This window comes from Rhinoderma darwinii, chromosome 1 (assembly GCF_050947455.1).
Source record: "Rhinoderma darwinii isolate aRhiDar2 chromosome 1, aRhiDar2.hap1, whole genome shotgun sequence".
Lineage (NCBI taxonomy): Eukaryota > Metazoa > Chordata > Amphibia > Anura > Rhinodermatidae > Rhinoderma > Rhinoderma darwinii.
Window position 1 is genome coordinate 563937560 of NC_134687.1, and position 72089 is coordinate 564009648.

General features: G+C 43.6%; 1 protein-coding gene across 3 annotated transcripts; it reads right to left on the reverse strand.

The window, feature by feature from the left end:
• Positions 1-282: 282 nt before the first annotated feature.
• Positions 283-54852, reverse strand: MTX3 (metaxin 3). 3 transcript variants are annotated; one of them, XM_075838812.1, is made up of 9 exons: positions 54673-54852; positions 35747-35816; positions 30278-30354; positions 23199-23291; positions 22740-22922; positions 9468-9544; positions 8756-8913; positions 8029-8117; positions 283-3301 (listed from the first exon to the last, which is right to left on the reverse strand). In XM_075838812.1, the coding sequence occupies exons 1-9, from the start codon at positions 54835-54837 to the stop codon at positions 3197-3199; spliced, it is 1017 nt and encodes a 338-aa protein (XP_075694927.1). In that variant the 5' UTR covers positions 54838-54852; the 3' UTR covers positions 283-3196. The 3 variants fall into 3 exon arrangements, with proteins under 3 accessions (XP_075694927.1, XP_075694916.1, XP_075694920.1); XM_075838801.1 differs by having other exon boundaries at positions 54615-54798; XM_075838805.1 differs by lacking the exon at positions 8029-8117 and having other exon boundaries at positions 3209-3301; positions 54615-54798.
• Positions 54853-72089: the final 17237 nt, after the last annotated feature.

The following is a 72089-nucleotide window of genomic DNA, read 5'->3' on the forward strand; positions in this document are numbered from 1 at the left end:
TATATTTGTCACATGGAGAAGACATGAGCGGCCACGGTTTAAATTTTCTTCATTATGTTATTTTAGAAAGTTTTAGTTGTGACAGTATCCTAGAGATATTGATAAAATCTACAAGGTAGATTGCAGATTCCAGCAGTCTGTAGTCTGTGAATTAAATCAATAGCCCATCTACTATCCTAATGGAGTCACTGCAAATTACATTTTGCCTGCAGCTCAGTCAAAAGCTAAAAGTGTCAATAATAGCATTCTATCCATTATCTCAGTGTTAAGCCAAAATAACTAAAATAAATTACATCAACGTAAATAAATTACATCTAAGTACACCCTAGTCGATGATCATACATTAAAAACATAGAATTCGGGTAGTGCAAATACCCCCTAGAGACATGGCTTGTACCCCCCTGGGATACACACATACCCCTGGTTGAGAACCTAGGTATTAGATAACGAATTTCTTAACAATTCAATAAAATATCCTACAAGGTGGCTCCAAAATAAACCTAAAACCAAAAAGCATACATATTAAAATACATACAAGCTGTGATAGCTGAAAAGTAACCACACAGGAAAGTCTATTTATAAATAAATACTAATCTACTGCAAAATATTATATATATTCCCATGAACAATCATTATCTAGAGACTATGTCATATTAAAATATTTATATGTGATTTTCTGCTGTAAATATGTCATGGCAAACTATGAAGCATATGACAGACAATATTATAATACTAGACTCATGCATAAAACTCTTACTATAAGAATAAAGCATCAGATAAAACCTATATTTGATACATTCTCTCATATCATATAGTTATACAAGAAATGCTTATTGAATGGTCTCATTACAAAGTAATCTTGTTGTTTTCGCAGGAACTGTCCTAGAAAATTTATATTCTGGAAAAGTAATAATTGTGACAAAAGAGAATAAGTCCATAGGCTACTTTTATTCCCATATTATCTGTATTTCTATGTACATCGGAGGGCAGTATTTGACATTAAAGGAGGTTTCCTATGTCCCCCTATCTGAGGGAAACATATGATAGAGGGGGAGATGAAGAGCTTGGGGATATATAATTTTTTATTATTCGATTTAGTACTTTCCTATAAAACGCAGCCTAACTGCTGCCAGGACTTCCCCCGCCCACACACAGTGATTGACAGATCTACATATAAACAAATGCATACAGAATCATCAGGGTTGTCAAATCCTAGAGAACTGTATATCCCAGAGCTCAGGGTCTTCTATGATCAGCAACATTCTATTAACAGGGGTCAAAAGAATAAACCCTGATATACTGTATCCGTCCATCAGATCCCTTCTAATGATTCACCCGGAGACACTGTTCTGTATGGGGGTTGCAGTAGAGTGCATACTTTTGGAAACTCCAACTTAGTTTATCTGAGCTGTCCTTTGTCATAAAAAGGTGCTTTACTTTCTGCCCCTTAAAAGGTTTCTCCAGCTTCAAAGCACTCATCTCAGGGATTGCACCAAGGCACAATACATTTTTCCTGCAATATTCACTGCAGGGGAAATGTTTGGCCAATAGGATACTGAGAGGACTTCCGCTTCGGTTGATGTAGGGAATGTGGAATGATAAACGGATGTGGGAATGTCATTAAAGCATTAGCTTGATAAATGCCTTGTTAAAGATACCTTGATAAAGCGTCTGGAGGATGTGAAACGGTCGTAGGCTCTATTGTCTTCTAATCCCGTGTTGCCTGCCTCAACATAGAATAAAAAGAAACCTTGTTTTGCAAGTGGTGAGTGCCGTGCTGTCTATTCTTCTACATGTTGATATTTTCTAAAGTCTTACTTTTATACGCACTGAGCACCGCTACAAAAAGGCTGTCAAACCACAAGCACTCCTAGGAATCCGTGACGCTGCAAGCTACAGGTAGTGCCAACCATTTCTACCTCTACATGTTGCACTTTTTTTTACATGTTGCCTATGTGGCCTGGGAATTAACCAATCACTACATAATAGCAAGAATTAAAGGGGTTGTCCAGGATTCGAAAAAAAATAATATAAAAAAAATAAAGGATTTTCTTTTTCCATAAACAGCACCACTCTTGTCTATAGGTTGTGTCTGGTATTGCAGCTTATCCCCATTCAAGTGAATAGGGCTTAGAAGCAATACCAAGCAAAGCCCATGAGAAAAAGAAGACCCTTTTTTATAAAATTCTTATGACAAACATTGGCAGCATATCGCTAGGCTATGCCATCAATGTCCGCTCAATGGGAATCTATCTGATGTGACCCCTGTGTATGGCTAGAAAAAAGTGTCAGTGGCGCTGGGAAAGTGTTGTGCTACATTGTCTCCTGGTGACCCTGCTTGTCTTTGTGTGGGCGGCCACATGGTCAGCCAATCGACTATAATGGGTGGATCATGCTGCCCCCTGAGAAGTCTATCAGAAGTGGCACAGCGCTTTCCTAGAGCCACTAGCCTTTAATTCTAGTGGTCAGTAGAGGTCATTGCAGCTGCAGCCAGCCAGATGAATGAGTCCTGAGACAAACCCTTTAACAGTTATATAAGCCAATTTCAATAATGAATCTTTGTGTACTTACTATTGATTACATGCGGCAATCCCAAAAAAGCTAATTTACCCAATTCTCCTCATTGTACCAATGCTGTTCTAATAATGCGTCATTATATTTATAATAGGAGGTGATAAATACATTTCTGCAAATTATTGTACAACAGTATAACCTGTCAAAAAAAGCCATTATTAATAAATATCACTTTCTAAAAAAATTCTTAAAAACCATTCTTGAATACTGAAAGTAGATATAGGCAGTTTGTGACTGTTCGGCTGGAAATGAACTTCTAGGACACAGCAGTTGACTACGTAGGGATGTCCCGCAATAGAAAAATTACACTTACAGCCTCTGACTGATTTTGCATGCTCTGATTTGTAGTTTAAGTGTAGGATTTGGCTATTTTCTCTTTACGCCATTACATATTTCCCTTGGTATTGTGTTTTCAGTGTAAAATATGCTATAATGGTGCATACAGGGTTCCCGTGATCAGTGTATTGCCCTTCAGATATGTTTTTATATAAATATTTGGAATAGGATAATTTTTTTAGAACCACTTGCGCAATCACCACAAGCATCCGGAAGGCAGAGCGGGCTTAACACTGAATTCCTGACTGTAACTAGTAAGCGGCAGCGGCAAGATTCAAATGATCATTCATAGTGTGGGGAGCTGGCTGGAAAGTCGGAGTTCAGCAGAAGGCTGCAGTGTTGTCATGGTCTTGGGACGGTTCTGAGGGCTCTGACGGAGATTGTCATCCATCTGCAACAAACAATTAGACCTTAGCCAAATTTGTAATTCAAGCAAGACAAGGAAATACAACGCTGCTGTTATACATCACTTGGATCTGCACACATTTCATCACATGCATAATGGAGGCAACACAAATGAGGGACATTTTAAATTGATTAATGGTTTTATATTAGATGTGTTTATACATCAATTTAGGAATATTTTTCCTTTTTTTTTTTTATTAATTCTTCCACATCTTTCTTATATGTTGCACTTTCTTGCCACCACCCAAATCCTGAAATTCTCTAAAAAGATCATAGAAATAAAGAAAAGTGCAGATATATGGAGTGGAAGAACGACTGCCAACACCATCTCTTTATCTATAAAATGGACAATGAAGTACAATATCATACAGGAGGAGCTCCCTTCTGCACTCAACATAGATAATTTACATAGGTCTACCACTACTGCCTCTTGTATTGGGGACATATTATTTGCAGTTACCATTTTGTTGCTTCAAGGACTTTATGGCTAGGTTCACACGTCGCATAAAAATGACGCTGTGGAACCGACGTAAAGATCCTTACCAAAACATGCAGGTACTGTACCCTATAGAGGATAAAATAAACATCTAATATAACATATAATTAAAGCTTAAAGGGAACCTGTCACCAGCATTTCACCTATTGAACTTTACTTATCCCTCACTGGCCGCTGCGGTCAAAAGTTTATTGCTGTTATCCCGTCTCCTAAACTCCTCCTCCGACTGTAAATAACAGTCTGCAAACATTTTGCGCCTTTTATCGTAATAATCCGGTGTCCCTTTGTGCGCACACACCAGAAGAGGACATCAATGCACCAGCGCAAGATTTTGTGTGCTGGGGGAAAGCGAGGAACGGTCAATCAAAAGTAAGGAGGCGGGGTCATTTTTGACTGAGTTATGACCTATTTTAGCTTTATGCTAATGACTTTCTTAATGGACAACTGGGCGTGCTTTACTTTTTGACCAAGTGGGCGTTGTGGAGAGAAGTGTATGACGCTGACCAATCAGCGTCATACACGTTTCCCCATTCATTTACACAGCAGATAGCGATATAGCTATATCGCTATGTGCAGCCACATAAACACACATTAACGTTACTCAAGTGTCTGGACAGTGAATATAATTACCTCCAGCCAGGACTGTTCACAATCCTGACACTTCTGTAGCGTCTGTGTGATAGTTACAGGAAGGCAAGCGTAATCTCGTTTTAAATGACAGGTTACATCGTAATCTCGCGAGATTACGCTTGCCTTGCTGTAAATATCACACAGACGCTACAAAAGTGGTCAGGATTCTGAATAGACATCACGTCCTGGCTGGAGGTAATGTATATTCACTGTCAAGACACTGCAGTAACGTTATAGTGTGTTTATGTGGCTGCACATAGCGATATAGCTATATCGCGATCTGCAGTGTAAATGAATGGAGAGAAGTGTATGATGCTGATTGGTCACTGATTGGTCAGCGTTATACACTCATTCACTTTAATGGGAGAAAAGACTGCAATACCTGTGAATTGCCGCTACTTAAAAAAGGCTTAGATCATTTCCTAGAACAAAAAAATATTTGTGTAGAATTTTTTACCTTCCCTTTTCCAATTCCTTGGTTGGACTTGATGGACATGTGTCTTTTTTCAACCGTACTAACTTTGTAACTATGTATACTTCGGTGTCGACGATTTACAGTGAGCAAGAAGAAATTAATGGGAAGCATTCAGCTATCGATGGCCTATCCTGAGTATAGGCCATCAAATTTTAGAATATCGATAACACCTATAAGGCTTAATTGCATTTAAAGGGGTTTAGGAGAGAAGGAAAAAAACAATTTTTTTTTCCCCAGCAACTGAACCATAGAAAAATAAAAGTTTATGGGAAAAACAAAAAAGTATACAACATATACGGTCACATCCCCATAGGCTTGTATTGTGAAAAAGTGTGGCATTGGTTTGGCAGGTTTTCCATCGGAATGTTGTTTTCTGTCGGAAAAGCTTAGATAACTACGCTACTTGGTATCACAACAAACGATATCATTTACAGTATTTATTTTATTTTTTTAACTGTAAGTCAGTGGCAGATGGATCGAAACGTACATTTCCACTATATACTTTTGCCAAAAAAAGACAAAAACTGGATTCCTCATACAACTTATGTTTGCATCCCCTTTAGAAGTACACTTTTTTTTAAAATATATGTCTGACGTACTGAAAAAGCATGTGAACCTAGCCTTAAATTGATAAAATAGACTTGTGTTCCATTCAGTTCCTTGTTTTGATCGCCAGGGATAAAGAACTTCATTGGTTACCACAGCTTTCACAGCCAGGCATGGGGCCAGCTAGAAAAGCTTTACAGAGTGAGGACCCCAGAAAACAACGCCTCATTTCTGAATTTCCTGAACACCTGTACAATAGGAGGACATGGGTGGGATACTGGGGTCAACTGCAATCACACCTACTGTACGTATTAAGGCTTTGTGTGATGTTGTTCTTTATGAGTACATACAAGACGGCCATAATATAACAGCATTCACAATAATAGTTTAAAATAGAGTTCGATTTTGGAAACTCAGGGAATAATGTTAGTGTTTCTTTAAAATGTAGTGATCAGGAATCCAAAAAGCTTCTTAAGTACATTCAGGCCTTTCAGTTGCTCAGAAAAGGAGTTTGTAGGCACATAAACACTCTGGTTATGGATAATTTCCCTGCAATGACATCAGCTTAGTCCCACGTATAGGATTTTGTTTTCTTTTTACGCCACTGAAGTCAGGATAATTGAGAAAATAAGATCTTGTTTTTCAATCGCTGGAAAATATGACTTGTCTCAAGGCAGAATATAATCGAGGAGGAATGCTACAGAGGTGGAAAGAAGGTTTTGTTTGCACGTTTCAAGGGTGAATCAATCGTATCACTAACTGTGTATGAGAAGAAATGATCGGCTCTCCTGGATCTTTTGATTGGGTAATGGAGAGGATAAGGTCTTGCTGTGCCAGTGGATTGTTGTGTCCTTTTAACACCTACTTTATTCCCAGAAATATGCAACTGTTTTCCAGATAACCACCCAGAGGGAATTGTGACTTAGGTACAATAGCATTAGCAGATGTGAACTATTCAGATCTTTAGAAACATTATCCTTGAAGGTTCATCTTACTGCACCTTGTTTTCTCAAGTTAAGCTTCACTAAAGGTCAAGTACTTAAGGTTAAAGGACATTTACCCTTAAAATAAAAAAAATCACTGGGATGCCGCCTTTTGTCAAGTTGTTAAAACTTGTGTGCATCTGTTACCTAGTTGTATCTCTTCTTTCCCTATATTTGCCATTATAGCTCAAACAGGAGTTGTCACTAGGCTATCTTTGTCAGGCCTAAGGGTCCCTTTACACCTCCAATATTGTCCGTAAAAACTAGCGCCGATCAACGAGACAGCTCGTTAATCTGCGCTCGTTTGCTCCTTTCACACGGAGCTATGATCAGTAATGTATGGGGACGAACGCTCATTACTACGATCACTCGTCCCCATGCATTTCCATCATGTCGACAGCACATCTCCCTGTTTTCAGAGATGTGCTGCCGACAACGATAATATTTTCTGCTGCATAAACGATACGTTCAGTCGATGAACGAGCGTTTGCTCGTTCATCGGCTGATCGTTGCCCTGTCAATGATCGGGAACCAGCACGCTCGTTTACCCAATCATTGGCCAGTGTAATAGGACCTTAAGTGTTGATGCACTAATATTTATATATATATTTTATACACCTGTAGTTTTAAAGTGTTATAGACTGGTCACTATGAAAGATTTTACCAACATAAAATATTGATGAATTGCATATATAATTATATGTAGAGTTATCACAAATGATTTTAATGAGAACAATACTTATATGTGATTTGTGACACTTGAGAAAGGCTCTAGATTGAGCCGATACGTTGATGGATACCACGTGGTGAAAAAACGAGAGAAAGAATTTTGGAAGCCTGAATGTTGCAGCCTTTTTTCTTTATTTGTTATGATGGACTTTGCACAAGAGAGGGATCTAGCCCAGTGGTAATCTACATACAGCCCATACATTGAGGGGGTGTCCTGCAAAATACATATTTTTCTTTTACAGTATAACTGAGCATAAAAGCTATTCAGAATTCTATAAAAGAAGAGGCAACCAAAGCAGGAAAGCAATGGACCCACCTCATTTATAAAAACTGCAACAGAAAAACTGGCCTTCTTGCCCATGGCAACTGTTCACAACTCCGCTTTCATTTTTTCAGAGCAGTACAAGAAATTAAAGCAAAGCTCTGATTGGTTGCTATAGGCATTAAGACCAGTTTTTCTGTTAGACAGTAAATAAATGAGGTCCAATCAGGGAAGCCATTAGAACACCCGCCCCCCACCCCCAGGGGTTTTCTCCCATGTCTCACAACTTTTTAAGAATTTAGGCAGGCAGAAATAATATTAAAATGTACTTCTATGGTGGTGGGTAGTCAGTGGCACAGCTTATTAGGCAGGTCCCCTCAGGGCAGTATAATGTGTACTGCCCTGATGGTGGCCCTGGGCCCAATGTACTTGTAAAGATACTCAATGTAACAAATAGATTTAACTTGCAAAATAATGTTGAGTAGTGGAGGTTTGTTTAACGTTCACTGACAAGCACAACTTTACATGTAAGGTCATTTGCTGGAAGAAAATCGGTTACAAGAGTTATAGAAAGAAGAAAGCAAGTTATGACCTTTTCTATTAGGTTGGATTCCTTATTTACAAGCTGTGTAAGTTTCTGTAAGTTTGCATCTATTGCTTCCTGGCCAGCAGGAGAGGTGCCTACACAGAGCAAGGAGAGACAGAGGTGAAAACATGATAGACAGGATTAGTATGGACAACAAAAGATGCAGATATACTGTAGGAGGCAGAATAAAGCAAAAGTAAAGCATATCTAAAGGGGAGTAGAAAAGTGTACAGGGAATGTGAATAAGAACTACAGAAATATTGGCAACATACTATCAGACTCCTTTTAAGAACAAGTCAACCATCTGTGTTCTTCAGTTTCGAGTGTAAGGCTACATTCACACGACAGGAAAAAACTGCCTTTTTTTTAACGGCCCGTGAATACTGGCTGTCAAAAAATAGGACATGTCCTATTTTTGGCTGTTTCCACAGCCAGACGGCCCCCATAGAACTCAATGGACTCGTTTTTAATTGCCGTTTTTCAGGACTCCATCCTTGTGACGGCCGTTAAAAACTGATCCCGGCCAAGAGGGCTCCCAGGGCACAGCGCTGTTTTAATCGCTGAGCCCCGGGGAAGCCCTTGACGTCACTGCTGGAATCCCCAGCCAGAGCGTTGGCAGAACTGAATTTTTCGTTTTAGCCTAGAGTTAATAGTCAGAACCACAATGAATTTATGAATTTCACAATGCTACATTTTGAAACATGAGCACTTTATAGACAAATTGTACAGATACCTTCAGCATGCTCCGTGAAATAGACACAGAGAATGTGGTCACAGAAGTCACACAAGTTGGGAAGCTGCTTTAAATGTTCTTGTAACTGAATCTTGAGCAGACGAGCTTTATAAAGGGGAGCAAGGAAACCAAAAACAAAGGCATCTAGGGTTGTAGGTCTGAAATAAAATAATAATTGGGTTGTTACTCTGAGCAGTGGAAACAAAACTGCTGCTGCTTCTACTTATTGAGTGTCTATCTTACAAAACAATGTGCTAGCAGGCAAAGTATAACAAAATCAATCTTTTATTAGTACATCATATAAATAGATTAAAAGACAGAGCATCACATAAAATAGAGAGGAAAGAGGACTAGTATTATAAATGTCTCAACAAAGTATAAATATACTTATAGTATGGCTAAGCACATATACACTTCAACAATGCGTGTGTGTGTGTGTGTGTGTGTGTGTGTGTGTGTGTGTGTAGTTCCACTGAGCTGGGCTGAAACGTTGCGGTGGTGAATAAAGTACACTTGCTTTTTCACTAACTACACCGGAGTGCTGCCATTCTTTGCCTACTTTATACCCTATCTGGTTGCTGGATCAGCGTTCAAGGGCTTGCACCTGGATTTCTTCAGATACACAGTGCTGCTTTCTTACTTACACAGACACACTAAAATATATATATATATACATACATACACACACATCTTTTTTTTTCCTACTACTCACATGTCTCCAAAAAAGAACTGTGATGTTCCGAGTCTGTTGGATAGGAGATTTAGACATTCCTTGGCATCTTTGTATATCTGTAAAAACAAGCGGAACCCGCCTAAATAGACAAAACTCACAAAAAAAAAAAATTATCTCGAAATATACTAACTACTGAAACATAATATAACTCCCGCTGTTGTACTTAGTAGTTGTACTCCCGCTGTTGTATACAGGAAAATCTTCAAATGATAAAAGCGGAACACAAACAAATCTAAACTATCAGAGGTAATGTCCTCTAACCAATATCCGCTTATATATTACTTGCTGTATATAATCTCACTAACAACCTAATGATTTGCTGCGACCTTAATGACCTGGACAAGTCTCACATTTTAAAAAGGACCTGTCACTATTTTGGTCCCTATTAAATAAACCTGAGGTTTCTTGCACACGACCGTAGTTGTGTGCACAGCAGTGATTTGCAGCTCGGACGGCCGCGGAGTGTCACTCGCGGGCCGCCCGCAAATCGCGGGCAGTGCACATGGCCACATACATTCATTTCTATGAGCCTGGAGCGTGAAACACGGCCGTTATATGACATGTCCTATCTTTTGCGGTCCAAGCTCCTGGGCAATGCACGTACCGTGGAAACCATGGTCGTGTACATGGACCCATTAAAATGAATGGGGCCACAATTCATCCGCAGATTTTCGGGTGAATTGCGGCCGAAAAAATAAGTTCATGTGCATGGGGCCTTAGGCGGCCATCCGAGCTGCAAATCACGGCCATGCACACCACTACGGTCGTGTGCATGAGGCCAAAGGGAACAATGTAATGCTATAATCTGCTTGCTGGAGTCTGAAACAAAACCAGTCCCATTCTATTTGTCATGTGCATTTCTTCAGCCAATCATAATTTAATATGGGTTACTTATATGTCATATGACTGGTTATAAAGTTACAAATGACAAGTAGAATGGGACTCCCTTTAAAGATTTTGGGGCTCTGATCTCAACAATCGCAATTTAGAAATGAAAAAGGTAATGTAACATTGTCTGAAGAACTTGCACACTCTGTTATGTTTATTTCATATGGGGAATAAGGGCTTCCCTTTAAAGTGTAACTAAACTTTTTTAAAACTTTTGACACGTCACAGTGAAATGTCAGAAGTTTTGATTGGTGAGGGTCCGAGCACTGAGACCCCCACCAACTGCTAAAACAAAGCAACAGCAGCGCTTGGTTGAGCGCTGTGCCGATTAGTTTCTGATCAGCTTTCCTAGGAGCGGTGTACGGGATCAATAGAAAGTCTATGAGACTATACACTGCTTGCTCGACTTCCCAAGGAAAGCCGTTGAGAAACAAAGTGGCACAGCGTTTACCCGAGTGCATCTGACACTTTGCTTTAGCGATTGGTGGTGGTCTCAGTGATCAGACCCCCACCGATCAAAACATGTCAAAAGTTTTTTGAAAATTTTCCTTATCCTTTAAAGGTTTTTTTTAGCCCAAATATTTTTTTCTTTACACTGGTGCATCATATCACATTAACCAATAGCTTTTGCCTATATAGGTTTTACATAAGGCAATACTGGCAAAAATTCATCCAATTGTAGTTTCTCATCCAAAAATTAATTGAACCCCTTAGTGACCACCAATACGCCTTATCACGGCGGTCACTATACTAAGTATACCAAAGCATTATAGCAGCGATCTAAAGATCGCATTGTAAAGTCTCCTAGTGGCACTAATAAAATAATAAATGTGAAATAAAGATTATTAATAAAAATGACAGTAAAAAAATAAATAAAACATTTTTTTTCCATAAAAAGTGGTTTTAGTAAACGTGTAAAAAATAAATAAAACTACACATATATGGAATCGCCGCAATCGTAATGACCCAAACAATAAAGTTAATCTGTATTTCAAACCGCAAGGTGAACACCGTAAATAACACCCTCAAAAAACAATGGCGAAATTGCTATTTTTTTCCATTGCCCCCCAAAAAAGTCATAATAAAAGTTAATCAATAAGTCCCACGTACCCCAAAACAGTACCAATCAAAACTACATCTCGTCCCGCAAAAAACAAGCCCTCATATAACTACATTGACGGAAAAATAAAAAAATTACGGCTTGGAATGCGACGATGCAAAAAAGAAATAATTTTAGTTCAAAAGTGTTTTCATTGTGCAAAAGTCGTAAAACATAAAACCTCTACATATGTGGTATCGTTGTAATCGTACCGACCCAAATAATAAAGGTAACATGTTATTTACGCCGCACAGTGAATTTAAACACATAGAACAATGGTGGAATTTCAGGGTTTTTTTCTATTCCCCCAAAAAAAAAGTTTATAAAAGTTAATCGAAAAATGATATCTACCCCAAAATGGTGGCATTAAAAAGTACAACTAATCCCACAAAAAACAAGTCCTCATACAGCTATGTCGACGGAAGAATAAAAAAGTTATAGCTCTTTGAATGCGACTATAGAAAAACAAAAAAAATAGCTTGGTCATTAGGACCTAAAATAGGCTGGTCACTAAGGGGTTAATATAAATTTGCATTCAATAACAATGTGTAAACAGCATAAGACTAATGAAAGTACATAACCACCCGAAAACACATGTACGGTTAAATATAAGGATGTCTTCCAGTAAATCAAAAGCCCTGCCAGTAAGCAAATACTTGTCCAGACCACTGAGAATATTTCAAGTTTCTCGGTGCTATTGTCTTTGGATCCAGAAAGTGGAAAACGTTGAGAGCTATTATATTTCTAGCAGACCAAGGCTGTAAGGGCACAGAGAGAACCATGGTAGTGCTCCACCGAAATATCTCATTTATTACTTAGTATCTCATAAATTAATGGCACATTAAAAGATTCATTACATGAAATGACCACTAAGATATATTACTAATAACATAAAGACCACCTGTTAATACTTACAGTTCATAAATAAATGTTTCTGTACATTCATATAACTTTACACTAGGTCTACATATTGGATGATTGCTGTGAATCAAGAATCCAAAGCTTTATCTGAAAAATGTTTATTCCCTGTAAACTGTCTCGGCAATGGGCTCAATCTATAAAACTACTGTAGCCATAGAGGAGAGCATTTGGACAAAGCAACCAATCAGAACACTTTCCTTTACTTACGTACACTGGAAAGCTAAAGCTGCCTGATTAGTTGAGATAAGCAGTTCCTTCAGTTTAACGCGTGCAATTAAGTATAGGTATTTAGGAGTGTTTACGGACACCGTTAAGGTTAATAAATGTTGCGACTAGTTTATAAATATGAAAGGTTATGGACATCTTTGACCAGGGAAAAAATATATTATTACATACACCTTTCAGCCATAAAACCACTCACAGATTAAGTGAATAACATTGATTATCTGGTTACAATGACGTCTGTCAAGAGGTGGGATATATTAGGCAGAAAGTGATCAGTCAGTTCTTGAAGATGATGTGGCCCCTGAGGCGGTCATCTGCGGCCCACGGGGCACCGCAGCTCCCTCGGGAGAGGAAAGAGAAGGCCAAAGGAGGAGTGCGCTGGCGAATGAAGAAGCCCCTGACGTCACTGTCCATATATGGACAGTGATGTCAAGGGCTTCCCCAGAGTTCCGGAGTAGAGCCTATATACTAGTGTTCTGCTCTGGGACTTCGGCTCTGAGGTTACCCCTGACATCACATTCCGGTCCAGGAGGACACCCTGATGTCACTGTTTATGGACAGTGATGTCATGGGCTTCTCCAGCAAAGGATTCCCCGGCCTAAGCGTCGGCAATGCTCTGGCTGGGGATTCCACTCCTAGAAGGAGCCCCAATGGAGCTATCTATAGGGTGCGTGTGTGTGGCACTATCTACAGAGGGCACTGTGGCATTATCTACAAAAGCACTGTGGCATTATCTACAGGGGCTGCCCAATCTTCATATTCTTGTGACTGCCAAATGCTGCCAACTGAGCAGCCAGACTGCATTCAGTGACACTTAAACTGGATTGTTAAAATAAGCACGTGGTGTAAACTCACTAATTTACATTAAGTTTAAACCTAGCTCTATTATTATAGTAATATAGTATTGTTATAGTAATGTTGCATTATTATAGTAATGTTGTATTATAGTAATGTAGTAGTCTTATAGGAATGTTGTATGGTTATAGTAATGTATTATTATAGTAATCCAGTATTATTATAGTCATGTAGTATTGTTATAGTAATGTAGTATTATTATAGTAATGTAGTATGGTTATGGTAATGTATTATTATTATAGTAATCCAGTATTATTATAGTAATGTAGCATTGTTATAGTAATGTAGTATTATAGTAATGTAGTATGGTTATGGTAATGTATTATTATTATTATTATAGTAATGTAGTATTGTTATAGTAATGTAGCATTGTTATAGTAATGTAGTATTATAGTAATGTAGTATGGTTATGGTAATGTATTATTATTATAGTAATCCAGTATAATTATAGTAATGTAGTATTGTTATAGTAATGTAGTATTATTATAGTAATGTAGCATTGTTATAGTAATGTAGTATTATAGTAATGTAGTATGGTTATGGTAATGCATTATTATTATAGTAATCCAGTATTATTATAGTAATGTAGTATTGTTATAGTAATGTAGTATTATTATAGTAATGTAGCATTGTTATAGTAATGTAGTATGGTTATGGTAATGTATTATTATTATAGTAATCCAGTATTATTATAGTAATGTAGTATTGTTATAGTAATGTAGTATTATAGTAATGTAGTATGGTTATGGTAATATATTATTATTATTATAGTAATGTAGTATTGTTATAGTAATGTAGTATTATAGTAATGTAGTATGGTTATGGTAATGTATTATTATTATAGTAATCCAGTATTATTATAGTAATGTAGTATTGTTATAGTAATGTAGTATTATTATAGTAATGTAGCATTGTTATAGTAATGTAGTATGGTTATGGTAATGTATTATTATTATAGTAATCCAGTATTATTATAGTAATGTAGCATTGTTATAGTAATGTAGTATTATTATAGTAATGTAGTATGGTTATGGTAATGTATTATTATTATAGTAATCCAGTATTATTATAGTAATGTAGTATTGTTATAGTAATGTAGTATTATAGTAATGTAGTATGGTTATGGTAATGTATTATTATAGTAATGTAGTATTGTTATAGTAATGTAGTATTGTTATAGTAATGTAGCATTGTTATAGTAATGTAGTATTATAGTAAAGTAGTATGGTTATGATAATGTATTATTATTATTATAGTAATCCAGTATTATTATAGTAATGTAGTATTGTTATAGTAATGTAGTATTATTATAGTAATGTAGTATTATAGTAATGTAGTATGGTTATGGTAATGTATTATTATTATAGTAATCCAGTATTATTATAGTAATGTAGCATTGTTATAGTAATGTAGTATTATAGTAATGTAGTATGGTTATGGTAATGTATTATTATTATTATTATAGTAATGTAGTATTGTTATAGTAATGTAGCATTGTTATAGTAATGTAGTATTATAGTAATGTAGTATGGTTATGGTAATGTATTATTATTATAGTAATCCAGTATTATTATAGTAATGTAGCATTGTTATAGTAATGTAGTATTATAGTAATGTAGTATGGTTATGGTAATGTATTATTATTATTATAGTAATGTAGTATTGTTATAGTAATGTAGTATTATAGTAATGTAGTATGGTTATGGTAATGTATTATTATTATAGTAATCCAGTATTGTTATAGTAATGTAGTATTGTTATAGTAATGTAGTATTATTATAGTAATGTAGCATTGTTATAGTAATGTAGTATTATAGTAATGTAGTATGGTTATGGTAATGTATTATTATTATAGTAATCCAGTATTATTATAGTAATGTAGTATTGTTATAGTAATGTAGTATTATAGTAATGTAGTATGGTTATGGTAATGTATTATTATTATTATAGTAATGTAGTATTGTTATAGTAATGTAGTATTGTTATAGTAATGTAGCATTGTTATAGTAATGTAGTATTATAGTAATGTAGTATGGTTATGGTAATGTATTATTATTATAGTAATCCAGTATTATTATAGTAATGTAGTATTGTTATAGTAATGTAGTATTATAGTAATGTAGTATGGTTATGGTAATGTATTATTATTATTATTATAGTAATGTAGTATTCTTATAGTAATGTAGTATTGTTATAGTAATGTAGCATTGTTATAGTAATGTAGTATTGTTATAGTAATGTAGTATAATTATAGGAATGCAGTATTTTTATAGTAATGTAGTATTATAGTAATGTAGTATGGTTATGGTAATGTATTATTATTATAGTAATCCAGTATTATTATAGTAATGTAGTATTGTTATAGTAATGTAGTATTATAGTAATGTAGTATGGTTATGGTAATGTATTATTATTATTATTATAGTAATGTAGTATTCTTATAGTAATGTAGTATTGTTATAGTAATGTAGCATTGTTATAGTAATGTAGCATTGTTATAGTAATGTAGTATTATAGTAATGTAGTATTGTTATAGTAATGTAGTATTATTATAGTAATGTAGTATTATAGTAATGTAGTATTGTTATAGTAATGTAGCCTTATTATAGTAATGTTGCATTGTTATAGTAATGTAGTATTGTTATTATAGTAATGTAGTATTATAGTAATATAGTATTGTTACAGTAATGTAGCATTATTATAGTAATGTTGCATTGTTTTAATAATGTAGTATTATAGTAATGTAGTATTGTTATAGTAATGTAGCATTGTTATAGTAATGTAGTATTATAGTAATATAGTAGTCTTATAGGAATGTAGTATTATTATTATTATAGTAATGTAGTATTATTATAGTAATATAGTATTGTTATAGTAATGTAGCATTGTTATAGTAATGTAGTATTATAGTAATATAGTAGTCTTATAGGAATGTAGTATTATTATTATTATAGTAATGTAGTATTATTATAGTAATATAGTATTGTTATAGTAATGTAGCATTATTATAGTAATGTTGCATTGTTATAGTAATGTAGTATTGTTATAGTACTGTAGAATTATTATAGTAATGTAGTATGGTTATAGTAATGTAGTATTATTATAGTAATGTAGTAATGTCATAGTAATGTAGTATTATTATAGTAATGTAGTGTTATAGTAATGTAGTATTGTTATAGTACTGTAGAATTATTATAGTAATGTAGTATTGTTATAGTAATGTAGTAGTCTTATAGGAATGTAGTATGGTTATAGTAATGTATTATTATTATTATAGTAATGCAGTATTATTATAGTAATGTAGTATTGTTATAGTAATGTAGTATTGTTATAGTAATGTAGTTTTATTATAGTAATGTAGCATTGTTATAGTAATGTAGTATTACAGTAATGTAGTCGTCTTAGGCCCCATGCACACGAACGTGATTTTGCGGCCGCAATTCCCCCGCAAATCCACGGGAGAATTGCGGCCCCATTCATTCCTATGGGGCCATGCACACGACCGTGGTTTTCATGGTCCGTCCATGGCCCGGGAGCCTGGACCGCAGAAAGAACGGACATGTCTTATTACGGCCGTGTTCTGCGGTCCAGGCTCATTGAAAATAATGGTCGCGGCCATGTGCATGGCCCGCGATTTGCGGGCGGCTCGCGGCTGACAGTCCGCTGCCGACCAACCCGAAAATCACGGCCGTGCACATGGCTACGGTCGTATGCAGGGCCGCCATCAGGAATTTCAGGGCCCCCTACAGCTACATTTTCTGGGCCCCCCTACCGTGGCACCGCCTGTTAACGGTACTCCGTCCAGTACTATATCATGGTACCCAGGGCCGCCATCAGGGGGGGTATTAGGGGTACTGATGTGAGAGGCCCGGCCAAACCTAATTGAAAGGGGGGCCCGGCAAACTGCCGCGACTTGCCTTTGGTAGAAAAAAAACAGGCCCCGTTTTTTTCACCAAAAGAATGTCATGAGCTGCGGGCCCCCCTTTCAATTAGGTTTGGCCGGGCTTCTCACATCAGTACCCCTAATACCCCCCCTGATGGCGGCCCTGGGTAGCATGGGGGCCGTCAAACACCGCCGCCCGTGCGACCGATCACGCGCACCACGCAAACTCCCGCGCATGCGCACCGGCGACCGCCTGGAAGCGCGCACCGAATTTTGAGGCAGATTTTGACCTGCCCACACTATCTTGCCGCGTTTTTTGCCTGCGGCGATTGAGGACAGCAGACAGAAAACGCAGCGAAAAATGCATTTTCTGCCTCCCATTGATTTAGATGGGAGGTCAGAGGCAGAACCGCGACAAGAAAGGACGTGCTGCTTTTTCTTTTTTCCGCGACTGGCTCCCATTGATTTCAGATTAAATCAATGGGAGGCGGTTTTGGAAGTTTTTTGGTGCTGATTCTGACGCAGTGTCCGAGTCAATATCAAGGCCCAAAAACGTTGAACTGGGCCTTATTGTTAGGGCTTATTCAGACGAACGTGTAATACGTCCGTGAAACGTGTGTGATTTTCACGCGCCTTGCACAGACCTATGTTACTCTATGGTGCCGTGCAGACTGTCAGTGATTTTCACGCAGCGCAAGTCCGCTGCGTAAAACTCACGACATGTCCAATATTTGTGCATTGTTCGCGCATCACGCACCCATTGAAGTCAATGGGTGCGTGAAAATCACGGCCAGCACTTCCGCAGCCGTATAAACTATGAATGAAAACAGAAAAGCACCGCGTGCTACAAACATACAAACAGAGTGTCATAATGATGGCGGCTGCGCGAAAATCACGCAGCCACCCATCATACGCTGCTGACACACGGAGCTGTTATGGACCTTTTGCAAGCGCAAAACGCCACGTTTTTGCGCGCGCAAAAAGTACACGCTTGTGTAAATCCGGCCTTAGGGTAGGAACACACTAGGCATGAACACTGCGGATTTTATGCAACACATTTTATTGTGGAAAATCCGCAGCGTATCACAGTCGCAGCAGAGAGGATGAGATTTGAACAAATCTCATCCACACGCTGCAAAAATAATGGACCTGCAGTGTGGCTTTTTGGCTTTTTAAGTCGCATGTCAATGTATTCTGTGGAATCGGCGCTCCTCTGTTGCAGAAATGCTGCGGTTCTGCCGCAAAAATCACAAATGAGAAAAAAAAAAAAAGCCACTTTTTTAAATTGATAAAGTTTAGACTTGCCCCGGCCGTAGTCCTGGTGACGCGATCCTCTATTCTTAGCGTAGCCCCGCCTCCTGTCATGACGTTTCATCCCATGTGACTGCTGCAGCGGTCACATGGTCTACAGCGTCATCCCAGGAGGCGGGGCTACGTTCAGAAGAGAGAGATGCGTCACTTAAACTACGGCCGGGGTAAGTCTAAACTTTTTTTTCCCTGCAGGATTCCCGCAGCGGACACGCCTCACGAAACCTGCGCCACTATTTGGTGCGGTTTTGCTGGCGGAATTCCCTGCGGCTCCCGGGATAAGCTGTGTAGTTTTACTCAGCATATCCGCCTAGTGTGTCCCTTATGATGTCGCTCCTGGAGCTGCTGCCGCTCTCTAAATAGGCAGTTGGTCCAGTAGAATTTGGAATTATTTTTTTTTGTGAACCAGCTTAAAAAAATACAAAACTTTTGTGTTAGGGGCTGTTCACATCACTGTTCGCTTCCGCTCCGGGGTTCCGTCTGAGGTTTCTGTCGGGTGAACCCCTCAACGTAAAGTAAAAGTGATAGCACAGCTTCCGTTTGCATCACCATTAGCGCAGTCGACTGCGCTATTAATTCCGTCCGAAAACCAGCCGGAATGGTGACGAACGGAAACCATTAGCGATGTTTCCGTCACCATTGAGATCAATGGTGACTGAAACGGAAGCTGTGCTGTCACTTTCACTTTCCGTTGCGGGGTTCACCCGACAGAAACCTCAGACGGAACCCCGGAGCGGTGGTTCGTCACCATTCCGGCTGGTTTTTGGACGGAATTAATAGCGCAGTCGACTGCGCTAATGGTGATGGAAACGGAAGCTGTGCTATCACTTTCACTTTCCGTTGCGGGGTTCACCCGACAGAAACCTCAGAAGGAACCCCGGAGCGGAAGCGAACAGTGATGTGAACAGGCCCTAACACAAAAGTTTTGTATTTTTTTAAGCTGGTTCACAAAAAAAAATAATTCCAAATTCTACTGGACCAACTGCCTATTTAGAGAGCGGCAGCAGCTCCAGGAGCGACATCATAAGGGACACACTAGGCGGATATGCTGAGTAAAACTACACAGCTTATCCCGGGAGCCGCAGGGAATTCTGCCAGCAAAACCGCACCAAATAGCGGCGCAGGTTTCGTGAGGCATGTCCGCTGCGGGAATCCTGCAGGGAAAAAAAAGTTTAGACTTGCCCTGGCCGTAGTCCTGGTGACGCATCTCTCTCTTCTGAACGTAGCCCCGCCTCCTGGGATGACGCTGTAGACCATGTGACCACTGCATCAGTCACATGGGATGAAACGTCATGACAGGAGGCCGGGCTGCGCTAAGAATAGAGGATCGCGTCACCAGGACTACGGCCGGGGCAAGTCTAAATTTTATCAATTTAAAAAAGTACCTTTTTTTTCTTCTCTTGTGTGATTTTTGCGGCAGAACCGCAGCATTTCCGCAACAGAGGAGCAGCGATCCCACAGAATACATTGACATGCGACTTAAAAAGCCAAAGCCACACTGCAGGTCCATTATTTTTGCAGCGTGTGGATGAGATTTGTTCATATCTCATCCACTCTGCTGCGACTGTGATACGCTGCGGATTTTCCACAATAAAATGTGTTGCATAAAATCCGCAGTGTTCATGCCTAGTGTGTCCCTACCCTAAGGCCGGATTTACACAAGCGTGTGCTTTTTGCACGCGCAAAAAACGTGGCGTTTTGCGCATGCAAAAGGTCCATAACAGCTCCGTGTGTCAGCAGCGTATGATGCGCGGCTGCGTGATTTTCGCGCAGCCGCCATCATTATGACACTCTGTTTGTATGTTTGTAGCACGTGGTGCTTTTCTGTTTTCATTCATAGTTTATACGGCTGCGGAAGTGCTGAGCGTGATTTTCACACACCCATTGACTTCAATGGGTGCGTGATGCGCGAACAATGCACCAATATAGGACATGTCGTGAGTTTTACGCAGCGGACACACGCTGCGTGAAAATCACTGACAGTCCGCACGGCACCATAGAGTAACATAGATCCGTGCGAGGCGCGTGAAAATCACGCACGTTGCACGGACGTATTACACGTTCGTCTGAATAAGCCCTAACAATAAGGCCCAGTTCACAGAGTTTTTGGCCCTTGATATTGACTCGGACACTGCGTCAGAATCAGCACCAAAAAACTTCCAAAACCGCCTCCCATTGATTTAATCTGAAATCAATGGGAGCCAGTCGCGGAAAAAAGAGAAAGCAGCACGTCCTTTCTTGCCGCGGTTCCGCCTCTGACCTCCCATCTAAATCAATGGGAGGCAGAAAATGCATTTTTCGCTGCGTTTTTTGTCTGCTGTCCTCAATCGCCGCGAGCAAAAAACGCAGCAAAAAAACGCGGCAAGATAGTGTGGGCAGGTCAAAATCTGCCTCAAAATTCTTTAAGGAATTTTGAGGCAGATTTTTTTTTGCCTGCAAAATACTGTGTAAACAGGGCCATACATAAACAACACTTTGACATTAATTTACTCACTGTGTCAGAAGAGCTGCTCCCACTCCAGTCCTCTTCCGGCGATGTCTTCCAGGGGAGGTCTTCGGTCCAGACGTCCAGTCCTTCACCTCCAGCCAGGCTCCAGGTAAGTTTTGTCCATGTGTGTCCGCGGCTGCGCGCGCTTCGTTCGCGGGTGCGCGCGCGGCCGGTCGCGGGTGCGCGCGCTTCGTTTGCGGGTGCGCGCGCGGTCGATCGCGGGTGCGCGCGCGGGCGGTCTCCAGTGCGGGCGTTCGTGGATGCGCGCACGCGCGGCAGTTTCATTGTGCGCGCGATCGGGTGCGCGCGCGGGCGGACGGTTTGACGGCCCCCCATGACGAGGGGAGGGGGCCCGCAGCAGCAGCAGCAGCAGCAGCTCACGACATTCTTTTGGTGAAAAAAACGGGCCCCATTGCAGGGGCCCGTTTTTTCCTACCAAAAGAATGTCGAGGCAGTTGCCGGGCCCCCCTTTCAATTAGTTTTGGCCGGGCCCCTCACACCACTACCCCTAATACCCCCCTGATGGCGGCCCTGGTCGTATGCATGAGGCCTAATACGAATGTAGTATGGTTATAGTAATGTATTATTATAGTAATCCAGTATTATTATAGTAATGTAGTAGTATAATAGTAATGTGGTATTGTTATAGTAATATAGTATGATTATAGTAATGTAGTATGGTTATAGTAATGTATTATTATAGTAATGTGGTATTGTTATAGTAATATAGTATTATAGTAATGTAGTAGTATAATAGTAATGTGGTATTGTTATAGTAATCCAGTATTATTATAGTAATGTAGTATTATAGTAATGTAGTATGGTTCTAGTAATGTATTATTATAGTAATCCAGTATTATTATAGTAATGTAGTATTGTTATAGTAATGTAGTAGTATAATAGTAATGTGGTATTGTTATAGTAATATAGTATTATTATAGTAATGTAGTATTGTTATAGTAGTTCAAATAACGAATTGATTAACAATAATTTTGTATTGTATCAAATTTTAAAGTAATGCGACCCGTCAACTTCACATTTTTTCTATGTGCGGCCCATTTACCCGGCCGAGTTTGAGACCCCTAATCTAAGCCATCACGGCTGATTCAGAGACTGAGATCGGGGCTGGTTTAGCAGAGGATTTGAGCCAGGCAGCCAGCCTCTTTGTCCACGTCACCGACACATAATGAGGAGGTCCCGGAGCCTGTGATGAAGCGTCACAGCTACAACAGCAGGTTCGAACTTTCAGGTCCACGAGGCTGGGACTGAAAACCTGCAATCCATGCACGTTTGAAAGCTTAAGTATATTAGCACGTTTTTTTTTATTTGAAAAATGCTAAATAAGAAATAACTTATCTCTTCATTGGACAACCCCTTTAATGTTTGAACAGTGGGGGTACTACCTCCAGGAACCCAGCCGATCAGCACAATGAAGAGGAATTGGCGGTCATGCGAGTGCCGCGGCTCTTTTATTGCCTACATAGGCTCATCTGTATAAGCGGTTTTGCCTCATATTGCAGCTCATCCCGTTTTAAAGACACTGGGTAGATACAAAAGATTTTTACATAGACACTCTGCAATTACCTGAGCTTCAACTTCATTCAGGCTGTATAGAGGTGGCTGTCCCTTGGTCACCATAATTCTATTCACAGCTTCTCTAGACAGCTTTCCAGGCAAGTAAAATCTTAGGAGGAATGGAGTCCGTGAAGCATACCAGGGCCGTGTCACACTGGAATAATTGTCAGAGTCAACCCAAAATGTATGTAGCTGTGACAACATTAAAAAAGGTTGGTAAGAACAAATGGTACCTGTTTTACAGATTATTTTATTATTTCATTTATCATGTGTGAGGTTATGCACCCCTTGAAGCTGACGTTAATGAAAATTATTTGTGGAGTGTGAAGACAAATGTTACAATGTTTGTCCAATTTTAAATTTTTAACATGCGCAATTTACGCCAAAATCAGGCGTAAAGTAAATAATAAATGTCAGCTAATAACTGAATACTAAAAGGCATTTCTAAGACAACATATAAATACGTACTATTGCAGGAAACAGCTTCTCTTCAAGTAGGGCAACGTATGCCAGGGTGTCAGATCCCTCTCTCGCTGATAACACATAATCAGCATTATATTTCTGTAAAGAATACAGATAAAACATATTAAGTGGTAAACATGGCCCCAAAAATTCAAAGGGACAGTAAAAAGACATATCCCGCTTGCAGGTAGACAAAACCATTGTTGTGAGAAGTTTGTCCAATCACTCATTTTAGAAAAGCCACCAAACCCAGTTGCTTCGCAGTAATGTCAGTCAGACCCTTATGTTTAAAAAAGGCCACTCACCCAGGATAAAGCAATTTCTTTCCAAAAGCTAAATTGACTCTTAGGCCTTATTCACACAACAGTGAAAAACGTCCGTCACACGGCCGTTTTCAGAACAATGATGTTCTATGGGTGTATTCACAGGGCCGTTTTTTTAACGGCCCGTGAACATTGGCCGTCAAAAAAATAGGACATGTCCTATTTTTGGCAGTTTTCACAGCCAGACGGCCCTCATAGAAGTCAATGGATCCGTTTTTAATGGCTGTCAATACATGTAACAACAGTTAAAAATGGATCTGTGACATGGGTATTCAAGAGGCAAGGGAACTATTGGTTCCCTTGCTGGCTATCGGCGGTGGGGGTCTGTGTGGCATCATCTACCTGTGTGGCATCATCTACAGGGGGTCTGTGTGGCATCATCTACAGGGGGTCTGTGTGGCATCATCTACAGGGGGTCTGTGTGACATCATCTACAGGGGGTCTGTGTGACATCATCTACAGGGGGTCTGTGTGGCATCATCTACAGGGGGTCTGTGTGGCATCATATACAGGGGGTCTGTGTGGCATCATATACAGGGAAGCTGTGTGGCATCATCTACAGGGGGCTATGTGCCATCATCTACAGGGGGGCTGTGAAACAGTCTTGACAATGACCTTCCTTTGGGTGTTTTCATGGGTTGGGACAAAAAAAAAGCCTGAAAAATGAAATTCATCAGTTTTTTTTTAATGGCCATTAAAAACGGGTGCAAAATGGATGTCAAACAGCCATTAAAAATGGACAGATGGACTGGTAATGGATGAAAATTTGGAGACACACTGATGCAAAACGGCCATGAAAAACTGACAGTTGATCAGTTTTTAATGGCCCTTTTTTACACTGTCATGTGAATATAGCCTTAGACAAGTTTCCTATACTTATTAGACTGGAGGCATAAATATTTGTGCAAGATGTGCAATATTTGTGCAAGATGCGACAAGATGTGTAGAGAAAAGCACTGGAAATTGTCTGACTGGTGCATGCCAACTCCCAGACTGCCATCTTCTCAATGCGGTGGAGAAAGACGGAGTGCAGAAATGTAGCTGTTTTACATGGCTTAGAGGTCTTTGCAAGCTTCTGGACAAATTAAACTACTATTAAAACAGATGACTTCACCTTTTCGGGATAGAGGATCTGTCAGCTCTCCTGTCTGATTTTGTAAACACTTCCACATAAAAAAAAACTATTTGAGAGCATATTTTCTTAGAATATGGCACCATCACTCTGTTATTCCTCCTGAAAATGTATAAATTAATTTTAAAAATGGGCATTAACTTTCCCTCTGTCAATAGCATGTGTCCCTTCATAATCTGACACTGTCAGCACTAATTGGGAACGGTAACAAGGGGAACGGTAACAGCTAGTTGTCAATTTATTCATCTACATTTCCAGTAGGATTAACAGAGGAATGACAATGTTCTATAAAAAGATGTTCCAGGATTGTTATTTAAAGGGCATTACAAATATTAATTAAAACAGACAAATCAGGAGAGCTGACATATCCACTTTAAAGAGGCTCTGTCACCAGATTTTGCAACCCCTATCTGCTATTGCAGCAGATCGGCGCTGCAATGTAGATAAGAGTACCGTTTTTTTGTTTTTTTTAAACGAGCATTTTTGGCCAAGTTATGACCATTATTATATTTATGCAAATTAGCCTTTCTTAAGTACAACTGGGCGTGTTTAAAGTTATGTACAAGTGGGCGTGTATTGTGTGCGTACATCTGGGCGTGTATTGTGTATGTACAACTGGGCGTGTTTACAGTAAAAGTACAACTGGGCGTGTATTATGTGTGTTACATCTGGGCGTGTTTACTTCTTTTACTAGATGGGCGTTGTGTATAGAAGTATCATCCACTTCTCTTCGTCAACACCCAGCTTCTGGCAGTGCAGACACAGCGTGTTCTCGAGAGATCACGCTGTGACGTCACTCACTTCCTGCCCCAGGTCCTGCATCGTGTCAGACGAGCGAGGACACATCGGCACCAGAGGCTACAGTTGATTCTGCAGCAGCATCGGCGTTTGCAGGTAAGTCGATTTAGCTACTGTCTGCACTGTCTGCACTACGCTGTGTCTGCACTGCCAGAAGCTGGGCGTTGTGAAGAGAAGTGGATGATACTTCTATACACAACGCCCAGCTAGTAAAAGAAGTAAAAACGCCCAGATGTACACACACAATACACGCCCAGTTGTACTTTTACTATGAACACGCCCAGTTGTACTTTAGAAAGCCTCATTTACATAAATATAAAAATGGTCATAACTTGGCCAAAAATGCTCGTTTTTAAAAAAAACAAAACGTTACTCTTATCTACATTGCAGCGCCGATCTGCTGCAATGGCAGATAGGTGTTGCAAAATCTGGTGACAGAGCCTCTTTAAGCAGAGATGAAGAAGACGCTTTTTTGTATTGAAGCAAGCCAAACAAATGATCAATCTCAATGTGAAGTCAGGAACAATGCAATTATTACTGTTCACACCACGTTTCTGCTATTGCTTGAAGGACGTCCTTAGATACTGAGGGCTTATGTAAGCACATTATAATATACACTAGTGGTTGACATACAAGTGTAGTGTTGTATCATAGACCATATAAAGAACTGACCACATTGAGATCTAGGTATTTGTACAGTGGTTCACCACAGCATACTACTGCAGTTTTTTTTTCATTCTGATCTATTTTGGCAAAATCTGCCATAGAACTCCAGCAGAATAGAAAAAAGTGTTAAATTCAGTAATTGCAGTGGGATAAGTGGACCACTTGAGATGCGGGCTGCTCTTCAAAAAGCTACCGCAGTCTGCTGTTCTAGCTTAGGAATCAGATCAATTTCTACTTACTAGTTATTAAAAATGTGCCAGTAAAAAGATACAAGCATTCCAGAGTAAGATCGTTGAACTGACACCTTTCTTCCACATATGGGATTTATAGAAGAGAGTGCTATAGGCTCAGGGGTCAGTGGAGAGATGGGAATTACAAGATAATAATAAAAATAATGAAACGGAATTCTCCTGGAAATGGTCTTGCATGCGATAGATATTTAGAACCTAAAACATACACATCTGTGTTGTCCTGAGAAGAGTCATCAAAATTGTAATACAAATTTTCTCTTTATTCACAAAGTATTGAACCCCTTTAAAGGGGTTCACCGCTTTAGACAATCCCTACTTGTTAGAAGGGTCCCTTGACAATAAGCTGATCACAAAGTGTCCCCCTGTTGCTGCGACCCCCAGCGATCAGCTGTAATCTGTAAGGAAACCTGGCAGAAAGTGTTACATTTTCCTGCAGCACCACCACAAGGGAAATTAAGCATTACACAGTACCCATTCAAATCAATGAGTTGTTTGTGTAATGCAGGACAGGACAGGTCCTCCAGAGTGAGAGACGCTCTTTGTAACCTCTCTCTACTCTGGCCAAGATCCTGAACCAAGGACTACCTCTATTATCTCAGAATTAAGAGTTTATAAAAGTGGGTTTTCTAAATTTGACATCCCCTTTAAATCGGTTGTCCGGACAATTTTGATTGATGGCCTATCCTTAGTATAGGCCGTTAATATCAGAGTAGTGGGGGTTCAACTTCCGGAACCCCTGCCGATCAGCTTATTTTTCTGAGTTTACAGGCATAGCGCCGTTCACATCCGGAGCCTAATGAACACTGAAGAGGCCGTGGCGACAAACGCTACGGCCCCTTCAGTCAGCTGATCGGTGGGGGTGCCGGCAGTTAAAGCCCCACCGATCTGATATTGAAAAACATTAGCTATATACTATATATATATATATATATATATATATATATACACACACTATATATATAAAGATATATATATATATATATATATATATGTGTATGTATATATATATATATATATATATATACATATACATACATACATATATATAAATTTGTATCTAAGCTAATGATAAAGCATCATAACATATGCCTCAACAGGCCCAGGGCTACATGATTATCTAGGAAAGCCCAGGGATGATGGCGTTTTATTAGTGAACTTAAATCGGTACCAATGTTCAACATAATGTTTTATAATGAAGACAGCAGATATCAGCATTTTCTCTGATCTTCGTCAGACGGCCGAACATCCAGTCATAGCTGTGCAGACTGGAGCCTGGAAACTGATGCAGCCTGGAGCAGTAAGGCCCTGTTCACATCAAGTTTTTTTTCCGTCCGTCAGAGGTATATGTCGGCAGGAGTCTGGACGGATACCTCCGACAGATGGAACCGATGTATCCCACTGTATAGGCATACAGTGGGATACGTCGCCCGAACTCCCAGGGCACAGCGCTACTTTAAGCACAGAGCCAGGGAAAGTCCCTGACATCACTGTCCATATATGGACAGTGACGTCAGGGGCTTTCAACTATGGAGTCCCCGGCCAGGGTATCGCAAGCACTCTGGCCACTCCTATCTTGGGAAGGCCCTAGACATCACTGTCCATATATGGACATAGACGTTAGGGGCTTTGGAATGCCAGAATCCCCGGCCAGAGTGTCGGCAACGCTCTGGCCAGGGATTCCGCTCCTAGAGGGAGCCAGAGCGCTACAGATGCTTTGGCCGGGGACTCTGTAGTTGAAAGCTCCTGACATCACTGTCTATACATGGACAGTGATGTCAGGGGCTTCCCCAGGGCCGGAATCTCCGGGCTGAGCGCTACTTGAGGCACTTCCCGGGGATTCCAGCCCTGGAAAAGTACCCGAAGGTATACGTTTAGCGTATACCTGTGACAGATGCCATAGGGCTTGTCCACACGTGACGAAATTGCTGTGTTTTTTTCCGTCCGCAATTGAAAACGGAAAGTACGCAGCGGATAACAGCAGAAGCAAAGTGGGTGTGATTTAACAAATGTCATCCACATAATGCGAAAAAATTCCCTCCAGAAATTCACCTGCGGGGCGTAATTTTATTTCCGCAGCATGTCAATTATTGCTGTGGAAAGTGGACTGATTCCCTGCGTTTTTTTCCCCATAGAAATAAATGAGGAACAACAATTGCACAGCAGACTACAATGTACTGCATTATTTACTGTGGAAACCCTGCAGAATTTCTTACAGGGGGTAGAATTGAAATCACAGGAAGAAGAAATCTCACTATCACACGTGTAGCCTTTGAAAAAAACGCACCAAGAAAACGCAGCAAAAATCCACACTATTTCTGCAGCAAATTCGTTACGTGTGGAAAAGCCCATACAGTGGATTCTATCACACATAAGCCTCCATATAAAAAAAACGTATACCACGCAGTGTACGTTTTTATTTTTTTGCGGAATCCTTCAAAATTGAATATCGTACTATACTACGTTATTCCATCATTAAAAAAAAAAAAGAAGATATACCGACGTATACCACAACTGAGGCCAAAAGGACACTCTTTTAGATCCTCTCGGGCTAATGGAGCCCTATGGACACGTTTAGTGTGAACGTAGGGAGCTTTCCCAACATGCGCGCTAAACGTAGGGCCAAAACGTGACGTGACCATAACCTAAGAACTCCCATGCTAGGGTGTATTAAAATGATAAACATTAAAATGTGGGCATTAATACAAACTAAATACAGCCAGTACATTTTATGATTTTTTTTTTTGGTTAGTTCCCATTGACAACATCTCCACATTCCTTCTGCACGAGTACTACTTTCCAAGGCGGACTGGTATTTCTAAGAATGAAACAGATGTTTCATGACTGTGGGACACTAAACTGCAGACAGATTTTTAGGATGAGAATTAGGAGGAAAATGTCCTTTCACAATAGTACCTTATTCTATGACTTCCCAAATATAACATCAGCTTATGAAATGAGGCTGAAAATAAACATTAGTAAGTCTGCTCCAGAATTCAAGAATAGTGAACTAAGAACATAAGGGATGCATTTTTTTTATATACCTCCCATTCATTAAAATGACCAAACAAATAATTTCCTTACTAAAACCAGCAGCATATAGATGACGTGAGTGGTGGGGCAAAAGCCTCATAAGGAAATAGTCTAGTTCCCCATTAAGTCCATTCAGTAGAGCAGTTTTCCCCAATCAGTGGCTCGAGAGCCACTTGCAGATCGCACCCCCCTGCTGTGTGGCTCGCCATAGGAACCCTAAGTTGTGATCCGCATTAACCATATTACAGACATATCCCTTTTCCAGAAAAGTGCCAGTTTGGGTGGTGGCATACCAGTGTGTTAAATGTCATACTGAAATATTAACCTGCAAATTGAAATTTCATGAATTTGCGTTTCTCTAGGCTTAACATGTTATAATTTTTTACTTAAACGTGGCTCCCGGCCATCACAAAAACTTGAAAGTGGCTCATAACTTACAAAAGATTGGGAACAGCTGCCGTAAAAAATAACTTAGGCCTCAAGCCCACTTCAGTGATATTCTTCAGAGTGTATCCGTTTTTTTTAACGGATTGCACACTGACCCATTCATTTCCATGCACACATCAGTTTTTTTGCGGATCCGTGTGTCCATTCCGCAAATTATTGAACAGGTCCTATTCCTGTCCGTTGTTGCGGATCAGTTTCGGCCATTCTATTAATTTGTCCGTTAAAACTACAGAGCGCATACGGAAGCCATCCGTCTCTGGTCCGTGTTTTGCGGATCCGTGATTTGTGACTGTATAAAGGGCCATGGATGTGTGCTTGAGGCCTAAGGAAGACTTTTGTAATGTAAATACTAAAACCGAATAGCAAAACCAACCAGTCTGTAGTGTAGATACATTCATCACAACATATAAAACAAATGAAAACATAATACCGACTCACCTGTTTCCTGAAAAAGCTTAAAATTTTCACAGGCTGGGTAATAACCTCATCCTCATATGTTAATAAGGGCACCGCACCTAAATAAATAAGACAGCATACATGCATTTTAACACAATACAAAAGCTCCTTACAGGGCAAGAGGAATGAAGATCACAGGCTGAATAAAATGCTGTAGTCCAGTGTAGTCAAAACAATTGGTTCTATCATTACGGACGTGCAAACATTTATGGATGACACATTTTTAAGAAAATGCAAGTAAATCCCACAACACTGTAAAGGCTGCTATGTTGTATGAGCTGGTATACAGTAACAACCAATGTAAAGATATATGCACCATTCTAAATCGAATATGCTACAAGCACAATGCCAAACTTAAAAGGTATTGTCTCATAAAAATAACATATCTTTAAATAAAAGCCGGCCCGTTGATCTATGCGGTTCCGTCTACTCTGACCCCAAGCGATCAGCTGTGTATTACTATGGGAAGCCCTGCCTGACCATTAATTTCCTCTGAAAATAATAGACAATGTAAGTCATAGGTGGGCCGGGTCCGCCATAGAAGGAGTCACTTCTAGGCTGGGTTCCCACAGGTCAGATGGGCTGCATAAAAGTATGCAGCGTATCCATCCAACACCAAATTGTGGTGCAGTTTTTCGGGCGGTATCTCTGCTACAGAATCCAGTCCTTGGGGAAAAAAAGTCTATACTTACACCCCCCCCCCCCCCCCCGTTATTACGGCGACCCGTACATCTGTTTTCCTGTGATTGGCTACAGAAGTCACATGGGATGAAACGCCATCCCAGGAGGATGCCCTGGATGGAATACAGAGGAATATGTCACTATGACAACTGCCGATGGTAAGTATTAGCTTTTTCATAAATTTTTAACAAAAAAAGGTTGTTGTTTTTTTATTTCTCATTTGCGATTTTACTGGCAGAATCAAAGCGTTACCGCTGCAAAAGTCGCAACACTTGCTATTTGTTGCGGGTTTTACATCCCCATTGAAGTCAATGGGGAAACCCCACAACAAAAGAGCAATGAATCCGCAGCATAAATTGACATGCTGCGAAATGAAAATCCACACCGCTGGTCAATTTTTGTTCAAATCTCACCCACTTTGCTGCTACTCTAAATGCTGCAGAATTTACGCGCAGAAGTCTGTTGCGGAAATTGCCCAGCGTTTACGCTACATGGGGACCCAGCCTTACTGTTCTGGCCTTTAGAAGGAGTCATGATCGTTGTACCCCCTCTATGATGTCCAGATATTTGGGACACAAGTTTAAAGGGGTTGTCTTTTAGATAGACACTGGGCCAGCGATCAGCTCATTGATGCTGATCCAGCTTCTCCAAAACCCGGTGATCAGCGGTTATCGCCTGACGAAGCTGTGTCTGGTCATACCCCAATGCAGAGGTAATGTAGCATATGCCAGCTATTCAAATAAACAACTGACCATTTAATGCATGGACAGGCTGGGTCTTTATTTTGGGACCCCCCTCTATGGAATTGATATGCCCTAATAGGGCATATAGATGGCAGGCAGGCCTTTGAATGGAAAAAGGAAAAAAAAACGTTAACAGTATCTCTACATGGCCTGGGTGTTGGCATGCTTGATGTGTATTTGAGAATGCTGATAAAGTATAAAGGCATATTTATGCTAGATTACAACTGAGCAACGTGCAATGATTTGTAATCTGGAATAAATACATCAAAATGGCCAGACGGGTATAATCAGTGTATATAGCACATGCTCAAGAGAATGCTCATGGCATCTGTTTTAAAAGTCAAAACTAGATGGTCTTTGTTTAAATACCAGACCCTTCAATTGTGAAAGAGGTTACACAATCCCCTTAAATCCCCTATAACCCAGAAGAAACGATTAGTAAGCGTTCTTTCTGCAGTAAGTAATGTCTATGTGAGTAGGATAGCGTAATATCTCCCTATACACTGGTAATATTAACCAGAACTTGGATGTGCATTAAATAACTTATTCTTAACTGGTTCCCGACCGCTGGCTGTGTTTTTACGGCCAGCGGTCAGGATCCTTAAAACCCGAGCAATAGACTTTTTACGGCTATGGTTTTAACTTGCTGCCCGAGCGATCGGGCAGCTGAATGTCGGGTCTCCGGCTGTCAGTGACTGCCGGGGACCCTGAGGAGAGGATAGAAGCAGCTTTCGCTGCTTCTGTCTTCTCTGATCACTTGTACACAGCACTCAATGCGTGCTGTGTATAGGAATAGAGGCAGCGGCCGCGCCGCTGTCTCTATTGCTACCGGTGTTCATGTGACTGGTCACATGATCGCCGGGTGCCGTTACTGACAGACTGCTGCTGGGTCTTACTAGACCCAGCACAGCCCTATTAGTGACAATCGTCACTATGAGAGGGCTGATTTCCCCTGTAACTGGGGCTGCTGTGCAGCTCCAGTTACAGTGGAAAAGCATGGTGTAAAAGAAAGGAAAATATAAAGTTCCCCAAAGGTCTTTTTTGACCTTTGAGGGACAGACCATAGTAATAAAAAAATAGTAAAGTAAAGTGCAAAAAAAAAATAATAATAAATACACATAAAATACCCACCCCAAAAAAAACATTCCGCCCTGCCAATCATTGTTGTAATGCTAGCGCTAACCCAATTACCCTAATATAGACATGTAATATATTAAAATTTACAGTAGACAATGACGATCACAAATAAAAGGTCTATTTTAGGGTAAAACTATGTTATTACCCAAAAAAAATAGCTGAAACGTAAAAAAGCTTATTTTCAAACTTTAAGAATAAAAATTATAAAACAGCAAAAAGGATGTGTATAAAAACGATAAAAAAAAGAGACCTGCATTGTCTACGGCAAAAAAAACAAACGCAAAAATCACGTCGTTAGCCCAACAAATAAAAAAGTTAGAGCCATTTAACTAACACGTGCTAAAAAGGGCTAAACGGTTTCTGGTCCTGAAGGCTCAAAATAGCCCGGTCCTGAACTGGTTAAATATGCAAATTCCCTAGAATATAATGTTTATTCCCTTTTCATGTGTTTTATATTAGACTACAGAAATCGATTTTTTTTCCCAAATTACTTTATTTAACAAAGACATACAAGGAGGTAGCAAATTTATATGGAGATCAAGACCAGTATTAGGGGGGGGCAAGCTGGGCAATTGCCCAAGGCCAGAGGCATGAGGGGGCCTGCGCCGCCTCGGCACATATAATTTATGGGCCTGGCGGCACAGGCCCCCTCATGACGGTGGCATCGCTAGCACTGGGGGATGCCCCGGTGCTGGCGACTGCCACAATTAATTGTATCTGCGTCCTTAGGACATAGATACAATTGAATATTATAGTCTGCAGGCCACTTTAGGCATGCAGCCTACGAGACACTGGGACAGAATTCCTGTCCAGGCCGGAGTGATGATGTCACTGGATCACGCCGGCCTATGCAAAGGTAGTGTCTGGAGCCGCTCAGTTCATCGCGAGGGACTCTGTGGCAGGCGTATCCCCCAAAAGGGACTCTGTGGCAGGCGTATCCCCCAAAAGGGACTCTGTGGCAGGCGTATCCCCCAAAAGGGACTCTGTGGCAGCCGTATCCCCCAAAAGGGACTCTGTGGCAGGCGTATCCCCCACAAGGGACTCTGTGGCAGGCGCTACCCATAAGGGACTCTGTGGCAGGCGCTACCCACAAGGGACTCTGTGGCAGGCGCTACCCACAAGGGACTCTGTGGCAGGCGCTACCCACAAGGGACTCTGTGGCAGGCGCTACCCACAAGGGACTCTGTGGCAGGCGCTACCCACAAGGGACTCTGTGGCAGGCGCTACCCACAAGGGACTCTGTGGCAGGCGCTACCCACAAGGGACTCTGTGGCAGGCGCTACCCACAAGGGACTCTGTGGCAGGCGCTACCCACAAGGGACTCTGTGGCAGGCGCTACCCACAAGGGACTCTGTGGCAGGCGCTACCCACAAGGGACTCTGTGGCAGGCGCTACCCACAAGGGACTCTGTGGCAGGCGCTACCCACAAGGGACTCTGTGGCAGGCGCTACCCACAAGGGACTCTGCGGCAGGCGCTACCCACAAGGGACTCTGCGGCAGGCGCTACCCACAAGGGACTCTGCGGCAGGCGCTACCCACAAGGGACTCTGCGGCAGGCGCTACCCACAAGGGACTCTGCGGCAAGCGCTACCCACAAGGGGACATTATTACTGTGTGGCGGCACAGTTACTGATGGGGCACTTTTATTGTGTCGAGCACTAAGGGATCATGATTACCATCTGGGGCACTGCAGATTACCAGTTTGTTTTGAGGATGGTGTATAGGTGGGGAGGACGCTGGAAAAGCGAGAAATCAACATGTCTGTGTGTCATATTCTGCAGAGACAAGTCGTGGCTGGAATAATTTGTCACATTGGTCTGTGCCAGATGGGGAAAAAGAGAGGAAAGTGAACAATTCTAATCAAAGAAAACATCACCTGTGAGTCACTGGATATAAACGTGCTGTAATCACTTATATCGTCTGCAGAGCTCCTGTGTATAACTGGCATCTACCACTGTATGGTCACTATATGGTGGCAATATTGGTCTTTGAATAATACCCACAGAATAAATACAGTTATTATGTGGTTATGGTGTGGCGGTATTATTTGGACCTTATATTGTGTTATCATTGGTAAAATTGGTCTTATAATAGTGAATTGTGTTCGATAACAGTATGCAGGTAATATTTCATCTGGTAAAGTGGTATTATTTAATAACTGTATAGGTATATAGATTATTTTTGTGTGTGAGAAGGGGGACACATGCTTTGGTGCTTGCAACACTCCTAGACGTGCTAGAAATTAGCGATGCAGTTCTTTGCACACCACTTTCTGAATTTACAGCTTTATTTATATAGTAATTCAGCATTTGGGGCCCCACCTTTAACTTTGCCCAGGGCCACACTGTCTAAAACAAGCCCTGATGGAGATGTATCAAAATTAGTGGAAAAGTGGTCGCTGCTTACAATTTCCAAAGGACCTACGATAAGGATGAGGTAGAATCTGATTGGTTGCCATGAGCAACTTCTCCACTTTATTTTTGCACCAGTTTTGATACATCTCCCCCACACAAAGCAAAAAGACCCTCATGGCCAAATTGTTTAATGTCCTGGCACCTATCCCCCCCCCCCCCGCTCCCTCTCCCACCCACCTGCTAGAGGGCTCTGGTGTGCCTCTTTGACAACTGACACCATATAATTCACTGCTAGGTGAAGATGACTTGATAGACTATCACCCGTCTTCCAGTAACCCAACCTGCCTATCAGAGGAGAAGTGGAAAATACCAAAGGGAGATGATGGAGATCAGGAATGGAATAGTAGAGGGTTTCTCAACAATGTAAACATTTGACCTGTTCTTCCAATGAATTTCCTGGCTGGACAGTCTACTATTTCATGTCATAGTAGTGTTCTAATACACAAAACAAAATATACTCAGAATTGAGAAAATACCTTGCGGACTTGCCCAGGTATAATCCACAGGATTTAATATCAGCGGTGCACCACCAAATTTTGCATAGGCCTAGAAAATTAAGAAATGAGAGTTAGGAAAATACATATGTAGATAGCATCAGTGTTCCTAGTTAACCCCTTAATAACCAGCCTATTTTACTTTTTTACTTTTGCGTCGACATAGCTGTATAAGGTCTTGTTTTTTGCGGGACAAGTTGTACTTTTTAATAGCACCGTTTTGAGGTACATATTATTTATTGATTAACTTTTATTAACTTTTTTGGGGGGGGGGGATAGAAAAAAACCTGAAATTTCGCCACTCTTTTTTGCGTCCTAAATCTACGCCGTTTACCGTGTGATATAAATATCACAATAACTTTATTTAGTGGGTTGTTGCGATTGCAGCGATACCGAATTTGTATAGATTTTTTTATGTTTTACTACTTTTACACAGTAAAAACGCTTTTTTTCAAAATTATTTGTTTTTGTGTCTCCATATTTGAAGAGCCTTAACGTTTTTATTTTTTCGCCGATGCAGTTGTATGAGGGCTTTTTTTTTTCGGGAAGACTTGTCGTTTTTATTGGTACCATTTTGGAGTAGATGCGACTTTTTGATCACATTTTTTTAAAGTCAGGATTCACAGAAAACAGCAATTTTTCCGTTGTTTTTTATTTAATTTTTTACGCCATTCACCGTGCGGGTTAAGTAATGTAATAGCTTTATAGTTGGGGTCGTTACGGACGCGGCGATACCAAATATGTGCAACTTTTTTACTTTATTTTGTTTTTTTAATAATAAAGCAGTTTGTAAGGGGAAAAAGTGGGTTTTGCATTTTTTTTCAAATTTTTTTTTCATTAACTTTATTAAACTTTTTTTTTTACTTTTTTACTAGTCCCACTAGGTGACTTTAATATGCGATTCTCCGATCGCTATTATAATACACTGCAATACTTTTGTATTGCAGTGTATTACTGCCTGTCCCTTTAACACGGACAGGCATCTGCTAGGTCATGCCTGCGGCATGATCTAGCAGACATTTACTACAGGCAGACCTGGGGGCCTTTATTAGGCCCCCGGCTGCCATCGGAGACACAGACACTCCGCGATCTTATCACCGGGTGTCAGTGGGATGAGAGGGAGCTCCTTCCCTCTCTCCAAAAACCACTCAGATGCGGTGCACGCTATTGCACACCGCATCTGAAGGGTTAAACGGGTGAGATCGATACTAATATCGATCTCACCCGGTCGAGCAGGGACGCCCCCAGCCCTCAGCTACGTCTGGCAGCTGAGAGCAGGGTGATTTGACGGCTCCCTGCTCTGTTTACTTTATTCTGATGCAGTGGCGTAAAAAGGCATATGCATCAGAATAAAGCCCGTTAGTGGCCGCCGTGAAAAGGCGTATTGGCGGTCACTAACGGGTTAAAGCCTATGGAAATTAAAGAGAAAAACCCCAGTATTTAACTCCCTAGATCTGTGGTGGGTAGCCACATGGGAGGAGAGGGAGACTATAAGATACAGAGAAGAAAGAAAAGAAAGTTGGAGAAAAAAAAAAAAGTGAAGAGAAAGTTGTGCAACATGAAATTACATAAAAGTTGTACATACATGTGACTTGTGCATTCCCCATTTATCCCATTCTGTGTCCGCTGCTGGCAAAGTATTACTAGACAGAGGTCTCAAAAACTGACGATGAAGGATGTATCATCGCATAATGTTTTACCGAGTGGGATGTTAAGAAAGATAGCTGCTGGTTATTGGATTAGGAGTCTTCAATGTGGAATAAGTATTGCAGTGGGGTATGTACTGGGTCAGGGAACTGTGTCTATCACCTATAGTCAGTATGTGGATCCTATTTCAAATATATAATGGTGTTACCTGTTACTGTAACCCTGCCTTTGATGATAGTGAGATGACTGCTGAGAAGCGATCTCTACAGAACAGGAAGTGTCAGTCTATTGTGAGGCTCAGTGTCCAGAGTGAAAACTGCATTTATTTCTTTATTTTTTTAAATATAGTGACATGGAAAATTAAAAAAAAACAACTCAACCAAAATTCTTAAATAATATGTTTAAAATAAAAACGAAAAAGTCCTTATCTGATGAAACATTCCCTATTACCGTGCATTGCGAGAAATCTGTCAATCAGTGAAGAGTGGGCAGGACTAGCGGTAGCTTAAGAATAAACCGGACTCATTTCTGTCGGTGGTGCCCGATGCATGTAAGTCCATAGAAACGACTTCACTTATTTTCTTAAGTGACAGACTGCAGAAATCAGCGTGTCTGTCAATACATTATGCTGCCCTAAGCAAGCGGAGAAAATTGTGAATGACCTGTTCCCTTTAAAACTTAATAAATGATTGTAACCTGTATTAATTTGGATTTTCAGTGTTCCGCTCATTTATTTGATGCTATTCACTTAGTACTAGCAACCATTTGTTCAATGGTTGAGCCTGGTTAATAAATCGGTCTCACGAAAAAGAAAATGTTTCCAAAAAAAAAGGTAAAGGAAAAGTCTCCTTCCCTGTTCCTGGGATCTGGTAAAGCATAGTAATATGTGAGAAGTTTCTTCTCTGCTGCTACTGCAATCCTTCCAACATTTAAAGTGGTAAGGCAATGGAGCATGTTTTTTTTAAGATATGAGCCCCCTTAACAGTGACAGCCACAGTGCTGCCATATTAGTCACAATAAAAAACTGGCCTTGTCCTGACTCATACTCTGTCAGTACAATCAGTCCTCCAAAAGCACTAACAGGAAGTTCAATGTGAGCAATGAAACAGCTGCCGCTCACCTGTATCTTCCTCTCCTGCAGTCTCTTACAGATCCCTTCTATTGGGACAGTGCTGGCAATCTATGATTGTAGCCAATTTGGGGATGCATGGGAGATCTGCTAATATTAAACAGGACATTCACCATCTACAGGACAGGTGATAAATATATGATCATAAACATATGTCTCACAGGACAAAATACAACATCGGCTAGGTGTTTCAAGTGATGAAAGTGTTTCAAGTATGGCAATACACCTCCAGAGTAAGTATAGGTAACAAAAATAGATATCCAAAAAGTCATATGCAAAAACAAGAGGACAAGGAGTCATACACTATTGAAAGCAAAAACATTCTCAGTTTTATTGAACACATATTTAAAATACAGGAGATCCAGACAGGATTAACTGTCTAAAGACTATACTAATATAGTGTTAAAACGACACCACATGGTCTCAAAACATATTTATAATCACCAATGTGATACAAATAAGTATATGATATAAAACGCGAGGTGGACAACAATATTATTGCACATGATTGTATATGCAAAAAGTGGAAATAATTCCATGAGGGAAAGAGGTATAGGGTCTACGGTAAAATCACCTATAGATATTTTAGTGCAGTAAAACCAAAGCCCTCATCAGTAAGATGCTGGGTCATAGGGAAAAGAAGCCCCAAATTTGGGCCACTAAGCCGCACGTTTTTAACTCAATAAAGATGTCTTACCCATTGGTGTGGTGAAGGTATGCAAGACAAGCGCCCGACACACGTTTCAGGTAAATAGCATTATCAGGGAGTATCACTAGAGTGTTCTTATCAAGTTTAAAAGGAGTCTGTCACCAGAATGTCCGAGTTAAACTAGTAACAGGGTATTGTAGGGGAGACTAGCATTTATTTTCATTTTCTGCTTACTGCCTCCTTTGCAGAGAAATCCGTTTTATTAAGTTTGTGCTAATGAGCATTTAGGTGCAATGAGGGCGTTACCATTGCACCTAAAAGCTCTTACGTCGCTCCCCAGTTCAACCCCCCACCCTCCCTTCTTACATTGATTGACAGGGGCCAGGCAGCATAATCGGTGCGTTCATGCCTGGCCCTGTACTATCTGTAACGCGCGTACGATTTTTTTTTGCTGTTCGTTCTAATCGCCACTACTGCGCATGTGCCGAATAAAGGGCAGGGACTGTGCATGGGCAGTAGTGCCGTTTAGAACATCGAGCAGAAAGATCATACTGCGCATGCGCCTAGTAAAGAGCAGGGATTCGTACGCATTACAGATAGTACGGGGCCAGGCATGGAAGCGCCGATTGCGCTGCCTGGCCCCTGTCAATCAATGTAAGAAGGGAGGGTGGGTTGAACTGGGGAGCGACTTAAGAGCATTTAGGTGCAATGGTAACGCCCTCATTGCGCCTAAATGCTCATTAGCATAAACGTAATAAAACAGATTTCCCTACAAAGGAGGCAGGAATCAGAAAATGAAAATAAACGCTAGAAACAGGTTAGTCTCCTCTACAATACCCTGTTACTAGTTTAATTCTGGTGACAGACTCCCTTTTAAAGAGACTCTGTCACCACATTATAAGTGCCTCATCTCCTACATAAGGAGATGGGCGCTGTAATGTAGGCGACAGTAATGCTTTTTATTTAAAAAAACGATCTATTTTCACAACGTTAGGAGCGATTTTGGTTTATGCTAATGAGCTTTCTTAATGCCCAAGTGGGCGTATTTTTACTTTCGACCAAGTGGGCGTTGTACAGAGGAGTGTATGACGCTGACCAATCGGCATCATGCACTCCTCTCCATTCATTTACACTGCACTAGCGATATAGATATATCACTATGTGCAGCCTCATACACAAACCCTAACATTACTACAGTGTCCTGATAATGAATACACATGACCATCCAGCCTGGACTTCATGTGTACTCAGAATCCTGACACTTCTGAATCTTTTCTGTGAGATTCCAGCAACGGAAATGAAATCTTGCGAGATTACGAGGTAAACGAGATTTCGTATCCGTATATCTATTATTTATTTATAGTGTTTAGGGGGCATTGGTGTTCGCAGTGTGCTGTTGCCATTTTCTTGTGTGTTTTATTGATCGTATTATGAATTTGTGATATTGTGATGCACTAAAGGTGCAGTCAACTCATGTCACTAACTTCAGACTGCTGCATCCCCCCATCGATGTAGGCTGAACGTAGCTAACCGCGGACTAACCTCGAACGTGAAAGATTGCAGTTTTTCACGTCCGAGGTGCACCCGTGCGGGGCGTGTTGTCACGGATCCCCCATAGGCTAGAGTCTATGGAGGGATGCGTTACACGCAGTAAAATAGGACACGTCCTATTTTTTCACTGAGCCTTCACACGCTCCGTTGAAACAACGGTCATATGAACGGCCCCATTGAAGTACATGAGTCCTCATGACGGGCGTTGTTTCAACACCCGTCACATGGACTATATATACGCTCGTCTGAATGAGCCCTTAGTATAAAAACATCTCCAGAGTTTGTGTGGATGCCTCATATTAGACATAAGCAGTGTACAATCCCAGCATCCGTCATCAAATTTACATTGCAGCACCTGAAGAGGAGTGTGCAGGGAGACATGAAATTGTAGCACGATTTGCAAGCCGCGGAAATTTATATTTTCAAAGTAAAACCCATCCATAATTTGAAGCCATGAACCATAATGACAGCTAAAGTGCCTCCATATACAGTGCCAGAAGACTGCTTCTCTTAAACAACACTGCAAGCACATTGCCACACAAACACCAAACACTGCCAGAAAAGTGGCACCATTAAACAATGGTACCAGAACAGTACACCTTACAAACAGTGGCAGCAGAGTGTCATAAAATTCAATAATAAAATCAAGGCTGCAGTCGCCACTAGGCAGGGCCGGTATTAGACAAAGTGTGGCCCTGGGCAAAGTTAAAAGTAGGGCCCCAAATGCTATATTATTGTATCAATAATGCAGTAACCTCAAGAGGAGATGTGCAGAGAACTGCATTGCTGATTTCTAGTGCGTCCAGGAGTGTAAGGCTGGGTTCACACACACTATTTACGGACGTAATTCGGGCGTTTTAGCCCCGAATTAGGTCCGAAATGCGGCTCAAAAGCGTCGGCAAACATCTGCCCATTCATTTGAATGGGTCTTACGATGTTCTGTTCCGACGGTCATTTTTTTTACGCGCCGCTGTCCAAAGGCGGCGCGTAAAAAAGACGCCCGCGTCAAAGAAGTGCCTGTCACTTCTTCAGACGTAAATGGAGCCGTTTTACATGGACTCCATGTAAAACCAGCTCCAATTACGTCCATAATGGACGCAGCAAAAGACGCCTGCACATGCCATTACGGCTGAAATTACGGTGCTGTTTTCTCCTGAAAACAGCACCGTAATTTCAGCCGTAACGGACGCTGCCGTGTGGACATACCCTTACAAGCCCCAAAGCATAGGTCCTCCCTGTATACATATACAGTTATTAAATCATACCACTATACCATATGAAATATTACCTACATAATGTTATTGAACACAACTCACTATTATAAGAGTAATATTACCCATAATAATACAATATAAGATCCAAATAATACTGACACACACCACATAGTGATGAATAATACCCCCATACGGTTACTGAAAAATACCACCCAGACCATATAATATTACCACCAATTAGTGACCATATAATAGTAGATGCCGGTTATACACAGGAGCTCTGCAGACGATATAAGTGATTACAGCACATTTATATCGAGTGACTCACAGGTGATGTTTTCTCTTGATTAGTCATTCACTTTCCCTTTTTTTCTCCATCCGGTTCAGACCACTGTGACGACTTATTCCAGCCATGACTCGTCTTTGTAGAATTTGACACACCGATATGTTGCTTTCTCGCTTTTATAGCACCCTCGCCATCTATACCCGATCCTCTAAACAAACTCATAATCCACAGTGCCCCAGATGGTAATAATGATCCCTTAGTGGTCGACACAATAAAAGTGCCCCATCAGTAACCGTGTCCCCTTTGTGCCCCCTGTGGATAGCGCCGCACAAAGCCCCGTGCGGATAAGGCCGCACAAAGCCCCCTGCGGATAGGGCCACACACAGCCACCCTTGTAAATACAGCCACACACAGACCCCCTTCTAGATAGCACCACAAAGCCCCCCTTGTAAATAGCGCCACAAAGCGCCCCCTTGTAGATTGCGTCACACCCTCCCCTTGTAGATGGCGCCACACAGCCCTCCCCTTGTATATAGGGCCACACAGCCCTCCCCTTGTAGATAGAGCAGCACAGCCCCCCTTGTAGATAGAGCAGCACAGCCCCCCTTGTAGATAGAGCCGCACAGTCCCCTTGCATATAGTGCCACACAGCAATAACTGCCCCCCCCCCGTGTTTATAGTGACACACAGCCCCACCCCCCAAAAAAATATATATTGTACACAGCCTCCAGGCGGGACCCTTACAGTGATGCAGTGTCGCAATCCTTGCTGGCCTGCACAGGAACATGGCCTGTAGCCTAAAGTATTAAATTGTATCTGCATCGTGAGGACGCAGATATAATTAAAGGTGGCAGTCGCTAGCACCGGGGAACCCCCTGATGCTAGCGACGTCACCAGGCATGAGGGGGCCCGTGTCGTCCGGTGCATAAAAGTTATGTGCGGAGCGGCGCAGAACTCCTCATGCCTCGGCCCCGTAGCAGCCCCTATGGCTGCTATAACGGGAAGAGGGCCCTAAGAGTATAAGGGCACTGGGCTGCTTCCCAGTTTACCCCCCCTTAACGCCGGCCCTGCAAATAGGGAAAGCTCACTACAAATATAGGTGAACGAGAGATATATATATATATATATATATATATATATATATATATATATATATATAAAAAGAGAGAGAAAGAGAAAAAGAGAGAGAAAGAGAGAAAGAGAAAAAGAGAGAGAGAAAGAGAAAAAGAGAGAGAGAGAGAGAAAGAGAAAAAGAGAGAGAGAGAGAAAGAGAGAGAGAGAGAGAAAGAGAAAAAGAGAGAGAGAGAGAGAGAAAGAGAAAAAGAGAGAGAGAGAGAGAGAAAGAGAAAAAGAGAGAGAGAGAGAGAAAGAGAAAAAGAGAGAGAGAGAAAGAGAAAAAGAGAGAGAGAGAAAGAGAAAAAGAGAGAGAGAGAAAGAGAAAGAAAGAGAGAGAACACAGTAACGGCACCAGGACTTCAAGGTAGATGAAAAGCAGGGTGGATTTATACACCTCAACACAGCAACGTTTCGGTTCAACAAAAACCTTTCTCAAGCCATGCTGTGTTGAGGTGAATAAATCCACCCTGCTTTTCATCTACCTTGAAGTCCTGGTGCCGTTACTGTGTTCTCTGTCTTTCTCTATTTTGAATTGGGGAATTGATTCATCCCCTGGTGACGAGCACATGGCCTGATTTTGGAAGTATTGGAGTGCTGTGTTCATCTACCTTTGGACTGGTGCCGTTACTGTGTTCTCTGTCTTTCTCTATTTTGAATTGGGGAATTGATTCATCCCCTGGTGACGAGCACATGGCCTGATTTTGGAAGTATTGGAGTGCTGTGTTCATCTACCTTTGGACTGGTGCCGTTACTGTGTTCTCTGTCTTTCTCTATTTTGAATTGGGGAATTGATTCATCCCCTGGTGACGAGCACATGGCCTGATTTTGGAAGTATTGGAGTGCTGTGTTCATCTACCTTTGGACTGGTGCCGTTACTGTGTTCTCTGTCTTTCTCTATTTTGAATTGGGGAATTGATTCATCCCCTGGTGACGAGCACATGGCCTGATTTTGGAAGTATTGGAGTGCTGTGTTCATCTACCTTTGGACTGTGTATATATATATATATATATATATATATATATATATATATATATATATAAGCAAGTAAAGTGAAAGCAGCACCGTTCTTCCAGTGTGGGGTGCAAGTCCCTGTTCAGACACACGACCAGTGTCACAAATCCACAGACAAATCCAATACACAGGTCAGCACTCCAAAGTAAAGTGAAAAATAAGGATCCTTTATTCACCACAAGCGCAACGTTTCAGCCCTGCTCAATGGGGCCTTTCTCGCTATATATATATATATACACACACACTACCGTTCAAAAGTTTAGGGTCACTTAGAAATTTCCCTATTTTTTAAAGAAAAGCACAGTTTTTTTCAATGAAGATAACATTAAATTAATCAGAAATACACTCTATACATTGTTAATGTGCTAAATGACTATTCTAGCTGCAAACGTCTGGTTTTTAACGCAATATCTACATAGGTGTATAGAGGTCCATTTCCAGTAACCATCACTCCAGTGTTCTAATGGTACATTGTGTTTGCTAACTGTGTTAGAAGGCTAATGGATGATTAGAAAACACTTGAAAACCCTTGTGCAATTATGTTAGCACCGCTGTAAACAGTTTTGCTGTTTAGAGGAGCTATAAAACTGACCTTCCTTTGAGCTAGTTGAGAATCTGGAGCATTACATTTGTGGGTTCGATTAAACTCTCAAAATGGCTAGAAAAAGAGAGCTTTCATGTGAAACTCGACAGTCTATTCTTGTTCTTAGAAATGAAGGCTATTCCATGCGAGAAATTGCCAAGAAACTGAAGATTTCCTACAACGGTGTGTACTACTCTCTTCAGAGGACAGCATACACAGGCTCTAACCAGAGTAGAAAGAGAAGTGGGAGGCCCCGCTGCACAACTGAGCAACAAGACAAGTACATTAGAGTCTCTAGTTTGAGAAATAGACGCCTCACAGGTCCTCAACTGGCAGCTTCATTAAATAGTACCCGCAAAACGCCAGTGTCAACGTCTACAGTGAAGAGGCGACTCCGGGATGCTGGCCTTGAGGGCAGAGTGGCAAAGAAAAAGCCATATCTGAGACTGGCTAATAAAAGGAAAAGATTAATATGGGCAAAAGCACACAGACATTGGACAGAGGAAGATTGGAAAAAAGTGTTATGGACAGACGAATCGAAGTTTGAGGTGTTTGGATCACACAGAAGAACATTTGTGAGACGCAGAACAACTGAAAAGATGCTGGAAGAGTGCCTGATGCCATCTGTCAAGCATGGTGGAGGTAATGTGATGGTCTGGGGTTGCTTCGGTGCTGGTAAAGTGGGAGATTTGTACAAGGCAAAAGGGATTTTGAATAAGGAAGGCTATCACTCCATTTTGCAACGCCATGCCATACCCTGTGGACAGCGCTTGATTGGAGCCAATTTCATCCTACAACAGGACAATGACCCAAAGCACACCTCCAAATTATGCAAGAACTATTTAGGGAAGAAGCAGGCAGCTGGTATTCTATCTGTAATGGAGTGGCCAGCGCAGTCACCAGATCTCAACCCCATAGAGCTGTTGTGGGAGCAGCTTGACCGTATGGTACGCAAGATGTGCCCATCAAGCCAATCCAACTTGTGGGAGGGCCTTCTGGAAGCATGGGGTGACATTTCTCCCGATTACCTCAGCAAATTAACAGCTAGAATGCCAAAGGTCTGCAATGCTGTAATTGCTGCAAATGGAGCATTCTTTGACGAAAGCAAAGTTTGAAGGAGAAAATTATTATTTCAAATAAAAATCATTATTTCTAACCTTGTCAATGCCTTGACTATATTTTCTAGTCATTTTGCAACTCATTTGATAAATATAAGTGTGAGTTTTCATGGAAAACACAATATTGTCTGGGTGACCCCAAACTTTTGAACGGTAGTGTGTATATATATATATATATGTATGCCCCCATCTTAGCTTAGTGGCGGTTGCCAGCAGCTATTTGCATGAGATTTGCATGCTCTGCCAGGAGTCCAGGAGATGCCCCCTATATCAATTTCCTGGATAATCTGGAAGAGTAAGGCGGGATTCACACGACCGGGTCGGGTCCGAGCCCGAGTGCCGGCCGGTAAAATCGGCCATTCTGCCCGGCCGGTTTGCATAAAGTTATGCATCCGTGCCGGGCCGGGCAGATCCGGACAGTGACATCAGCGGCAGCTCCTGAAGGGGAATCCCCATGTGTTCGGGGATTCCGCTTCAGGAGTTTCCCCTGATGTCACTGCCCAGATATGGACAGAGACATCAAGCGCTCTGTCCAGGAGCGGAATCCCCGAACACACGGGGATTCCGCTCCTTCAAGGAGCTAAAGTGCGGCTAGCACATAGCAGAGCGGGGAGATACCTCCCCGCTCTGCTATAGTGGCGTCGCTGCAGTAGTAGCAGCCGCAGCAGCTGCTGCTACTAGCGGCGCCATCTAAGGTGTCGCCGAGCCAGGGTGCTTTTAACAAGCAGGGGAAGGGAGCCAGCGCAGCGCTCCCTCCACCTGCTGTACACCCCGGCCCTGCAACACAGTGTGCAGCGATGCCATTCGTCAGAATGGCATCAACTCCTCCTCCTCACATGCACTCTGCGCTGTGAGGAGGAGGAGATAGAGCGCAAGCGCCGGGAAACCCGGCCATCACTCGGAACACATTCCGGTGATGGCCGTGTAATACCCGGCCCCATAGACTTCTATGGGAGCCGGGCGGCCGGGTGTCCGGGCAAAGATAGAGCATGTCCTATTTTTTGACGGCCGGATTTTCCGGCCGTCAAAAAATCGGTCGTGTGAATAGCCCCATTAGGGGTCTATCATTCCTAATGCAGCCGGGTGCCGGCCGATTTATGAACGGCCGGCACCCGGACGGGAAACCCTGCCGTGTGAATGAGGCCTAAGACTTTGTTCACATTTGCGTCGCAGATCTGCTAAAAAGTGGCAGACAAAATAGTGCAGCATACTGCACTATTTTGTCTGGTAAAACGACAGACACCATGGCGGAAAACCGACATATAGTTAATGGGTTCCATCGGGTGTCTGTCATGCAAAGATCTGGCGCTTCCAGTATTTTTGTTGTTCGGCTCCTTTGACGAGTGGGACAGCGGAAACACCAAATGCAGATGTGAATTAAGCCTAAGCAAGTATTTTCTACAGTGAACCCATCTGTGTCATCAAAACCCTACCTATCCAGTTCTCCATCCCATTGCTGGTTCTCACTCTCCTACATACTTAAAGTATGCTAGAAACAGCATGGGAATCTAAACATTCAAAGTTCTTTATAGTTCTTTTTTATATTTATATAAATGTCGTCAATTAGAAGAACATGCTCCAAACAACTTTACAGTAGAGAACAGTTATTTACTGGAACTGTTCATCCAAGTAAATGAATCCAACTTTATAGACTTGGAAACAAGGAGTGAACAAAACATTACAAACACTGAATCTGTCCTAGAAATTCTTGCCTTTCACACCTACCTTGTAAGGGTATGTGCACACGATAACTGGCTTTTACGTCTGAAAAGACAGACTGTTTTCAGGAGAAAACAGCTGCCTCGTTTCAGCCGTAATTGCTCCTCCTCACATTTTGCGAGGCTTCTCTGACAGCCGTAAATTTTGAGCTGCTCTTCATTGAGTTCAATGAAGAACGGCTAAAATTACGTCTGAAAGAAGTGTCCTGCACTTCTTTTGACGAGGCTGTATTTTTACGCGTCGTCGTTTGACAGCTGTAAAACGACGACGTGTAAATGACAGGTTGTCTGCACAGTACGTCGGCAAACCCATTCAAATGAATGGGCAGATGTTTGGCGACGTATTGGAGCCCTATTTTCAGACGTAAAGCGAGGCATAATACGCCTCGTTTACGCCTGAAAATAGGTCATGTGAACCCAGCCTTAAAGAGGCTCTGTCACCAGATTTTGCAACCCCTATCTGCTATTGCAGCATATAGGCGCTGCAATGTAGATTACAGTAACGTTTTTATTTAAAAAAAACGAGCATTTTTGGCCAAGTTATGACCATTTTTGTATTTATGCAAATGAGGCTTGCAAAAGTACAACTGGGCGTGTTGAAAAGTAAAAGTACAACTGGGCGTGTATTATGTGCGTACATCGGGGCGTTTTTACTTCTTTTACTAGCTGGGCGTTGTGTATAGAAGTATCATCCACTTCTCTTCACAACGCCCAGCTTCTGGCAGATCACGCTGTGACGTCACTTCCCCAGGTCCTGCATCGTGTCAGACGAGCGAGGACACATCGGCACCAGAGGCTACAGTTGATTCTGCAGCAGCATCGGCGTTTGCAGGTAAGTCGATGTAGCTACTTACCTGCAAACGCTGATGCTGCTGCAGAATCAACTGTAGCCTCTGGTGCCGATGTGGCCGACACGATGCAGGACCTGGGGAAGGAAGTGAGTGACGTCACAGCGTGATCTCTCGAGAACACGGCTGTGTCTGCACTGCCAGAAGCTGGGCGTTGTGAAGAGAAGTGGATGATACTTCTCGTCAGAACGCCCAGCTAGTAAAAGTAGTAAAAACGCCCCGATGTACGCACATAATACACGCCCAGTTGTACTTTTACTTTTCAACACGCCCAGTTGTACTTTTGCAAGCCTCATTTGCATAAATACAAAAATGGTCATAACTTGGCCAAAAATGCTCGTTTTTTTAAAATAAAAACGTTACTGTAATCTACATTGCAGCGCCTATCTGCTGCAATAGCAGATAGGGGTTGCAAAATCTGGTGACAGAGCCTCTTTAAAGTGTAGCTAAACGTTTGACAAACTTCTGACATGTCATAGTGACATGTCAGAAGTTTGTATTGGTGGGGGTGCAAGCACGGAGACCCCCACCAATCGCTAGAACGAAGCAGCTGAAGCACTCGTGTGAGCGCTCAGCCGCTTCGTGTCTGTTCGGCTTTTTCCGGAAAGCCGATGTATCGGAGTACGGGCTCATAGACTTTCTATTGAGTCCCTACACGATACATTTATTTCCGGAAAAAGCCGAACAGACACGAAGCGGCTGAGCGCTCACACGAGTGCTTCAGCTGCTTCGTTCTAGCGATTGGTGGGGGTCTCCGTGCTCGCACCCCCACCAATCCAAACTTCTGACATGTCACTATGACATGTCAGAAGTTTGTCAAACGTTTAGCTACACTTTAAGACCAATACAATTCTGTAACTTCATTGTCATATTAGCCTTGGATACATTTTTGGTTGGACATTACTTATACATTATTAGTTTCTTAAAGGGTATCTAAACTTTTGACATGTGAGAAGTTTTGATCGGTGGGGGATCCGAGCACTGAGACCCCCACCGATCGATAAAACGAAGCAGCAGATGCAATCGGGTGAGCGTTGAGCCAATCCGTTTCTGTTCAGCTTTCCTCTGCGCACTGTAAGGACTCAATAGAAAGTCTATGAGCACGCAAACCACTTGCTCTGCTTTTCGAGGAAAGCCGATTAGAAACTAAGGCTATGTTCACACGGGGTATTTTGCCGAGTTTTTGGACGCGGATACCGCGTCGCAAAACTCGCCAAAAACGGCCCGAGAACGCCTCCCATTGGCGTCTCGCGGGAGAAAGAAGGGACATGCCCTATCTTCGGGCGTTTACGCCTCTGACCTCCCATTGACATCAATGGGAGGCAGAGAAAGCGTATTTCGCAGCGTTTTATGCCCGCGGCGCTCAATGGCCGTGGGCGAAAAACGCAGCGAAAATCAGCGTGCAGGGAGAGGAATATCTGCCTCAAACTTCCAAACGGAATTTTGAGGCAGAAATTCTGCCTGCAAAAATCTCTGTGTGAACATAGCCTAATAGTGTTGATGAAATCCGCAGCAGTCTGCGGAAAATCCGCAACAAAATCTGCCTGCAAAGCAGGGAGATTTTGTGGCAGATTTGCTGCAGCTAAATTAGTGGCGTACTTTGTGAAACCTTTCTTATAATCTTATTTCAAATTTCATATCTGCACATTGCTTTGTAGCAGCTCTTACTCTATACAATCATTTCCACCACAAATAACAGACTCATAAACTCTTCACATGACCAGAAAGATTACATTGTTCTAATCTTGTTCAAACTAGAAATGCTGCTACAGGACCGGTAGTGAAAACAGGTTATGTACTCAAAAGCAAGAACATGAACGTCTCGCACCCCAATATTAGGTGATCAGAACCTGGGGATATATTTATCAAAACTAATGCAAGAACAAAGTTGAGCAGTTTCCCTTAGCAACCAATTACATTGCTCCTTTCATTATCCAAGGGGGCTCTGAAAAATGGCAGGTGGAATCTCATTGGTTGCTGTAAGCAACAGCTCCACTTTTCCCTTGCTTTGATAAATCTCCTCTATTGAGCCTAATTAATAAAAATAAGTGAAAGGCAACTAATCATTGTCCTTGTATGACCGCTCCAATGCATGACAGAAAGTGAAAGAAATGATCTGATTGGTTGTTATGGAGATTAGTCGACATCCTGGCTTTACTTGTTATGTTTCAGGTAAAAAAAATTAAAAGAACAGTTTCTATAAAGTAACCTTCTACAATAATGCCGTATACAGGGCTATATGGCATCTCGTCAATGGAAATATCCAGAAACTCTTAGGGCAGATTCACACGAGCGTTGCGTTTTTGCGCGCGCAAACAACGCGGCGTTTTGCGCACGCAAAAACCATTTGACAGCTGCGTGTGACATCCGTGTCTGATGCGCGGCTGCGTGATTTTCGCGCAGCCGCCATCATAGAGATGAGGCTAGTCGACGGCCGTCACTGTCCAAGGTGCTGAAAGCGCTAACTCTTTCAGCACCCTCGACAGTGAATGCCGAACACAATATCGAAAAACCTGTAGAAAAAAAAGAAAAAGTTCGTACTTACCGAGAACTTCCCGGCCGTTGCCTTGGTGACGCGTCCTTGGTGACGCGCCTCTCTTGACATCGGGCCCCACCTCCCTGGATGACGCGCCAGTCCATGTGACCGCTGCAGCCTGTGCTTGGCCTGTGATTGGCTGGAGCTGTCACTTGGACTTAATTGTCATCCCGGGAGGTCAGACTGGAGGAAGAAGCCGGGAGTTAGCGGTAAGTCAGAACTTCGTTTTTTTTTTTCTACAGGTTCATGTATATTGGGATCGGAAGTCACGGTCCATGGTGCTGAAACAGTTTAACTCTTTCAGCACCATGGACAGTGACTATCTCCTGACGTCGCGTACCGATAATTTTTTTGCCGGGTTCGGCCAAAACGAGTTTGGCCGAACCCGGTGAAGTTCGGTACGCTTGTCCGGCTTCGCTCATCGCAAAAGACACTCCGTTTGGATGTTCGGAAACAGAAAAGCACGTGGTGCTTTTCTGTTTTCATTCATCCTTTTCACTGCTGTTGCGAGAATCACGCTCGTCCCACGGAAGTGCTTCCGTGTGGTGCGCGTGATTTTCACGCACCCATTGACTTCAATGGGTGCGTGATGCGCGAAATACGCAGAGTTATTGAACCTGTCGCGCTTTTTGCGCAGCAGACAAACACTGCGCAAAGAGCATGGACTGTCTGTACTGCCCCATAGACTTGTATTGGTTCATGCGTGCCGCGTGAAAACCACGCGGCCCGCACGGACCGAATACACGCTCGTGTGAATCCCCCCTTAGGCTGGGTTCACACGACCTATTTTCAGACGTAAACGAGGCGTATTATGCCCCGATTTACGCCTGAAAATAGGGCTCCAATACGTCGGCAAACATCTGCCCATTCATTTGAATGGGTTTGCCGACGTATTGTGCCGACGACCTGTAATTTACGCGTCGTCGTTTGACAGCTGTCAAACGACGACACGTAAATTGACTGCCTCGGCAAAGAAGTGCAGGACACTTCTTTGCAACGTAATTTGAGCCGTTCTTCATTGAAGTCAATGAAGAGCAGCTCAAGATTTACGAGCGTCACAGACGCCTCGCATAATGCGAGGAGGAGCTTTTACGTCTGAAACGAGGCAGCTGTTTTCTCCTGAAAACAGTCTGTCTTTTCAGACGTAAAAGACAGTTCACATGTGCACATACCCTAATGTGAATCACCTCACAAAGACAAACCTGTGCATATGGCCTATAAGGGTAAATTGATGGCCTATAAGGGTACATTCTACTGCAGAAGTTTGTCTGGTTCCAATATGAAAGGATAGGTCTGTGATAAGGAAAACCTTTTAACCCCTTTTAGGGTATGTTCACACGAGGTCATTACGTCCGTAATTGACGGACGTATTTCGGCCGCAAGTACCGGACCGAACACAGTGCAGGGAGCCGGGCTCCTAGAATCATAGTTATGTACGACGCTAGGAGTCCCTGCCTCGCTGCCGGACAACTGTCCAGTACTGGAAACATGTTTTCAGTGAAACTACGTAAAAAAAACAACTATATAAACTATATAAAACATGCAAATTTATTTTTTTTGGTCACGTACCCCAAAATGGTATCAGTGAAAATAACAGCTCGCCCCGTAATATGTAAGCCCTCACACCTAAATTGATGGAAAAATCAAAAAGTTATGGCTCTCAGAATATGGCGATACAACATTTTTTTAGAAAATAGTTTAATTTTTTTAAAAGTGGTAAAACATAAAACAAAACAGATAAATTTGGTATCGCTGTAATCGTATCAACCTGTAGAATAAGGTGAATATGTTGTTTTTACCGCCTGATGGATGCCGTAAACCCCCCCCCACTTAAAAAAAAAATGGTGTATTCACTGTTTTTTGCCCATTGCAACCCACAAATAATTTTTTCAGATACCCAGTACATTATGCAGTACAATAAATGGTGCCATGAAAAACTACAACTTGTCTTGCAAGAAACAAGACCTCATATGGCTATGTCGACGAAGAAATAGAAAAGTTATGGCTTTTGGAAGGCGGGGAGAAAAAAACGAAAATGTAAAAGCTCAAATTGGCCTGGTCTTTAAAGGGTTAAGCTATTAACTTATTATTGTAGTTAACGGCGGTTTCTGAGCTGACAATCCCTTTAGCATTGATCACTATTAGGCTAGGGCTACACGGCGACTAGCAGTCACGTACGAGCAGTGGAAAATTGCAGATTATCGTGACACAACCTCAATGTTTCTCTATAGGAAAAAGAAGTTGCAAGCAAACTTGTAACAATCGCAGAATAGGGAAGCGCTGAAGTCGTGTTGCGGTTGCGGTTACAGATTTACAGCAATTCTTCTACAAATCTGGGTCACTTCACATCGCTGTCTAGCCTGAGCCTGAGCGCGCTACTGTCGTGTTGACACTCTTCACATAAATATTGTTCAACCTCATCACACATCTTAGGTTGCGTTCACATCTGCTTCAGGGCTCCGTTCCGACGGAGCTTTCCGCCGGAACGGAGCCCTTGACTGACACAAACAGAAACTAGAGGTTCAGGTTTCCATCACCATTGATTTCAATTGTTTCCGTTTGTCTCCGTTGTGCAGGGGTTCCGTTATTTTGACGGAATCAATAGCGTTGTCGACTACAGTATTCATTCCGTCAAAACGACGGAACCCCTGCACAACGGAGACAAACGGAAACCATTTGCATCGGATCCGTCACCATTGAAATAATGGTGATAGAAACGGAAACCTCTGGTCCTCAGTCATGAAAATTTTGACGGAACGGAGCATTGACGCAGATGTGAACGCAGCCTTTAAGGAGTTAAGGTGATATAATCTCAATAACGCGTTCTCCATCACGTGACTACCACAGCCAATGCCTGCCAGCCATAGTTAAATTTGGACTATAGTGACATAATGTACCGCTGCAGCAATTGTCTGTCACGGTCACTATATACATGATATTGCGAATATTACATTATTGTGTTGGAAGGTAAGTATGTTGCAAAGTTTAATTACTGTTGGAAAATCCGGCCGGGGATGCAGAGCGTTTCACATCAGGCCGGGGATGCAGAGCGCTGCACATCAGACCGGGGATGCAGAGCGCTGCACATCAGGCCGGGGATGCAGAGCGCTGCACATCAGACCGGGGATGCAGAGCGCTGCACATCAGGCCGGGGATGCAGAGCGCTGCACATCAGACCGGGGATGCAGAGCGCTGCACATCAGGCCGGGGATGCAGAGCGCTGCACATCAGGCCGGGGATGCAGAGCGCTGCACATCAGGCCGGGGATGCAGAGCGCTGCACATCAGACCGGGGATGCAGAGCGCTGCACATCAGGCCGGGGATGCAGAGCACTGCACATCAGGCCGGGGATGCAGAGCGCTGCATTGTGATGATGGGTGCACCTGTCCACTGCTCTACTACTGACCACACTGCAACATCTCCAGGAGTGACACCGCTCTTACCAGCACAACAAGGCATTCAGGGTGCACAGAGGGAAGCCCCCAGTCACCACCCCAATACCTCAGCTCCATCACAGGGAGTCCCCGAGGCAAACCGGCCACAACAACCGAGCGTAGGTCCGGAATTTCCTGCCGAAGACAGGGGGCGTGGCCATGTCTTCCCATACAGTGCAAAGGAGCTGAGATTAACCCCGCCCACTACGGGGGAAGCCTCTGAGAGAAACATTTAAAGATTACGCCCACTTGATGCGTCGTTCTTCATATGACCCCGCCCACTACCATGTATGTTCCGCCCACCTCGATGACGTCATTTTGGAAGCTTCTTCCTTATTCTAGCCTTCTAAATGTTGAACGTGTTATTTTATAGTGACAACATTCTGCAATTTTTGTAGCTAAATGAAGGAAAGAAACACCTAAAAAAATGGCATAAACAGCTTTCTTGGGCTTTACAACTTGCTTTTGTTGTTTTTTTTTGTCATTTCACTCCGAGGTATGACCAGACAACACAGGAAATGTTAGTACAAGTGCGTTTAACACCTATAATTATTTATTTGGTTATCCAAATAATGTTTGCATTTTTTGAATACATAGAGCTTTATTTTTCTACACATTTTTATAGAATCATTTTTAGGACACGGCCAGACGTGGCGGAATTGCAGTGGAATTCTCCAGAGGCCGTTTTTTACATTTGTTTCTATACATTTTTGGGCAAGTTAGTTCAGACGTTGCGGAAAACTCCACTGCGGTCCATAGGCTGTGGTGCAGAATTCCCCCCCCCCCCCCCCGCAGCATGCACTGTCTGTTGCGGAGAAGAAGGGAAATTTCACTGCGGATTTCAGCCTTTGCAATGCAAAAACTGAAATCTGTGGCAAGTCTGCTGTGTTTTCTGCAATGTCTGAATTACCTGTCAAATGTGCAGATTCGTTGCGTAATTGCCCCAAATCTGCACCAACATTTGCAGCGGAAAAACCGTGCCCTTAGGCGGGATTCACACGACCGGGTCGGGTCCGAGCCCGAGTGCCGGCCGGTAAAATCGGCCATTCTGCCCGGCCGGTTTGCATAAAGTTATGCATCCGTGCCGGGCCGGGCAGATCCGGACAGTGACATCAGCGGCAACTCCTGAAGGGGAATCCCCATGTGTTCGGGGATTCCGCTTCAGGAGTTTCCCCTGATGTCACTGCCCAGATATGGACAGAGACATCAAGCGCTCTGTCCAGGAGCGGAATCCCCGAACACACGGGGATTCCGCTCCTTCAAGGAGCTAAAGTGCGGCTAGCACATAGCAGAGCGGGGAGATACCTCCCCGCTCTGCTATAGTGGCGTCGCTACAGTAGTAGCAGCCGCAGCTGCTGCTGCTACTAGCGGCGCCATCAAAGGTGTCGCCGGGCCAGGGCGCTTTTAAAACAAGCAGGAGAAGGGAGCCAGCGCAGCGCTCCCTTCCACCTGCTGTACACCCCGGCCCTGCCACACCGTGTACAGCGATGCCATTCGTCAGAATGGCATCAACTCCTCCTCCTCACATGCACTCTGCGCTGTGAGGAGGAGGAGATAGAGCGCAAGAGCCGGAAAACCCGGCCGTCACTCGGGACACATCCCGGTGATGGCCGGGTATTACCCGGCCCCATAGACTTCTATGGGAGCCGGGCGGCCGGGTACCCGGGCGAAAATAGAGCATGTCCTATTTTTTGACGGGCGGTTTTCCCGGCCGTCAAAAAATCGGTCGTGTGAATAGCCCCATTAGGGGTCTATTATTCCTAATGCAGCCGGGTGCCGGCCGATTTATGAACGGCCGGCACCCGGCCGGGAAACCCTGCCGTGTGAATGAGGCCTTATTCTTTGTAGGTGTTTCTGTAAAATGTATGATAATAATCTTTAATAATAATAATCTTTATATAGCGCCGACATATTGTGCAGCACTTTACAATTTAGGGGGTACATTGTACAGACAATATCAGACATTACATAGTGACAAAACTAATTTACAATTCAAACCAGAGGAGTGAGGACCCTGCTCCCAAGAGCTTACAACCTATGAGGAAATAAGGGAGACACAAAATGTAAAAAAAAGTGCTTGTTAGGGTATGTTCACACAGTGTATTTGGACGTTTTTCGAAACGCCTGAAAATGGCCGAAAAATCGGAAGCAGAACGCCTACAAACATCTGCCCATTGATTTCAGTAGAAAAAACATTGTTCTGTTCCGACGGGCTGTTTTTTTACGCAAACGTTTCATAGACTATTGAAAAAAGCTACAAAAACGGCCATAAAAACTCCGTGAAAAATGCCTCAAAAATCGCAAGTGGCTTAGAAAACGTCTGAAAATCAGGAGCTGTTTTCCCTTGAAAACAGCTCCATATTTTCAGACATTTTTGAGTTTGCGTGTGAACATACCCTAAAGTACAATGGTTCAGCCATCTTTTATACCCATAGGGTGGCACACATAAAGCTGCATGAGCCGGTCACCAGCCAGTATCCGTGTATGACAGACATGAAGTGCATTAGGAGTGTGGGGGATACTGCTGAATGAGGGGGTCAGGTTTTGATGACTAATGTAAAAGGGGGGGGCAGGGAAGGTAGTCAGATTAGGGAATGTTATAGACCTACTAAACCAATATGGATGACGACCTAAATTCCCCTCTTAGTCATAATTTAAACAATACTTCATATAACATATATCATATATGGGAAAGGGCATATATAAAGGCTCAATACTACATGATAACACCGGTGGTGACTCCTTGAAATGAGAATAAAGACCTAAACATAGAGTCAATACCACACTAATAAAAGGTATCAATTTTATTGATTACAAAACATAAAATACACATATTAGAAACCAAAGATGATTGCTACAGTGTGAGAACTAGAGGCCAGACAACTAATCTTGGACAAAATAAATGTAAATGTCTACACGACGTATGTGATAGAATGTCAATATAAACTTAGAGTCGCCACATAACTGGGATAGAGCAAATGCTCTAATCAACATGCAAAAACACAAGATCGGAATTCACAAGTAAAGACATGAGTGCATAATAGCAGCTTTCCCAAAATAGTGATTACAATAGTAATCGGATATTAATGTATAATAACAGCTTACCCATAGGTGAATGATTGGCTTCTGGCGTCATACCCGATGCACATTTCAGCTGAGAGCCTTCGTCTGGGGGTGGTGCTTGAAAGTCAGGAAGAGGTATTAATGTGTAAGTGAACCAATGAGGTACAGTAACACTAACCAGTGATATCAACAGCAGAAGGTGAATAGAGCGTCATTCGTTCAAAACAATCCAGGAAGTAAAAGATTATATCAGACACGTCGAGCTTCACGTGTCCGGCACACGACAGGACACAGGAAAAAACCCCTGTTGGGTGCGCATGCGTCAATTGCACTCCAACACAGGATACTAGCACAGCTCAATCTGTGTATGGTTGTCAGGTTGGGTTCCTGGACCAACTGGGCCGTACCGCCTTGGTGGTATAGCAGCTGGCCAACAGGGCGCAGGTCACAGTCTATAGTTCGTATAGGGTACCTGTGGCAGCTCGGACAATAGCAAGGCAGGCTCGGCTGGGACTAGGCAGCGGGTAGACGTCAGGTGTGGGGCAGCAGGACAGGCATAGATACAGCACAGCACGACTACAGCTCAGCATGGCACTTGACCAGGATAGCACGGGATAGAGGATACAGGAACAGAGAACACAGGTACTGGAAAACACTAGGAGACCATTTGCTTAGACAAACTAGGATATGGCTAACAATGCTCAGGCAAGTATCAGAAGGGCAAAGGCCTTCTTATAGTCCAGGAAATCATGTGAGTTGATGATGATGATTGTTTTTATGTGTGTGCGCGCTGGCTCTTTAGGGACAGAGCGGACCGGAGCGAAAGTGAGCGCTGGCGTCTCCTAGGAAGGAGATCGGGACCAGCACTCACAGATCCATGGCTGTGGGCGTCGAGAGGTAAGTAAACCGGACGGCCCGCGGCCATGGACGCTACTGTATCCCCCCTCTTAAGCCCCCTCTTCTTGGGGCCAGAGCGAGAGAGGAATTTCTTCAGAAAGGTAGGAGCATTGAGGTTCTCGTCTGGCTCCCAGGACCTCTCTTCAGGACCAAACCCACTCCAATCCACCAAATAAAAAGTCTTTCCTCACACTTTCTTGGTGTCCAAGATATCCTTAACCTTGAAGGTGTCTGAAGGGCCGCTGGAGGCAACCACAGGGCTAGGAGTCTTGGTAAAGTGGTTCAGAACCACCGGTTTAAGGAGAGAGACATGGAAGGAGTTGGGGATCTTGAGGGTAGGAGGCAGCCGAAGCTTGTAGGCGACAGGGTTGATCTGCTGCAGGATCTCGAAGGGCCTGAGGAACCTGGGAGCAAATTTGTATGATGCCACCCTCAAACGAATATTCCTGGACAGCCAGACCTTCGTGCCAGGAAGAAACTGAGGAGGTTCTCTTCTCCTTGTGTCCGCCTTCCGTTTCACGTGGTCGACGGCCAGCAGGATGGAGGATCGAGTCCGCTGGCAGATCTGCAGAAAGTCCCTAAAAGCAGTGTCAGCAGCTGGTACCTCGGACGTATCAGGCACCGGGAGAGGAATTCGGGGGTGTTGGCCATAGACAATAAAGAATGGTGTCTTCTGTGTGGACTCGCTGGTGTGATTATTGTAGGAGAATTCAGCCCAAGGGAGCAAATGCACCCAGTCATTATGTTGCTTGGTGATGAAGTGGCGTAAGTAGTTCTCCAAGATCTGATTGATCCTCTCGATCTGACCATTGGACTGAGGATGGTAGGCCAAGGAAAAGTCCAACTTTACACCTAGGAGTTCGCAGAGGGCTCTCCAGAACTTTGAGGTGAACTGAACCCCCCGATCAGACACAATATGCTACGGCAAGCCGTGCAGGCGGAAGATGTGTTGGATGAAAAGCTTGGCCAGTTGAGGAGCAGAAGGAAGACCGGTCGGAGGAACGAAGTGGGCCATCTTCAAAAATCGATCCACCACCACCCAGACAGTACTGCATCCAGCAGAGAGAGGCAGGTCAGTAATAAAGTCCATAGCTATATGCTGCCAGGGAGAATCCGGCACAGGCAATGGCTGGAGCAGGCCAGCAGGTCTAGAGTGAGCGACCTTGTTAGCTGCACACACTGAGCAGGAAGAAATAAAGTCCATAATGTCCTTGGGCAGCGTGGGCCACCAGAAATGACGGGCAATCAGATCCCGGGTCTTACGAGTACCCGCGTGACCTGCCAGTCTAGAGGAGTGTCCCCAGCGGAGGATTCTTCCACGATCAGCCAGGCGCGCAAAAGTCCTCCCTGGAGGAATGTCCCCAACTTGCAGGGGATTGACAGAGACAATGTCCATGGTGTCTTTTGTCTCGAAAGACCTGGACAAGGCATCGGCTCCCACCTTCTTGTCGGCCGGGCGATAATGGAGCTCATACTGGAACCTGGTAAAGAAGAGTGATCAACTGGCCTGACGAGGGTTCAGCCGTTGGGTCGTCTGAAGATAGGTGAGGTTCTTGTGGTCTGTAAAAATCAGGATGGGATGAGCTGTGCCCTCTAGTAGATGTCTCCACTCCTCCAGGGCCAATTTGATGGCCAGTAACTCCTGATCCCTAATCGAGTAGTTGTGTTCTACGGAAGAGAAGAGCTTAGAGATGTATCCACATACCATTGACTGGCCCTTGAAACCTCTCTGGAACAGGAGTGCACCAGTACTGACAGAGGATGCGTCCACCTCCAATGAGAACTGTAGGGAGACATCTGGATGATGGAGGATAGAGGCTGACGTAAAGGCGCTCTTCAGGCTATTGAATGCGGACTCTGCCTCAGGAGTCCACACCTTGGCGTTCATGCCCTTCTTAGTGAGGTTAGAGATAGGAGATGTCAGTGAGAAGTTTGGAATAAACTGTCTATAAAAATTGGCGAATAGCAGAAAGCGCTGTATGGCCCTCAAGCCTTGAGGACGCTGCCATTCCAGGACATACTTTACCTTTTCAGGATCCATCTTGAGACCTCTATTCGGGACAATATAGCCCAGGAAGGATAGAGCATCCTTTTCAAAAACGCACTTCTCCAACTTGGCGTACAGACGATTCTCCCTTAAGCGCAGAGAAACTTGATGGACATGTCTCTGATGCATCATAGGATCTGGAGAAAAAAATCAAAATGTCATCAAGATAGACCACAACACAAACATAGAGGAGGTCATGGAAAATGTCATTAACGAACTCCTGGAAGACCATGGGAGCATTACACAGGCCAAAGGGCATTACTAGATATTCATAGTGTCCGTCACGGGTGTTAAATGCAGTCTTCCATTCGTCACCCCGGCGAATCTGGATTAGGTTGTAAGCCCCATTCAGGTATAGTTTGGAAAAAATCTTGGCACCACGTATACGATCAAACAGTTCAGAGATTAGTGGCAACGGATACTTATTTTTCACTGTGATTTGGTTGAGCCCGATAGTCAATACAAGGACACAGGGAGCGATCCTTTTTTTTGACGAAGAAGAACCCGGCTCCTGCCAGGGAGGAAGACTTCCGTATGAAGCCCCTGTCAAAGGTTATCTTTAACATAGGCGGACATGGACAGAGTATCTGGCAAGGAGAGGGGAAATATCCTACCACAGGGAAGGGATGCACCAGAAATCAGCTCGATAGGACAGTCATACGCCCGGTGTGGGGGCAGTGTCTCCGCCTCCCTTTTGCTGAAGACGTCCAAAAATGCAGCATCATGACCAGGCAACCTTGCCAATGACTGAGGCAGAGGAGGCTGAGCCGAATGAATCTGCACCAGGCATCGGCTGTGACACTCGGGGCCCCACTGGAGAACCTCTCCAAAGTTCCAGTTCAGGACTGGGGCATGTAGTCGGAGCCAAGGCAGGCCCAGAAGCACAGGGTTAAGGGCCTTGGACAGGACATAGAACGATAGAGTGGTGAGCCCCTACTTGGAGCCTCAGTGGCTTGGTCACAGCTATAACTGGGTCTGGCAGAGGTAGTCAATTTACTGATGCAACCATCAACGGTCTCTCCAGAGGGGTAGTGGGTAATTGAAGAAGGTCCACCAGGTCTCTACAAATGAAATTAGCAGTGGATCCAGAGTCCAGATACCCAGAGACCTGATGCGTTTTCTCACCGGACACAATATTCACGAGCATGGACAATTTAGACAGGAGTCATTCTTTGCCCAAGGTTGTCTCTCCTACCAACCCTAGGCTTTGGTGCTTTTGGGGACACAGACGCACAAGATGGCCTCCGAGGCTGCAATAAAGACAGAGTCCTGAAGTGCGTCTGCGTTGTCTCTCCTGTGTGGATAGCTTACACTGGTCCATCCTCACAGACTCCTTAGGAGGATCAGCATCTGAGGACGGCAGGGGTTGCTTCAAGGTAGGGACTAGACTAGGGAGACCTCCCTCCCGACGAACCTCTTGGAGCCGTTCTCGGAGCCTTCAATCAATCTGGGCAGCCAGAAGGATGAGGTGATCCAGGGTAGATGGCAGGTCTCGAGCGGCAAGTTCGTCCTTAATTTTAGGAGACAGTCCATGCTAGAATGTAGCTACCGGGGGCCTCATTGTTTCACAACAGTTCTCACAATGTACTCGCCCACAGAGATGTCTCCTTGGCGTAGGTTCAGCAAGGAAGCCGCTGCAGAGGATACTCGTCCAGGCTCCTCAAACACGGTGCGAAATGTCCGGAGGAACCCCTGGAAGTCACGGGTCTCTGGTCCTTGTCTCTCCCAGATAGGGTTCGCCCATGTAAGGGCCTTGCCAGTAAGAAGAGGGATGATGAAAACGACCCTTACGCCATCAGACAAAAATGCCCTAGAATACAGGCTGAAGTGGATCTGGCACTGGTTTAAAAATCCACGACAGGTACTTGCGTCTCCATCATAGCGGTCAGGAAGTGGCAAAGAAAAACGAGGATCAACACTGCCAGGAGGCAGTGGCATAACTACCGCTGTAGCAGCCGTAGAGGCTACTATGGGGCCCGCAGCATGAGGGGGCCCGTGCCGCTCGCCGGCACGGGCCCCCCCCCATGGCCGGAGGCTCTGCTAGCAGCCGCTATGGCTGCTACAGCGCGATGCCACTGAAGGGGTTGTTCCTACAAAAGACTTGCATCCCCTATCCATAGGATAGGTGATACATGTGTGATCGCTGGCAGCGATAAGGAGAACGGGGGACTGAAAGTTCTCCATGACAAACCTCGGACTTCCGGGGTCTGTCGGCAGCTCCATAGAAATGAATTGTGCACGTGTCGCGTTTTTGTGCATGCGTGACCAGTGCTACTTTAATTTTTATTGAACTGCGCAGACCCCGGAAGTCCGAGGCTTCTCATGGAGAACTTCGGGGGACTTTCGGTCCCCCATTCTCCTTATCGCTGCCAGCGATCACACATGTGTGGACCCAGTGTGGACCCACTGGGACGTACCACCTTGGCGGTATGGCAGCTGGCCAACAGGGCGCGGGTCACAGTCTATAGTTCGTATAGGGTAACTGTGGCAGCTCGGACAGTAGCAAGGCAGGCTCGGCTGGGACTAGGCAGCGGGTAGACGTCAGGTGTGGGGCAGCAGGACAGGCATAGATACAGCACAGCACGACTACAGCTCAGCACGGCACTTGACCAAGATAGCATGGGATACAGGATACAGGAACAGGGAACACAGGAACTGGAAAACACTAGGAGACCATTTGCTTAGACAAACTAGGATATGACAAACAGCGCTCAGGCAAGGATCAGAAGGGCCTTCTTATAGTCCAGGAATCATGTGAGTTGATGATGATGATGATTGTTTTCATGTGCGCGCGCTGGCCCTTTAAGGGCGGGCATGAGCGTGCACGCGCACCCTACGGGACAAAGCGGACCGCAGCGGAAGTGAGCGCTCGCGTATCCTAGGAAGGAGATGGGGACCAGCGCTCACAGATCCATTGTTGCGGGCGTCGGGAGGTAAGTACACCGGACCTCCCGCGGCCATGGACGCTACACAGGTCACCTGGGAGGGAGGGGAGTTTTACACTGGATTGTCACATGATCGGACAAGCTCTGTAAGTTATGTACAGATATACAGGCATGGATAATTCATTAACATATCAAGATATATTGCATATATACAAGCGTAATTTACTAAATAATATAAAATAATATAACCTGTCCCTATCCTTTCCCTACTCTTTTCAGAATAATATCGACTCAGTTTACATGATACCATTAAAATAGACGCCCAATAAAGTGTATATAAATGGCATACAAAAAAGCCGGAGGAGTCCAAGAAAGGAAAAGGAGAAGTAGAATTGTTCTCCATATTCTTTCATGGATATATATCTTTTTTTATAAAAAATATATAAAGAATTATAAAAAGTAATAAAACACAGTGAAAAAATACAAAGTAACATAGTGATGTGAGTATGAAAAAAGGAAACCAAGAAAATATCCACAATAAATAATCAAGTAAATGCAGTGATATAGTGTGAGTTACAAAAATATTATGTAGTAATAAAATGGATAATAAATTATGTAACAGACACATAATTAATGTGAATATTAATAGTGCAAAATGTGTCAAGTGACAAAAATGTTTGTGCAAAACAATATATGAAATATATGTGCCACAAAAAAAGTTAACTAAGGAATCAAGAATCCTTAAGTGCATGCGACACACACACAAAAAGGTGTGTATGTATCATGCCGCAAGAAAAGGACAAAAATATCAAAATATAAATGATAAAAATAACGTTATAGACCTGTCTAAAAAGAGGTGTATTCAGGGCACGCTTAAAACTGTGGATGTTGGGAATTAATCTGATTGTCTGGGGTAGTGTATTCCAGAGAACTGGTGCAGCACGAGAAAAATCTTGGAGGTGGGAGTGGGAAATTCGGATTATGGAGGATGTTAATCTATGGCCGTTGGCAGAACATAGGAGGGTAGAGTAGGGTGGTAGACGGAGATGAGGGAAGAGATGTAAGGTGGTGCAGCACTGTGGAGAGCTTTGTGGGTGAGAGTAATAAGTTTGAATGTAATTCTGAACGGTATGGGCAACCAGTGCAGTGACTGGCAGAGGGTAGAGGCATTGGTATAGCAGTTGGTCAGAAAGATGAGCCCGGCTGCTGTTTTCAGGATAGATTAGTGAGGGGAATTTAGTGAGGGGAAGACCGATTAGTAATGAGATAGGCCTCGTGCACACTTCCGACACAGTTTTCACGGCCGTTTGTGACGGATCCGTGTGCTCGTTTTAGCGGCCGTGTGCACTCTGTGTTTCCGTTTCCGAGCGCCGAGCATGGTACTGTCCAGGGTGCTGAAAGAGTTAATGGGCTGCACTTATCGGCGGTAACTCTTTCACTCTTTCAGCACCCTGGACAGTACTATGCTCGGCTCTCGGAAAATAAAATTTTAATGTAATAAAAAAATAAATAATAAGTTCATACTTACATTCCTCCTGTCCGGCCTCCAGCGATGACATTTCATCCATGTCACCGCTGCAGCCAATCACAGGCTGTAGTGGCGGTCACGCACGTCAGGATGACGTCAGAAGACCGGCCTCCAGGGATGACGCTTAATCCCACGTGACCGCCTCTGCAGCCAATCACAGGCTGCAACGGCCTCTGCAGCCAATCACAGGCTGCCGCGTCAGAAAGGAAGGTCGGACTTGAGGAAGAAGAGGGACTCGTTACCAAGACAACGACCGGGTACGTATGAACTGCTTTTTATTTTATTTTTAATCAGCAGCCTCTTTTCTCTATCAGTGATTGATAGAGACAAGTGGCTGCCGATTAGTGTAATATTTCTGTAATGTTTTTCTGCCCGCCCGGCCGTTGCTAGGCAACGGCTCCGTTACACACGGACGGCACACGGATGCCTTCCGTGTGCCTTCAGTTTTTTTGACGGCCACATTGACTTGCATGGGCCTCACGGTCACGGAATCTCGGACCACAGTAGGACATGCTCTACTTTGGATCGGAACGGAGCAACGGGACCATCAAGAAAACTGAAGTGTGCATGGCCCCATTGAAATGAATGGGTCAGTGTGGTAGCCATCAGAAAAATGGCTAGCACCCTGAAGGAAAAAACTGAAGTGGGCATGGGGCCTTAGAGTAATCAAGACGAGAGTGAATCAGAGGGACAATGAGAGTTTTGTCAGTTTCCACAGTAATAAAAGGGCGGATTCTGGAGAGGTTTTTGAGGTGAAAGTGACAGGAGCGAGAGAGTGATTGAATGCGTGAAGTAAAGGAAAGACCTGAGTCAAAAATAACCCCGAGACAGCGGGTGTGCTGCCTAGGAGTTATGGTAGTGCCACACACTATGATGGAGACATACGGTTTAGGTAGATTAGTAGATGGTGGGAACACAAGGAGCTCAGTTTTAGAAAGATTCCGTTTCAGATAGAAAAACAAATGGAAGGCAGTACGCCACACCAAGCGACTTCAAGTGAAAAAATTTATTTTATTCACCCATAGACAGTGCTGTCTATGGGTGAATGAAATGCATTTTTTTCACTTGAAGTCGCTTTATGTTGAGTGCTACCTTACTTTGTTTTTCCACATGTTTGGAACCGGAGGGTCGTGGTCTTGAGATTTGCACCCTATAAATCACTACTAAAGCCGTGTGCCTGTATGTGCTGCTCTCCTTCGTATTTTCCAGTTTCAGATAGAGAGAGGACATGATGTTAGAGACAGCGGACAGACAATCACTGGTGCTTTGTATTAGAGCAGGGGTGATGTCATGGGACGAGGCATATAATTTGGTGTCATCAGCGTAGAGATGGTACTGGAAGCCAAATCTGCTGATGGTTTGTCCAATAGGGGCTGTGTTGAGAGAAAAGAGGAGCGGACCTAGGACTGATCCCTGAGGAACCCCGATAGCAAGGGAAAGAGGAGAAGAAGTAGAACCAGCAAATGACACACTGAACGAGCGGTCAGAGAGATATGAAAAAACCCAAGAGAGAGCAGTGTCCTTAAAGGGAACCTGTCACCAGCATTTTAGGTATCAAGCCAGCAATACCTTGTGAAAGGGGTTGAAAAATCATTGTTGTCTAACCTATAAATATGTTCTAAGTAAGCTCTGTAACTTTAGTAATCCGTTTTACAGTGGTCCTGAGCTGTATGCAAATGAACACAAAAGAGTCAAATCTTCACTCGAAAAGAGTCCGATTTTCATTCCTCCGGCGTTTCAGAGTTGACTCAGCCTCCTTGTTTTTGATTGACAGCTTCTCTCACTCCACTGCACATGAAATCCTGCGCTTGTGCATTGAGACACTTAGGCTGGGTTCACACGACCTATTTTCAGACGTAAACAAGGCGTATTATGCCTCGTTTTACGTCTGAAAATAGGGCTACAATACGTCGGCAAACATCTGCCCATTCATTTGAATGGGTTTTCCGACGTACTGTGCAGACGACCTGTCATTTACGCATCGTCGTTTGACAGCTGTAAAACGACGACGCGTAAATTGACTGCCTCGGCAAAGAAGTGCAGGGCACTTCTTTGCAACGTCATTTGAGCCGTTCTTCATTGAAGTCAATGAAGAGCAGCTCAAGATTTACGAGCGTCACAGATGCCTCGCATAATGCGAGGAGGAGCTTTTACGTCTGAAACGAGGCAGCTGTTTTCTCCTGAAAACAGTCTGTCTTTTCAGACGTAAAAGGCACTTCTCATGTGCACATACCCTAAAGCAGCTGTCCTCACATTATTTTACTGCGCATGCTCGGCGCTCAGTGTGACGTCATCATATGACGTCGGTTCCTCTCCTAATCCAGCCCCCGTCTCCTGACAACAGAGTGAACGAAGCAGTGCACAGCATCCCGACACTTGATTGAGTGAGGACCTGCGGCCGAAGAGGAGGTAAGTTTAATTTTAGTGTCTTGCTGATGGGTTGGGGTCCGACATCCCCGCCAATTAGTTGTTTTGAAGGGGTTGCAGCCGCTCGTACGAGTGCTACTTCCCCTTCATTCCGGTCATTTTCTCACACTGAATCGCCGACACGGACGTGTCAGCGATCCACAGTATGACATACGACGACGGAAGGGGGTGTGTACCCGCGCGGCGCATGCGCATTTAACTATTTCTGTATGAATGAAGCAGGGAAGGGTGGTGAAGCACGCATGCGCAATATTTGTAACGAGATTTCGGCATTTAGGACTGGACAGGCGGCGTAAGTGGGCGGGGTTAAGAGCCTGCATCACAAAGTAAAAATAAAGTACCATAAAAGGCCGTAAAAGTTTAAATTACAATATTTCGGGCAAGACGAGGACGTGAGAGAACAGATAAATGAACTATGGACAGCTGCGGCCACTGAGGGGTCAGGAGGTTTTATAAGGTAAGATGATGACAGGATCCCTTTAAGGCCAATAGAGTGGAGCATGTTAAGTGGGAGTATGTGGTCTACAGTGTCAAATGTTGCAGAGAGATCCAGAAAAATCAGGAGAGAGTATTTGCCGTTAGATATAGCCACCAAGAGATCATTTGAGACTTTAGTAAGTGCGGAAACCAGATTGTAAGGGGTCAAGAATGGAGCAAGCAGAGAGATAGCGAATAAGGCGAGAGTAGACCAAGCGTTCCAGGAGTTTGGAGATGAAGGGGAAATTAGACACAGGTCGGTAGTTAGCAGCGCTGCATGGGTCAAGAGTTGGTAATGGGTTTATAATGGCATGTTTAAAAGAGGAGGGAAAAATTCCCATAGAAAGAGAGATGTTAAATATTTTAGTCAGGTGACTAGTGACAACCGAGGAGACTAGGACTAGGACTGGGGATAGGCGTGAGGGGATAGGCAGTGGCGTAACTACCGCCGTAGCAGCCATAGTGGCTGCTACGGGGCCTGCGGCATGAGGGGGCCCGTGTCGCCCGCCGGCACGGGCCCCCACCAAGGCCGGAGGCTCCGCTAGCAGCCGCTATGGCTGCTACAGCGCGACGCCACTGAACACTACGGCAGAGCAGGGAGGTATCTCCCCGCTCTGCCATTAAACAAAAGACATGTATCCCCTATCCACAGGATAGGAGATACATGTGTGATCGCTGGCAGAGATAGGGAGAACGGGGGAACGAAAGTCCCCTGAAGTTCTCCATCACAAACCTCGGACTTCCGGGGTCTGTGCCGGCAGCTCCTTAGAAATGAATGGAGCGTCGGTCGCGCTTGTGCGCATGCGTGACCAGCGCTCCTTTCATTTTTATTGAGCTGCGCAGACTCTGGCAGTCAGAGGTTAGTCATGGAAAACTTCGGGGGAATTTCGGTCCCCCGTTTTCCCTATCGCTGCCAGCGATCACACATGTATCCCCTATCCTGTGGATAGGGGATACATGTCTTTTGTAGGACACACTGTAGGTCGGATTTTTTTTGGGAGTTGTGGCTGTAGGGCGTTACCTACAGGGGGGGGCTGTATAGCGTTACCTACAGGGGGGGCTGTATGGCATTACCTACAGGGGGCTGTATGGCATTACCTACAGGGGGGCTGTATAGCGTTACCTACAGGGGGGCTGTATAGCGTTATCTACAGGGGGGTCTGTATAGCGTTACCTACAGGGGTACTGTATAGTGTTACCTACAGGGGGGGCTGTATAGCATTATCTACAGGGGGCTGTATGGCGCTATCTACAGGGGGGGCTGTATGGCGTTACCTACAGGGGGGCTGTATGGCGTTATCTACAGGGGGGCTGTATGGCGTTACCTACAGGGGGGCTGTATGGCGTTATCTACAGGGGGCTGTATGGCGTTATCTACAGAGGGGGCTGTATGGCGTTATCTACAGAGGGGGCTGTATGGCGTTATCTACAGGGGGGCTGTATGGCGTTATCTAAAGGAGGGGCTGTATGGTGTTATCTACAGAGGGGGCTGTATGGCGTTATCTACAGGGGGGCTATATGGCGTTATCTACAGGGGGGCTGTATGGCGTTATCTACAGGGGGGGCTGTATGGCGTTATCTACAGGGGGGCTGTATGGTGTTATCTACAGGGGGGGCTGTATGGCATTATCTACAGGGGGGGCTGTATGGCGTTATCTACAGGGGGGCTGTATGGCCTTATCTACAAGGGGGCTGTATGGCGTTATCTACAAGGGGGGGTTGTGTGACACCCAGGGGAGGGGGGGCCCCAGTCAAAAGTTTGCTATGGGGCCCAGTCTTTCCTAGTTACGCCCCTGGGGATAGGATCACTAGGACAGGTAGTAGGAGAAGAAGAAGAGAGGAGCCTGGAGACTTCTGTTATTGGGTCAAATGCTGAAAGTGAACAAGAGGGAGTGAGGGAGGGAAGGGGATCGATGTTACTAGGGTGTATGGCATTACCTACAGGGGGGCTGTATAGCGTTACCTACAGGGGGGCTGTATAGCGTTATCTACAGGGGGGTCTGTATAGCGTTACCTACAGGGGGACTGTATAGTGTTACCTACAGGGGGGGCTGTATAGCATTATCTACAGGGGGCTGTATGGCGCTATCTACAGGGGGGGCTGTATGGCGTTACCTACAGGGGGGCTGTATGGCGTTATCTACAGGGGGGCTGTATGGCGTTACCTACAGGGGGGCTGTATGGCGTTATCTACAGGGGGCTGTATGGCGTTATCTACAGAGGGGGCTGTATGGCGTTATCTACAGGGGGGGCTGTATGGTGTTATCTACAGGGGGGGCTGTATGGCATTATCTACAGGGGGGGCTGTATGGCCTTATCTACAAGGGGGCTGTATGGCGTTATCTACAAGGGGGGGTTGTGTGACACCCAGGGGAGGGGGGGCCCCAGTCAAAAGTTTGCTATGGGGCCCAGTCTTTCCTAGTTACGCCCCTGGGGATAGGATCACTAGGACAGGTAGTAGGAGAAGAAGAAGAGAGGAGCCTGGAGACTTCTGTTATTGGGTCAAATACTGAAAGTGAACAAGAGGGAGTGAGGGAGGGAAGGGGATCGATGTTACTAGGGTGTATGGCATTACCTACAGGGGGGCTGTATAGCGTTACCTACAGGGGGCTGTATAGCGTTATCTACAGGGGGGTCTGTATAGCGTTACCTACAGGGGGACTGTATAGTGTTACCTACAGGGGGGGCTGTATAGCATTATCTACAGGGGGCTGTATGGCGCTATCTACAGGGGGGGCTGTATGGCGTTACCTACAGGGGGGCTGTATGGCGTTATCTACAGGGGGGCTGTATGGCGTTACCTACAGGGGGGCTGTATGGCGTTATCTACAGGGGGCTGTATGGCGTTATCTACAGAGGGGGCTGTATGGCGTTATCTACAGGGGGGGCTGTATGGTGTTATCTACAGGGGGGGCTGTATGGCATTATCTACAGGGGGGGCTGTATGGCCTTATCTACAAGGGGGCTGTATGGCGTTATCTACAAGGGGGGGTTGTGTGACACCCAGGGGAGGGGGGGCCCCAGTCAAAAGTTTGCTATGGGGCCCAGTCTTTCCTAGTTACGCCCCTGGGGATAGGATCACTAGGACAGGTAGTAGGAGAAGAAGAAGAGAGGAGCCTGGAGACTTCTGTTATTGGGTCAAATGCTGAAAGTGAACAAGAGGGAGTGAGGGAGGGAAGGGGATCGATGTTACTAGGGTGTATGGCATTACCTACAGGGGGGCTGTATAGCGTTACCTACAGGGGGGCTGTATAGCGTTATCTACAGGGGGGTCTGTATAGCGTTACCAGAGGGAGTGAGGGAGGGAAGGGGATCGATGTTACTAGGGGACTGGGAGATAATATGATGCCGGATGTTGTCAATTTTAACTTTAAAATAAGCGTCCAACAATGAGATCTGTGATTGGCCTCTATACTTTAGGACTAAGGAGGGAGTGAAAAGTATCAAAGAGGCGTTTTGGATTATTAGATAGTGTGGAGATGAGAGAGGTGAAATAGACTTGTTTAGCTCTCTAGAGGGCAGAGTTGTAAGTTCTCAGCATAAATTTGTAATGGAGGAAATCTGCTGACAAATGCGATTTTCTCCACAGACGTTCACATCTCAAGCACCGCAGAAGAAAGCGGGATTGACGTGTGTGCCGGGTGGTTTGGAGTGTATGGGGGGGCTACTTGATCCAAAGCATTTTTTTATATAAGTGTTAATGTAATGTTTGGTGGCCAGATTGGGACAGGAGAGGGAAGAGATAGGGGACAATGTGGACTGTAGACCGTTGCTGAGTGTTAATGGCATGTAGATTTCTATATGTCTGATACATAGGCATACAGAAATAGACAGCGAGGCAGCACTTCCACATTCCATTTTGGAAGTGCTGCCTCGCTGTCTTTTTCTGTTTGCCGGATATTGAGGACCGTGGACCAGGTCCAGTGGAGGCGTGCACCCCTTCTGTGGTCCTGTGCTGTGGAATCTTTTCCTTTATTATACATAGGCATGTCCTGTGGAGGCAGAGAATTTTTGATAGTAAAGGAGAGAAGGTTGTGATCAGAGAGCAGGAGAGGAGAATTATTAACCCCTTAAAGGGAACATGTCACCAGCATTTCACCTATTGAACTTTACTTCTCCCTCACTGGCCGCTGCTATAAAAAGTTCATTGCCGTTATCCC

Bases quoted from the DNA above. Each gene is read 5' to 3' on its own strand.
- MTX3 (XM_075838812.1), bottom strand. From the start codon at position 54,837: ATGTTTCTCTCAGAGGCTTCCCCCGTAGTGGGCGGGGTTAATCTCAGC. The intron at 30,355-35,746 runs GTATTTTCTCAA...TTATTTATTTAG, and splicing joins TACCTGGGCAAGTCCGCAAG to GTGCGGTGCCCTTATTAACA. The intron at 8,914-9,467 runs GTGAGTAGTAGG...ATTTTATTTCAG, and splicing joins CAGTTCTTTTTTGGAGACAT to ACCTACAACCCTAGATGCCT.